Below are 72,089 nucleotides of genomic sequence, written 5' to 3' on the forward strand. Positions count from 1 at the left end.
ATTGACGATGAAACACAGTAATTCCATCCGAACTTAATTCAAAATCACAATGCCGACTTAAGTACAAGAGGACTGACTCTCTAACTTTCTATGATTTGAACCTCTCCTGTGAGTCCAGTTTTAGATTCCGATGCTTCATTTCAGGTTTACTTTATCCCTTGGACGTTCTAATTGACGATGAAACACAGAAACTGCACCCGAATTTAATACAAAAGGCACAATGCCGATTTTAGTACAAGCGGACTTACAATCTAACTTCCTATCATTTGAACCTTTCCTGTGAGTCCAGTTTTAGATTCCGATGCTTCACGTCAGGTTTACTGTATCCCTTGGACCTTCTTATTGACGATGAAACACAGAAATTGCTTCCGAATTTAATACAAAAGGCACAATGCCGACTTAAGTAAAAGACGACTGACACTCAAACTTTCTATGATTTGAACCTCTCCTGTGAGTCCAGTTTTAGATTCCGATGCTTCACTTCAGGTTTACTGTATCCCTTGGACCTTCTTATTGACGATGAAACACAGAAATTGCATCGGAATTAAATTCAAAAGGCACAATGCCGACTTCAGTACAAGAGGACTGACACTCTAACTTTCTATGATTTGAACCTCTCCTGTGAGTCCAGTTTTAGATTCCGATGCTTCACTTCTGTTTTACTGTTTCACTTGGACCTTCTTATTGACGGCGAAACTCAGAAATTGCATCCGAAATTAATACAAAAGGCACAATGCCGACTTAAGTACAAGAGGACTGACACTCTAACTTTCTATGATTTGAACCTCTCCTGTGGGTCCAGTTTTAGATTCCGATGCTTCACATCAGGTTTACTGTATACCTTGGACCTTCTAATTGCCGAAGAAGCACAGAAATTGTATCGGAATTAAAATCAAAAGGCACAATGCCGACTTAAGTACAAGAGGACTGACACTCTAACTTTCTATGATTGGAACCTCTCCTGTAAGTCCAGTTTTAGATTCCGATGCTTCACTTCAAGTTTACTGTATAACTTGGCCTTCTCATTGACGGCGAAACACAGAAATTGCATCGGAATTAATTCAAAAGGCACAATGCCGACTTAAGTTCAAGAGGACTGACACTCTAACTTTCAATGATTTGAACCTCTCCTGTGAGTCCTGTTTTGGATTCCGATGCTTCACTTCAGGTTTACTGTATCCCTTGTACCTTCTAATTGACGATGAAACACAGAAATTACATCCGAATTTAATACAAAAGGCACAATGCCGACTTAAGAACAAGAGGACTGACACTCTAACTTTCTATGATTTGAGCCTCTCCTGTGAGTCCAGTTTTAGATTCCGATGCTTCACTTCAGGTTTACTGTGTACCTCGGACCTTCTTATTGACGATTAAACACAGAAATTGAATCCGAATTTAATACAAAAGGCACAATGCCGACATAAGTGCAAGAGGACTGTCACTCTAACTTTCTATGATTTGAACCTCTCCTGTGGGTCCAGTTTAAATTCCGATGCTTCACTTCTGGTTTACTGTATCCCTTAAACCTTCTTATTGACGATGAAACATAGAAATTGCATCGGAATTAAATTCAAAAGGAACAATGCCGACTTAAGTACTAGAGGACTGAAAGTCTAACTTTAAATGATTTGAACCTCTCCTGTGAGTCCAGTTTTAGATTCCGATGCTTCACTTCAGGTTTACTGTATCCCTTGGACCTTCTTATTGACGATGAAACATAGAAATTGCATCCGAATTTAATACAATAGGCACAATGCCGACATAAGTACAAATGGACTGACACTCTAACTATTTATGATTTGAACCTCTCCTGTGAGTCCAGTTTTAGATTCCGATGCTTAAGTACAAGTGGACTGACACTCTAACTATTTATGATTTGAACCTCTCCTGTGAGTCCAGTTTTAGATTCCGATGTTTCACTTCAGGTTTATTGTATCTTTTGGACCTTCTTATTGACGATGAAACACAGAAATTGCATCCGAATTTAATACAAAAGGCACAATGCGGAATTAAGTACAAGAGGATTGACACTCTGACTTTCTTTGATTTGAACCTCTCCTGTGAGTCCAGTTTTAGATTCCGATGCTTCACTTCAGGTTGACTGTATCCCTGTGACCTTCTTATTGACGCTGATACACAGAAACTGCATCCGAATTTAATACAAACGGCACAATGCCGACTGAAGTACAAGCTGAGACACACTCTAACTTTCTATGATTTGAACCTCTGCTGTGAGTCCAGTTTTAGATTCCGATGCTTCACTTCAGGTTTACTGTATCCCTTGGACCTTCTTATTGACGATGAAACACAGTAATTGCATGTGAACTTAATTCAAAATCACAATACCGACTTAAGTACAAGTGCACTGACACTCTAACTTTCTATAATCTGACCCTCTCCTGTGAGTCCAGTTTTAGATTCCGATGCTTCACTTCAGGTTTACTGTATCTCTTGGGCCTTCTTATTGACGATGAAACACAGAAATTGCATCCGAATTGAATACAAAAGGCACAATGCCGACTTAAGTACAAGAGGACTGACGCTCTAATTTTCAATGATTTGAACATCTCCTGTGAGTCCAGTTTTAGATTCCGATGCTTCACTTCAGGTTTACCGTATCCTTTGGACCTTCGTATTGACGATGAAACACAGAAATTGCATTGGAATTGTATTCAAAAGGCACAATGCCGACTTAAGTACAAGAGGACTGACACTCTAATTTTCTATGATTTGAACCTCTCCTGTGTGTCCAGTTTTAGATTCCGATGCTTCACTTCAGGTTTACTGTTTCACTTCGACCTTCTTGTTGACGATGAAACACAGAAATTGCTTCCGAAAATAATACAAAAGGCACAATGCCGACTCAAGTACAAGAGGACTGACACTCTAACTTTCTATGATTTGAGCCTCTCCTGTGAGTCCAGTTTCAGATTCCGATGCTTCACTTCGGGTTTACTGTATCCCGTGGACCTTCTTACTGACGATGAAACACAGAAACTGCATCCGAATTTAATACAAAAGGCACAATGCCGACTTAAGTACAAGCGGACTGACACTCTAACTTTCTATGATTTGAACATCTCCTGTGAGTCCAGTTTTGGATTCCGATGCTTCACTTCAGGATTACTGTATCCCTTCGACTATCTTATTGACGATGAAGCACAGAAACTGCATCGGAATTAAATTCAAAAGGCACAATGCCCGCTTAAGTACAAGAGGACTGACACTCTAACTTTCTATGATTGTACCTATCCTGTGAGTCCAGTTTTAGATGCTGAAGCTTTCTCATCAGGTTTACTGTATCCCTTGGACCTTCCTATTGGCAATGAAACACAGAAATTGCATCCGAGTTTAATACAAAAGGCACAATGCCGACTTAAGTACATGAGGACTGACACTCTTTGATTTGAACCTCTCCTGTGAGTCCAATTTTAGATTCCGATGCTTCACTTCAGGTTTACTGTGTCCCTTGGACCTTCTTATTGACGACGAAATACAGAAATTGCATCCGAATTTAATACAAAATGCCCAATGCCGACTTAAGTACAACAGGACTAACACTCTAACTTTCTACGATTTGAACCTCTCCTGTGATTCCAGTTTTAGATTCCGATGCTTCACTTCAGGGTTACTGTATCACTTGGCCCTTCTTATTGACGTTGAAACACAGAAATTGCATCCGAATTTAATACAAAAGGCATAAAGTCGACTTAAGTGCAAGAGGACTGACACTCTAACTTTCTATGATTTGAACCTCTTCTGTGAGTCCAGTTTTAGATTCCGATGCTTCACTTCAGGTTTACTGTATCCCTTGGACCTTCTTGTTGGCGATGAAACACAGAAATTGCATCCAAATTTAATGCAAAAGGCACAATGCCGACTTAAGTACAAGAGGACTGACACTCTAACTTTCTATGATTTGAACCTCTCCTGTGAGTCCAGTTTTAGATACCGATGCTTCACTACAGGTTTACTGTATACCTTGGACATTCTTATTGACGATGAAACACAGAAATTGATCGAATTAAATTCAAAAGGCACAATGCCACCTTCAGTACAAGAGGACTGACACTCTATCTTTCTATGATTTGAACCTCTCCTGTGAGTCCAGTTTTAGATTCCGATGCTTCGCTTCAGGTTTACTGTATCCCTTGGACCTTCTTGTTGACGATGAAACACAGAAATTGCATCCGAATTTAATACAAATGGCACAATGCCGACTTAAGTACAGGAGGACTGACACTATAACTTTCTATGATTTGAAGCTCTCCTGTGAGTCCAGTTTTAGATTCCGATGCTTCACTTCAGGTTTACTGTATCCCTTGGAGCTTCTTATTGACGATGAAGAACAGAAATAGCATTGGAATGAAATTCAAAAGGCATAATGCCGGTTTAACTACAAGAGGTCTGACACTTTAACTTTCTGTGATTTGAACCTCTCCTGTGAGTCCAGTTTTAGATTCCGATGCTTCACTTCAGGTTTACTGTATACCTTCGACTTTCTTATTGACGATGAAACACAGAAATTGCATCCGAATTAAATTCAAAAGGCACAATGCCGACTTAAGTACAAGAGGATAGACACTCTAACTTTCTATGATTTGAACCGCTCCTGTCAGTCAAGTTTTAGATTCCGATGCTTCACATCAGGTTTACTGTATCCCTTGGACCTTCTTATTGACGATGAAACATAGAAATTGCATCCAAATTTAATACAATAGGCACAATGCCGACATAAGTACAAGTGGACTGACACTCTGACTTTCTTTGATTTGAACCTCTCCTGTGAGTCCAGTTTTAGATTCCGATGCTTCACTTCAGGTTTATTGTATCTTTTGGACCTTCTTATTGACGATGAGACACAGAAATTGCATCCGAATTTAATACAAAAGGCACAATGCGGACTTAAGTACAAGAGGATTGACACTCTAACTTTAAATGATTTGAACCTCTCCTGTGAGTCCAGTTTTAGATTCCGATGCTTCACTTCAGGTTAACTGTTTCACTTGGACCTTCTTATTGACGGCGAAACACAGAAATAGCATCCGAAATTAATACAAAAGGCACAAAGCCGACTTAAGTACAAGAGGACTGACACTCTAACTTTCTATGATTTGAACCTCTCCTGTGAGTCCAGTTTTAGATTACGATGCTGTACTTCAGGTTTACTGTATCCCTTGGACCTTCTTATTGAAGATGAAACACAGAAACTGAATCCGAATTTAATACAAAAGTCACATTGCCGACGTAAGTACAAGCGGAATGACAGTCTTACTTTCTATGATTTGAACCTCTCCTGTGAGTCCAGTTTTAGTTTCCATTGCTTCACTTCAGGTTTACTGTATCCCTTGCACTTTCTTATTGACGATGAAGCACAGAAACAGCATTGCAATTAAATTCAAAAGGCACAATGCCGACTTAAGTACAAGTCGACTGACACTCTAACTTTCCGTGATTTGAACCTCTCCTGTGAGTCCAGTTATAGATTCCGATGCTTCGCTTCAGGTTTATTGTATCCCTTGGACCTTCTTATTGGCGATGAAACACAGAAATTGCATCCGAATACAATGCAAAAGGCACAATGCCGTTTTAAGTACAAGAGGACTGACACTCTAACTTTCTATGATTTGAACCTCTCCTGTGAGTCCAGTTTTAGATACCGATGCTTCACTTCAGGGTTACTGTATACCTATACCTTCTTATTGACGATGAAACATAGAGATTGTTCGAATTAAATTCAAAAGGCACAATGCCAAATTCAGTACAAGAGGACTGACACTCTAACTTTCTATGATTTGAACCTCTCCTGTGAGTCCAGTTATAGATTCCGATGCTTCGCTTCAGGTTTATTGTATCCCTTGGACCTTCTTATTGACGATGAAACACAGAAATTGCACCCGAATTTAATACAAAAGGCACAATGCCGACTGTAGTACAAGCGGACTGACAATCTAACTTTCTATGATTTGAACCTTTCCTGTGAGTCCAGTTTTAGGTTCCGATGCTTCACTTCAGGATTACTGTTTCCCTTGGACCTTCTTATTGACGATGAAACACAGAAATTGCATCGGAATTAAATTCAAAAGGCACAATGCCGACTTTAGTACAAGAGGACTGACACTCTAACTTTCTATGATTTGAACCTCTCCTGTGAGTCCAGTTTTAGATTCCGATGCTTCACTTCAGGTTTACTGTTTCACTTGGACATTCTTATTGACGGCGAAAACAGAAATTGAATCCGAAATTAATACAAAAGGCACAATGCCGAATTAAGTACAAGACGACTGACACTCAAACTTTCTATGATTTGAACCTCTCCTGTAAGTCCAGTTTTAGATTCCGATGCTTCACTTCAGGTTTACTGTAACCCTTGGATCTTCTTATTGACGATGAAACACAGAAAATGCATCGGAATTAAATTCAAAAGGCACAATGCCGACTTAAGTACAAGAGGACTGACACTCTAATTTTCTATAATTTGAACCTCTCCTGTGAGTCCAGTTTTAGATTCCGATGCTTCACTTCAGGTTTACTGTATCACTTGGACCTTCTTATTGACGGCGAAACACAGAAATTGCATCCCAAATTAATACATAAATCACAATGCCGACCTAAGTACAAGAGAACTGACACTCTAACTTTCTATGATTTGAACCTCTCCTGTGAGTCCTGTTTTAGATTCCGATGCTTCACTTCAGGTTTAATGTTTCACTTGGACCTTCTTATTGACGGCGAAACACAGAAATTGCATGCGAAATTAATACAAAAGGCAGAATGCCGACCTAAGTACAAGAGGACTGACACTCTAACTTTCTATGATTTGAACCTCTCCTGTGAGTACAGTTTTAGATTCCGATGCTTCACATCAGGTTTACTGTATACCTTGGACTTTCTTATTGCCCTTGAAGCACAGAAATTGCATCGGATTTAAAATCAAAAGGCACAATGCCGACTTAAGTACAAGAGGACTGACACTCTAACTTTCTATGATTTGAACCTCTCCTGTGAGTCTAGTTTTAGATTCCGATGCTTCACTTCAGGTTTACTGTTTCACTTGGACATTCTTATTGACGGCGAAATACAGAAATTGCATCCGAAATTAATACAAAAGGCACAATGCCGACTTAAGTACAAGAGGACTGACACTCTAACTTTCTATGAATTGAACCTCTCCTATGAGTCCAGTTTTAGATTCCGATGCTTCACTTCAGGTTTACTGTATCCCTTGGACCTTCTTAATGACGATGAAACACAGATATTGCATCGGAATTAAATTCTAAAGGCACAATGCCGACTTAAGAACAAGACGATTGACACTCTAACTTTCTATGATTTGAATCTCTCCTGTGAGTCCTGTTTTAGATTCCGATGCTTCACTTCAGGTTTACTGTATCCCTTGAACCTTCTTATTGACGATGAAACACAGAATTTACATCCCAATTTAACACAAAAGGCACAATGCCGACTTAAGTACAAGAGGACTGACACTCTAACTTTATATGATTTGAACCTCTCCTGTGGGTCCAGTTTTGGATTCCGATGCTTCACTTCAGGATTACTGTATCCCTTGCACTTTCTTATTGACGATGAAGGACACAAATTGCATCGGAATTAAATTCAAAAGGCACAATGCCGACTTAAGTACAAGAGGACTGACACTCTTATCTTCCATGATTTGAACCTCTCCTGTGAGTCCAGTTTTAGATTCAGATGCTTCACTCAGGTTTATTGTATCCCTTGGACCTTCTTATTGACGATGAAACACAGAAATTACATCCGAATTTAAAACAAAAGGCACAATGCCGACTTAAGAACAAGAGGAGTGACATTCTAACTTTCTATGATTTGAGCCTCTCCTGTGAGTCCAGTTTTAGATTCCGATGCTTCACTTCAGGTTTACTGTATACCATGGACCTTCTTATTACCGATGGAGCACAGAAATTGCATCGGAATTAAGATCAAAAGGCACAATGCCGACTTAACCACAAGAGGACTGGCACTCAAACTTTCTATGATTGGAACCTCTCGTGTAATCCAGTTTTAGATACCGATGCTTCACTTCAAGTTTACTTTGTAACTTGACCTTCTCATTGACGGCGAAACACAGAAATTGCATCGGAATTAAATTCAAAAGGCACAATGCTGACTTAAGTACAAGAGGACAGACACTCTATATTTCTATGATTTGAACCTCTCCTGTGTGTCCAGTTTTAGATTCCGATGCTTCACTTCAGGTTTACTGTTTCACTTGGACCTTCTTGTTGACAATGAAACACAGAAATTGCATCCGAAAATAATACAAAAGGCACAATGCCGACTCAAGTACAAGAGGACTGACACTCTCACTTTCTATGATTTGAGCCTCTCCTGTGAGTCCAGTTTTAGATTCCGATGCTTCACTTCGGGTTTACTGTATCCCGTGGACCTTCTTATTGACGATGAAAAACAGAAACTGCATCCGAATTTAATACAAAAGGTACAATGCCGACTTAAGTACAAGTGGACTGACACTCTGACTTTCTATGATTTGAACATCTCCTGTGAGTTCAGTTTTGGATTCCGATGCTTCACTTGAGGATTACTGTATCCCTTCGACTATCTTATTGACGATGAAGCACAGAAATTGCATCGGAATTAAATTCAAAAGGCACAATGCCCACTTATGTACAAGGGGACTGACACTCTAACTTTCTAGGATTTGAACCTATCCTGTGAGTCCAGTTTTAGATTCTGAAGCTTTCTCATCAGGTTTACTGTATCCCTTGGACCTACCTATTGGCTATGAAACACAGAAATTGCATCCGAATTTAATACAAAAGGCACAATGCCGACTTAAGTACATGAGGACTGACACTCTATGATATGAACCTCTCCTGTGAGTCCAATTTTAGATTCCGATGCTTCACTTCATGTTTACTGTGTCCCTTGGACCTTTATATTGACGACGAAACACAGAAATTGCATCCGAATTTAATGCAAAAAGCAAAATGCCGACTTAAGTACAAGAGGATTGACACTCTAAGTTTCTATGATTTGAACATCTCCTGTGATTCCAGTTTTAGATTCCGATGCTTCACTTCAGGTTTACTGTATCCCTTGGCCCTTCTTATTGACGTTGAAACACAGAAATTGCATCCGAATTTAATACAAAAGGCATAAAGCCGACTTAAGTGCACGAGGACTGACTCTCAAAGTTTCTATGATTTGAACCTCTCCTGTGTGTCCAGTTTTAGATTCCGATGCTCCACTTCAGGTTTACTGTATCCCTTGGACCTTCTTATTGACGATGAAACACAGAAATTGCATCCGAATTTAATACAAACGGCACAATGCCGACTTAAGTACAAGAGGACTGACACTCTAACTTTCTTTGATTTGAACCGCTCCTGTGAGTCCAGTTTTATATTCCGATGCTTCACTTTAGGTTTACTGTATCCCTTGGACCTTCTTATTAACGATGAAACATAGAAATTGCATCCGAATTTAATACAAAAGGCATAATGCCGACTTAAGTACAAGAGGACTGACTCTCTAACTTTCTATGATTTGAACCTCTTCTGTGAGTCCAGTTTTAGATTCCGATGCTTCACTTCAGGTTTACTGTATCCCTTGGACCTTCTTGTTGGCGATGAAACACAGAAATTGCATCCAAATTTAATGCAAAAGGCACAATGCCGACTTAAGTACAAGAGGACTGACACTCTAAGTTTCTATGATTTGAACATCTCCTGAGAGTCCAGTTTTAGATACCCATGCTTCACTTCAGGTTTACTGTATACCTTGGACCCTCCTATTGACGATGAAACACAGAAATTGATCGAATTAAATTCAAAAGGCACAATGCCACCTTCAGTACAAGAGGACTGACACTCTAACTTTCTATGATTTGAACCTCTCCTGTGAGTCCAGTTTTAGATTCCGATGCTTCGCTTCAGGTTTACTGTATCCCTTGGACCTTCTTGTTGTGGATGAAACACAGAAATTGCATCCGAATTTAATACAAATGGCACAATGCCGACTTAAGTACAAGAAGACTGACACTATAACTTTCTATGATTTGAAGCTCTCCTGTGAGTCCAGTTTTAGATTCCGATGCTTCACTTCAGGTTTACTGTATCCCTTGGACCTTCTTATTGACGATGAAGCACAGAAATAGCATTGGAATGAAATTCAAAATTCACAATGCCGGTTTAACTACAAGAGGACTGACACTTTAACTTTCTGTGATTTGCACCTCTCCTGTGAGTCCAGTTTTAGATTCCGATGTCTCACTCCAGGTTTACTGTATCCCTTGGTCCTTCTTATTGACGATGAGACACATAAACTGCATCCGAATTTAATACAAAAGGCACAATGCCGACTTAAGTACAAGCGGACTGACACTCTAACTTTCTATGATTTGAACCTCTCCTGTGAGTCCAGTTTTGGATTCCGATGCTTCACTTCAGGAATACTGTATCCCTTCGACTTTCTTATTGACGATGAAGCACAGAAATTGCATCCGAATTAAATTCAAAAGGCACAATGCCGACTTAAGTACAAGAGGACAGACACTCTCACTTTCTATGATTTGAACCGCTCCTGTCAGTCAAGTTTTAGATTCCGATGCTTCACATCAGATTTACTGTATCCCTTGGACCTTCTTATTGACGATGAAACACAGAAATTGCATCCTAATTTCATACAATAGGCACAATGCCGACATAAGTACAAGTGGATTGACACTCTAACTTTTTATGATTTGAACCTCTCCTGTGAGTCCAGTTTTAGATTCCGATGCTTCACTTCAGGTTTATTGTATCTTTCGGACCTTCGTATTGACGATGAAACACAGAAATTGCATCCGAATTTAATACAAAGGCACAATGCCGACTTAAGTACAAGAGGATTGACACTCTGACTTTCTTTGATTTGAACCTCTCCTGTGAGTCCAGTTTTAGATTCCGATGCTTCACTTCGGGTTTACTGTATCCCTTGGACCTTCTTATTGACGATGAAACACAGTAATTCCATCCGAACTTAATTCAAAAACACAATGCCGACTTAAGTACAAGAGGACTGACTCTCTAACTTTCCATGATTTGAACCTCTCCTGTGAGTCCAGTTTTAGATTCCGATGCTTCACTTCAGGTTTACTTTATCCCTTGGACCTTCTAATTGACGATGATACACAGAAACTGCACCCGAATTTAATACAAAAGGCACAATGCCGACTTTAGTACAAGCGGACTTACAATCTAGCTTCCTTTGATTTGAACCTTCCCTGTGAGTCCAGTTTTAGATTCCGATGCTTCACGTCAGGTTTACTGTATCCCTTGGACCTTCATATTGACGATGAAACACAGAAATTGCTTCCGAATTTAATAAAAAAGGCACAATGCCGACTTAAGTAAAAGACGACTGACACTCAAACTTTCTATGATTTGAACCTCTCCTGTGAGTCCAGTTTTAGATTCCGATGCTTCACTTCAGGTTTACTGTATCCCTTGGACCTTCTTATTGACGATGAAACACAGAAATTGCATCGGAATTAAATTCAAAAGGCACAATGCCGACTTAAGTTCAAGAGGACTGACACTCTAACTTTCAATGATTTGAACCTCTCCTGTGAGTCCTGTTTTGGATTCCGATGCTTCACTTCAGGTTTACTGTATCCCTTGTACCTTCTTATTGACGATGAAACACAGAAATTACATCCGAATTTAATACAAAAGGCACAATGCCGACTTAAGAACAAGAGGATTGACACTCTAACTTTCTATGATTTGAGCCTCTCCTGTGAGTCCAGTTTTAGATTCCGATGCTTCACTTCAGGTTTACTGTGTACCTTGGACCTTCTTATTGACGATTAAACACAGAAATTGAATCCGAATTTAATACAAAAGGCACAATGCCGACTTAAGTTCAAGAGGACTGTCACTCTAACTTTCTATGATTTGATCCTCTCCTGTGGGTCCAGTTTAAATTCCGATGCTTCACTTCAGGTTTACTGTATCCCTTAAACCTTCTTATTGACGATGAAACACAGAAATTGCATCGGAATTAAATTCAAGAGGAACAATGCCGACTTAAGTACTAGAGGACTGACACTCTAACTTTAAATGATTTGAACCTCTCCTGTGAGTCCAGTTTTAGATTCCGATGCTTCACTTCAGGTTTACTGTTTCACTTGGACCTTCTTATTTACGGCGAAACACAGAAATAGCATCCGAAATTAATACAAAAGGCACAAAGCAGACTTAAGTACAAGAGGACTGACACTCTAACTTTCTATGATTTGAACCTCTCCTGTGAGTCCAGTTTTAGATTCCGATGCTTCAATTCAGGTTTACTGTATCCCTTGGACCTTCTTATTGAAGATTAAACACAGAAACTGAATCCGAATTTAATACAAAAAGCACAATGCCGACGTAAGTACAAGCGGAATGACACTCTTACTTTCTATGATTTGAACCTCTCCTGTGAGTCCAGTTTTAGTTTCCATTGCTTCACTTCAGGTTTACTGTATCCCTTGCACTTTCTTATTGACGATGAAGCACAGAAACAGCATTGGAATTAAATTCAAAAGGCACAATGCCGACTTAAGTACAAGAGGACTGACACTCTAACTTTCCGTGATTTGAACCTCTCCTGTGAGTCCAGTTTTAGATTCCGATGCTTCACTTCAGGTTTACTGTATCCCTTGGACATTCTTATTGGCGATGAAACACAGAAATTGCATCCGAATTTAATGCAAAAGGCACAATGCCGATTTAAGTACAAGAGGACTGACACTCTAACTTTCTATGATTTGAACCTCTCCTGTGAGTCCAGTTTTAGATACCGATGCTTCACATCAGGTTTACTGTATACCTATACCTTCTTATTGACGATGAAACATAGAAATTGTTCGAATTAAATTCAAAAGGCACAATGCCAACTTCAGTACAAGAGGACTGACACTCTAACTTTCTATGATTTGAACTTCTCCTGTGAGTCCAGTTATAGATTCCGATGCTTCGCTTCAGGTTTACTGTATCCCTTGGACCTTCTTATTGACGATGAAACACAGAAATTGCACCCGAATTTAATACAAAAGGCACAATGCCGACTGTAGTACAAGCGGACTGACAATCTAACTTTCTATGATTTGAACCTTTCCTGTGAGTCCAGTTTTAAGTTCCGATGCTTAACTTCAGGTTTACTGTATCCCTTGGACCTTCTTATTGACGATGAAACACAGAAATTGCATCGGAATTAAATTCAAAAGGCACAATGCCGACTTTAGTACAAGAGGTTGACACTCTAACTTTCTATGATTTGAACCCCTCCTGTGAGTCCAGTTTTAGATTCCGATGCTTCACTTCAGGTTTACTGTTTCACTTGGACATTCTTATTGACGGCGAAAACAGAAATTGAATCCGAAATTAATACAAAAGGCACAATGCCGACTTAAGTACAAGACGACTGACACTCAAACTTTCTATGATTTGAACCTTCCCTGTGAGTCCAGTTTTAGATTCCGATGCTTCACGTCAGGTTTACTGTATCCCTTGGACCCTCTTATTGACGATGAAACACAGAAATAGCTTCCGAATTTAATACAAAAGGCACAATGCCGACTTAAGTAAAAGGCGACTGACACTCAAACTTTCTATGATTTGAACCTCTCCTGTGAGTCCAGTTTTAGATTCCGATGCTTCACTTCAGGTTTACTGTATCCCTTGGACCTTCTTATTGACGATGAAACACAGAAGTTGCATCGGAATTAAATTCAAAAGGCACAATGCCGACTTCAGTAAAAGAGGACTGACACTCTAACTTTCTATGATTTGAACCTCTCCTGTGAGTCCAGTTTTAAATTCCGATGCTTCACTTCAGGTTTACTGTTTCACTTGGACCTTCTTATTGACGGCGAAACTCAGAAATTGCATCCGAAATTAATACAAAAGGCACAATGCCGACTTAAGTACAAGAGGACTGACACTCTAACTTTCTATGATTTGAACCTCTCCTGTGAGTCCATTTTTAGATTCCGATGCTTCACATCAGGTTTACTGTATACCTTGGACCTTCTAATTGCCGATGAAGCACAGAAATTGCATCGGAATTAAAATCAAAAGGCACAATGCCGACTTAAGTACAAGAGGACTGACACTCTAACTTTCTATGATTGGAACCTCTCCTGTAAGTCCAGTTTTAGATTCCGATGCTTCACTTCAAGTGTACTGTATAACTTGGCCCTCTCATTGACGGCGAAACACAGAAATTGCATCGGAATTAAATTCAAAAGGCACAATGCCGACTTAAGTTCAAGAGGACTGACACTCTAACTTTCAATGATTTGAAACTCTCCTGTGAGTCCTGTTTTGGATTCCGATGCTTCACTTCAGGTTTACTGTATCCCTTGTACCTTCTTATTGATGATGAAACACAGAAATTACATCCGAATTTAATACAAAAGGCACAATGCCGACTTAAGTACAAGAGGACTGACACTCTAACTTTCTATGATTTGAACCTCTCCTGTGAGTCCAGTTTTAGATTCCGATGCATCACTTCAGGTTTACTGTATCCCTTGGACCTTCTTATTGAAGATGAAACACAGAAACTGAATCCGAATTTAATACAAAAAGCACAATGCCGACGTAAGTACAAGCGGAATGACACTCTTACTTTCTATGATTTGAACCTCTCCTGTGAGTCCAGTTTTAGTTTCCATTGCTTCACTTCAGGTTTACTGTATCCCTTGCACTTTCTTATTGACGATGAAGCACAGAAACAGCATTGGAATGAAATTCAAAAGGCACATTGCCGACTTAAGTACAAGAGGACTGGCACTCTAACTTTCCGTGATTTGAACCTCGCCTGTGAGTCCAGTTTTAGATTCCGATGCTTCACTTCAGCTTGACTGTATCCCTTGGACCTTCTTATTGACGATGATACACAGAAACTGCATCGGAATTTAATACAAAAGGCACAATGCCGACTGAAGTACAATAGGAGCGACACTCTAACTTTCTATGATTTGAACCTCTCCTGTGAGTCCAGTTTTAGATTCCGATGCTTCACTTCAGGTTTACTGTATCCCTTGGACATTCTTATTTGCGATGAAACACAGAAATTGCATCCGAATTTAATGCAAAAGGCACAATGCCGATTTAAGTACAAGAGGACTGACACTCTAACTTTCTATGATTTGAACCTCTCCTGTGAGTCCAGTTTTAGATACCGATGCTTCACATCAGGTTTACTGTATACCTATACCTTCTTATTGACGATGAAACATAGAAATTGTTCGAATTAAATTCAAAAGGCACAATGCCAACTTCAGTACAAGAGGACTGACACTCTAACTTTCTATGATTTGAACCTCTCCTGTGAGTCCAGTTATAGATTCCGATGCTTCGCTTCAGGTTTACTGTATTCCTTGGACCTTCTTATTGACGATGAAACACAGAAATTGCACCCGAATTTAATACAAAAGGCACAATGCCGTCTGTAGTACAAGCGGACTGACAATCTAACTTTCTATGATTTGAACCTTTCCTGTGAGTCCAGTTTTAGGTTCCGATGCATCACTTCAGGTTTACTGTATCCCTTGGACCTTCTTATTGACGATGAAACACAGAAATTGCATCGGAATTAAATTCAAAAGGCACAATGCCGACTTTAGTACAAGAGGACTGACACTCTAACTTTCTATGATTTGAACCTCTCCTGTGAGTCCAGTTTTAGATTCCGATGCTTCACTTCAGGTTTACTGTTTCACTTGGACATTTTTAATGACGGCGAAAACAGAAATTCAATCCGAAATTAATACAAAAGGCACAATGACGACTTAAGTACAAGACGACTGACACTCAAAATTTCTATGATTTGAACCTCTCCTGTGAGTCTAGTTTTAGATTCCGATGCTTCACTTCAGGTTTACTGTAACCCTTGGACCTTCTTATTGACGATGAAACACAGAAAATGCATCGGAATAAAATTCAAAAGGCACAATGCCGACTTAAGTACAAGAGGACTGACACTCTACTTTTCTATAATTTGAACCTCTCCTGTGAGTCCAGTTTTAGATTCCGATGCTCACTTCAGGTTTACTGTATCACTTGGACCTTCTTATTGACGGCGAAACACAGAAATTGCATCCCAAATTAATACAAAAGGCACAATGCCGACTTAAGTACAAGACGACTGACACTCAAACTTTCTATGATTTGAACCTCTCCTGTGAGTCCAGTTTTAGATTCCGATGCTTCACTTCAGGTTTACTGTATCCCTTGGACCTTCTGATTGAAGATGAAACACAGAAACTCAATCCGAATTTAATACAAAAAGCACAATGCCGATTTAAGTACAAGCGGAATGACACTCTTAATTTCTATGATTTGAACCTCTCCTGTGAGTCCAGTTTTAGTTTCCATTGCTTCACTTCAGGTTTACTGTATCCCTTGGACATTCTTATTGGCGATGAAACACAGAAATTGCATCCGAATTTAATGCAAAGGGCACAATGCCGATTTAAGTACAAGAGGACTGACACTCTAACTTTCTATGATTTGAACCTCTCCTGTGAGTCCAGTTTTAGATGCCGATGCTTCACATCAGGTTTACTGTATACCTATACCTTCTTATTGACGATGAAACATAGAAATTGTTCGAATTAAATTCAAAAGGCACAATGCCAACTTCAGTACAAGAGGACTGACACTCTAACTTTCAATGATTTGAACCTCTCCTGTGAGTCCTGTTTTGGATTCCGATGCTTCACTTCATTTTTACTGTATCCCTTGTACCTTCTTATTGATGATGAAACACAGAAATTACATCCGAATTTAATACAAAAGGCACAATGCCGACTTAAGAACAAGAGGACTGACACTCTAACTTTCTATGATTTGAGCCTCTCCTGTGAGTCCAGTTTTAGATTCCGATGCTTCACTTCAGGTTTACTTTGTACCTTGGACCTTCTTATTGACGATTAAACACAGAAATTGAATCCGAATTTAATACAAAAGGCAGAATGCCGACTTAAGTGCAAGAGGACTGTCACTCTAACTTTCTATGATTTGAACCTCTCCTGTGGGTCCAGTTTAAATTCCGATGCTTCACTTCAGGTTTACTGTATCCCTTAAACCTTCTTATTGACGATGAAACACAGAAATTGCATCGTAATTAAATTCAAGAGGAACAATGCCGACTTAAGTACTAGAGGACTGACACTCTAACTTTAAATGATTTGAACCTCTCCTGTGAGTCCAGCTTTAGATTCCGATGCTTCACTTCAGGTTTACTGTTTCACTTGGACCTTCTTATTTACGGCGAAACACAGAAATAGCATCCGAAATTAATACAAAAGGCACAAAGCAGACTTAAGTACAAGAGGACTGACACTCTAACTTTCTATGATTTGAACCTCTCCTGTGAGTCCAGTTTTAGATTCCGATGCTTCACTTCAGATTTACTGTATCCCTTGGACCTTCTTATTGAAGATGAAACACAGAAACTGAATCCGAATTTAATACAAAAAGCACAATGCCGACGTAAGTACAAGCGGAATGACACTCTTACTTTCTACGATTTGAACCTCTCCTGTGAGTCCAGTTTTAGTTTCCATTGCTTCACTTCAGGTTTACTGTATCCCTTGCACTTTCTTATTGACGATGAAGCACAGAAACAGCATTGGAATGAAATTCAAAAGGCACAATGCCGACTTAAGTACAAGAGGACTGACACTCTAACTTTCCGTGATTTGAACCTCGCCTGTGAGTCCAGTTTTAGATTCCGATGCTTCACTTCAGGTTGACTGTATCCCTTGGACCTTCTTATTGACGATGATACACAGAAACTGCATCGGAATTTAATACAAAAGGCACAATGCCGACTGAAGTACAATAGGAGCACCACTCTAACTTTCTATGATTTGAACCTCTCCTGTGAGTCCAGTTTTAGATTCCAATGCTTCACTTCAGGTTTACTGTATCCCTTGGACATTCTTATTGGCGATGAAACACAGAAATTGCATCCGAATTTAATGCAAAAGGCACAATGCCGATTTAAGTACAAGAGGACTGACACTCTAACTTTCTATGATTTGAACCTCTCCTGTGAGTCCAGTTTTAGATACCGATGCTTCACATCAGGTTTACTGTATACCTATACCTTCTTATTGACGATGAAACATAGAAATTGTTCGAATTAAATTCAAAAGGCACAATGCCAACTTCAGTACAAGAGGACTGACACTCTAACTTTCTATGATTTGAACCTCTCCTGTGAGTCCAGTTATAGATTCCGATGCTTCGCTTCAGGTTTACTGTATCCCTTGGACCTTCTTATTGACGATGAAACACAGAAATTGCACCCGAATTTAATACAAAAGGCACAATGCCGTCTGTAGTACAAGCGGACTGACAATCTAACTTTCTATGATTTGAACCTTTCCTGTGAGTCCAGTTTTAGGTTCCGATGCTTCACTTCAGGTTTACTGTATCCCTTGGACCTTCTTATTGACGATGAAACACAGAAATTGCCTCGGAATTAAATTCAAAAGGCACAATGCCGACTTTAGTACAAGAGGACTGACACTCTAACTTTCTATGATTTGAGCCTCTCCTGTGAGTCCAGTTTTAGATTCCGATGCTTCACTTCAGGTTTACTGTTTCACTTGGACATTCTTATTGACGGCGAAAACAGAAATTGAATCCGAAATTAATACAAAGGGCACAATGCCGACTTAAGTACAAGACGACTGACACTCAAACTTTCTATGATTTGAACCTCTCCTGTGAGTCCAGTTTTAGATTCCGATGCTTCACTTCAGGTTTACTGTAACCCTTGGACCTTCTTATTGACGATGAAACACAGAAAATGCATCGGAATTAAATACAAAAGGCACAACGCCGACATAAGTACAAGAGGACTGACACTCTACTTTTCTATAATTTGAACCTCTCCTGTGAGTCCAGTTTTAGATTCCGATGCTTCACTTCAGGTTTACTGTATCACTTGGACCTTCTTATTGACGGCGAAACTCAGAAATTGCATCCCAAATTAATACAAAAGGCACAATGCCGACCTAAGTACAAGAGGACTGACACTCTAACTTTCTATGATTTGAACCTCTCCTGTGAGTCCTGTTTTAGATTCCGATGCTTCACTTCAGGTTTACTGTTTCACTTGGACCTTCTTGTTGACGGCGAAACACAGAAATTGCATGCGAAATTAATACAAAAGGCAGAATGCCGACCTAAGTACAAGAGGACTGACACTCTAACTTTCTATGATTTGAACCTCTCCTGTGAGTACAGTTTTAGATTCCGATGCTTCACATCAGGTTTACTCTATACCTTGGACTTTCTTATTGCCGATGAAGCACAGAAATTGCATCGGATTTAAAATCAAAAGGCACAATGCCGACTTAAGTACAAGAGGACTGTCACTCTAAATTTCTATGATTGGAACCTCACCTGTAAGTCCAGTTTTAGATTCCGATGCTTCACTTCAGGTTTACTGTATCCCTTGGACCTTCTTAATGACGATGAAACACAGAAATTGCATCCGAATTTAATACAAGAGGCACAATGCCGACTTAAGTACAAGAGGACTGACACTCTAACTTTCTATGATTTGAACCTCTCCTCTGAGTCCAGTTTTAGATTCCGATGCTTCACTTCAGGTTTACTGTATCCCTTGGACCTTCTTATTGACAATGAAACACAGAAATTGCATCGGAATTTAATTCAAAAGGCACAATGCCGACTTAAGTACTACAGGACTGACACTCTAACTTTCTACGATTTGAACCACTCCTGTGAGTCCAGTTTTAGATTCCGATGCTTCACTTAAGGTTTACTGTATCCCTTGGCCCTTCTTATTGACGATGAAACACAGAAATTGCATCGGAATTTAATTCAAAAGGCACAATGCCGACTTAAGTACAAGAGGACTGACACTCTAACTTTCTATGAATTGAACCTCTCCTATGTGTCCAGGGTTGGTTTCCGATGCTTCACTTCAGGTTTAATGTATACCTTGGATCTTCTTATTGACGATGAAACACAGAAATAGCATCGAATTAAATTCAAAAGGCACAATGCCGACTTAAGTACAAGAGGAATGACACTCTAACTTTCTATGATTTGAACCTCTGCTGTGAGTCCAGTTTTAGATTCCGATGCTTCGCTTCAGGTTTACTGTATCCCTTGGACCTTCTTATTCTCGATGAAACAAAGAAATTGCATCCGAATTTAATACAAAAGGCACAATGTCGACTTATGTACAAGATGACTGACACTCTAAATTTCTATGATTTGAACCTCTCCTGTGAGTCCAGTTTTAGATTCCGATGCTTCACTCAGGTTTATTGTATCCCTTGGACCTTCTTATTGACCATGAAACACAGTAATTGCATCCGAACTTAATTCAAAATCACAGTGTCGACTTAAGTACAAGAGCACTGACACTCTAACTTTCTATGATCTGAACCTCTCCTGTGAGTCCAGTTTTAGATTCCAATGCTTCACTTCAGGTTTACTGTATCCCTTGGACCTTCTTATTGACGATGAAACACTGAAATTGCATCCGAATTTAATAAAAAATTCCGTCTTAAGTACAAGAGGACTGACACTCTAACTTTCTATGATTTGTACCTCTCCTGTGAGTCCAGTTATAGATTCCGATGCTTCGCTTCAGGTATACTGTATCCCTTGGAACTTCTTATTGACGATGTAACACAGAAATTGCACCCGAATTTAATACAAAAGGCACAATGCCGACTGTAGTACAAGCGGACTGACAATCTAACTTTCTATGATTTGAACCTTTCCTGTGAGTCCAGTTTTAGATTCCGATGCTTCACTTCAGGTTTACTGTATCCCTTGGACCTTCTTATTGACGATGAAACACAGAAATTGCATCGGAATTAAATTCAAAAGCACAATGCCGACTTTAGTACAAGAGGACTGACACTCTAACTTTCTATGATTTGAACCTCTCCTGTGAGTCCAGTTTTAGATTCCGATGCTTCACTTCAGTTTTACTGTTTCACTTGGACATTCTTATTGACGACGAAAACAGAAATTGAATCCGATATTAATACAAAAGGCACAATGCCGACTTAAGTGCAAGACGACTGACACTCAAACTTTCTATGATTTGAACCTCTCCCGTGAGTCCAGTTTTAGATTCCGATGCTTCACTTCAGGTTTACTGTAACCCTTGGACCTTCTTATTGACGATGAAACACAGAAAATGCATCGGAATTAAATTCAAAAGGCACAATGCCGACTTAGGTACAAGAGGACTGACACTCTACTTTTCTATAATTTGAACCTCTCCTGTGAGTCCAGTTTTAGATTCCGATGCTTCATTTCAGGTTTACTGTATCACTTGGACCTTCTTATTGATGGCGAAACACAGAAATTGCATCCCAAATTAATACAAAAGGCACAATGCCGACTTAAGTACAAGACGACTGACACTCTAACTTTCTATGATTTGAACCTCTCCTGTGAGTACAGTTTTAGATTCTGATGCTTCACATCAGGTTTACTTTATACCTTGGACTTTCTTATTGCCAAAGAAGCACAGAAATTGCATCGGATTTAAAATCATAAAGCACAATGCCGACTTAAGTACAAGAGGACTGACACTCTAACTATCTATGATTGGAACCTCTCCTGTGAGTCCAGTTTTAGATTCCGTAGCTTCACTTCAGGTTTACTGTATCCCTTGGACCTTCTTATTGACGATGAAACACAGAATTTGCATCCGAATTTAATACAAAAGGCACAATGCCGACTTAAGTACAAGAGGACTGACACTCTAACTTTCTATGATTTGAACCTCTCCTGTGAGTCCAGTTTTAGATTCCGTAGCTTCACTTCAGGTTTACTGTAACCCTTGGACCTTCTTATTGACGATGAAACACAGAAAATGCATCTGAATTAAAATCAAAAGGCACAATGCCGACTTAGGTACAAGAGGACTGACACTCTACTTTTCTATAATTTGAACCTCTCCTGTGAGTCCAGTTTTAGATTCCGATGCTTCACTTCAGGTTTACTGTATCCCTTGGACCTTCTTATTGACGATGAAACACAGAATTTGCATCCGAATTTAATACAAAAGGCACAATGCCGACTTAAGTACAAGAGGACTGACACTCTAACTTTCTATGATTTGAACCTCTCCTGTGAGTCCAGTTTTAGATTCCGTAGCTTCACTTCAGGTTCACTGTATCCCTTGGACCTTCTTATTGACGATGAAACACAGAACTTGCATCGGAATTTAATTCAAAAGGCACAATGCCGACTTAAGTACTAGAGGACTGACACTCTAACTTTCTACGATACGAACCTCTCCTGTGACTCCAGTTTCAGATTCCGATGCTTCACTTAAGGTTTACTGTATCCCTTTGACCTTCTTATTGACGATGAAACACAGAAATTGCATCGGAATTAAATTGAAAAGGCACAATGCCGACTTAAGTACAAGACGACTGACACTCTAACTTTCTATGATTTGATCCTCTCCTGTGAGTCCAGTTTTAGATTCCGATGCTTGACTTCAGGTTTACTGTTTCACTTGGACATTCTTATTGACGGCGAAATAGAGAAATTGCATCCAAAATTAATACAAAAGGCACAATGCCGACTTAAGTACAAGAGGACTGACACTCTAACTTTCTATGAATAGAACCTCTTCTATGAGTCCAGGGTTGGTTTCCGATGCTTCACTTCAGGTTTACTGTATCCCTTGGACCTTCTTATTGACGATGAAATACAGATATTGCATCGGAATTAAATTCTAAAGGCACAATGCCGACTTAAGAACAAGACGACTGACACTCTAACTTTCTATGATTTGAATCTCTCCTGTGAGTCCTGTTTTAGATTCCGATGCTTCACTTCAGGTTTACTGTATCCCTTGAACCTTCTTATTGTCGATGAAACACAGAAATTACATCCGAATTTAATACAAAAGGCACAATGCCGACTTAAGAACAAGAGGACTGACACTCTAACTTTCTATGATTTGAACCTCTCCTGTGAGTCCAGTTTTAGATTCCGATGCTTCATTCAGGTTTATTGTATCCCTTGGACCTTCTTATTGACGATGAAACACAGTAATTGCATCCGAACTTAATTCAAAATCACAATGTCGACTTAAGTACAAGAGCACTGACACTCCTAACTTTCTATGATCTGAACCTCTCCTGTGAGTCCAGTTTTAGATTCCAATGCTTCACTTCAGGTTTACTGTATCCCTTGGAACTTCTTATTGACGATGAAGCACAGAAATTGCACCCATATTTAATACAAAAGGCACAATGCCGACTGTAGTACAAGCGGACTGACACTCAAACTTTCTATGATTTGAACCTCACCTGTGAGTCCAGTTATAGATTCCAATGCTTCACTTCAGGTTTACTGTATCACTTAGACCTTCATATTGACGGCGAAACACAGAAATTGCATCCCAAATTAATACAAAAGGCACAATGCTGACCTAAGTACAAGAGGACTGACACTCTAACTTTCTATGATTTGAACCTCTCCTGTGAGTCCTGTTTTAGATTCCGATGCTTCACTTCAGGTTTACTGTTTCACTTGGACCTTCTTATTGACGGCGAAACACAGAAATTGCATCCGAAATTAATACAAAAGGCAGTATGCCGACCTAAGTACAAGAGGACTGACACTCTAACTTTCTATGATTTGAACCTCTCCTGTGAGTACAGTTTTAGATTCCGATGCTTCACATCAGGTTTACTGTATACCTTGGACTTTCTTATTGCCAAAGAAGCACAGAAATTGCATCGGATTTAAAATCAAAAGGCACAATGCCGACTTAAGTACAAGACGACTGACACTCTAACTTTCTATGATTGGAACCTCTCCTGTGAGTCCAGTTTTAGATTCCGATGCTTCACTTCAGGTTTACTGTTTCACTTGGACATTCTTATTGACGGCGAAATACAGAAATTGCATCCGAAATTAATACAAAAGGCACAATGCCGACTTAAGTACAAGACGACTGACACTCAAACTTTGTATGATTTGAACCTCTCCTGTGAGTCCAGTTTTAGATTCCGATGCTTCATTTCAGGTTTACTGTAACCCTTGGACCTTCTTATTGACGATGAAACACAGAAAATGCATCGGAATTTAATTCAAAAGGCACAATGCCGACTTAGGTACAAGAGGACTGACACTCTACTTTTCTATAATTTACACCTCTCCTGTGAGTCCAGTTTTAGATTCCGATGCTTCACTTCAGGTTTACTGTATCACTTGGACCTTCTTATTGACGGCGAAACACAGAAATTGCATCCCAAATTAATACAAAAGCACAATGCCGACTTAAGTACAAGACGACTGACACTCTAACTTTCTATGATTTGAACCTCTCCTGTGAGTACAGTTTTAGATTCTGATGCTTCACATCAGGTTTACTTTATACCTTGGACTTTCTTATTGCCAAAGAAGCACAGAAATTGCATCGGATTTAAAATCAAAAGGCACAATGCCGACTTAAGTACAAGAGGACTGACACTCTAACTTTCTATGATTGGAACCTCACCTGAAAGTCCAGTTTTAGATTCCGATGCTTCACTTCAGGTTTACTGTATCCCTTGGACCTTCTTATTGACGATGAAACACAGAATTTGCATCCGAATTTAATACAAAAGGCACAATGCCGACTTACGTACAAGAGGACTGACACTCTAACTTTCTATGATTTGAACCTCTCCTGGGAGTCCAGTTTCAGATTCCGATGCTTCACTTAAGGTTTACTGTATCCCTTTGACCTTCTTATTGACGATGAAACACAGAAATTGCATCGGAATTAAATTGAAAAGGCACAATGTCGACTTAAGTGCAAGAGCACTGACACTCTAACTTTCTATGATCTGAACCTCTCCTGTGAGTCCAGTTTTAGATTCCAATGCTTCACTTCAGGTTTACTCTATCCCTTGGAACTTCTTATTGACGATGAAACACAGAAATTGCACCCGAATTTAATACAAAAGGCACAATGCCGACTGTAGTACAAGCGGACTGACAATCTAACTTTCTATGATTTGAACCTTTCCTGTGAGTCCAGTTTATATTCCGATGCTTCACTTCAGGTTTACTGTATCCCTTGGACCTTCTTATTGACGATGAAAAACAGAAATTGCATCGGAATTTAATTCAAAATCACAATGCCGACTTTAGTACAAGGAGACTGACACTCTAACTTTCTATGATTTGAACCTCTCCTGTGAGTCCAGTTTTAGATTCCGATGCTTCACTTCAGGTTTGCTGTTTCACTTGGACATTCTTATTGACGACGAAAACAGAAATTGGATCCGAAATTAATACAAAAGGCACAATGCCGACTTAAGTACAAGACGACTGACACTCAAACTTTCTATGATTTGAACCTCTCCTGTGAGTCCAGTTTTAGATTCCGATGCCTCACTTCAGGTGTACTGTAACCCTTGGACCTTCTTATTGACGATGAAACACAGAAAATGCATCGGAATTAAATTCAAAAGCCACAATGCCGACTTAAGTACAAGAGGACTGACACTCTACTTTTCTATAATTTGAACCTCTCCTGTGAGTCCAGTTTTAGATTCCGATGCTTCACTTCAGGTTTACTGTATCACTTGCACCTTCTTATTGACGGCGAAAAACAGAAATTGCATCCCAAATTAATACAAAAGGCACAATGCTGACCTAAGTACAAGAGGACTGACACTCTAACTTTCTATGATTTGAACCTCTCCTGGGAGTCCAGTTTCAGATTCCGATGCTTCACTTAAGGTTTACTGTATCCCTTTGACCTTCTTATTGACGATGAAACACAGAAATTGCATCGGAATTAAATTCAAAAGCCACAATGCCGACTTAAGTACAAGAGGACTGACACTCTACTTTTCTATAATTTGAACCTCTCCTGTGAGTCCAGTTTTAGATTCCGATGCTTCACTTCAGGTTTACTGTATCACTTGGACCTTCTTATTGACGGCGAAAAACAGAAATTGCATCCCAAATTAATACAAAAGGCACAATGCTGACCTAAGTACAAGAGGACTGACACTCTAACTTTCTATGATTTGAACCTCTGCTGTGAGTCCAGTTTTGGATTCCGATGCTTCACTTCAGGTTTACTGTTTCACTTGGACATTCTTATTGACGGCGAAATACAGAAATTGCATCTGAAATTAATACAAAAGGCACAATGCCGACTTAAGTACAAAAGGGACTGACACTCTAACTTTCTATGTATTGAACCTCTCCTTTGAGTCCAGTTTTAGATTCCGATGCTTCACTTCAGGTTTACTGTATATCTTGGACCTTCTTATTGACGATGAAATACAGATATTGCATCGGAATTAAATTCTAAAGGCACAATGCCGACTTAAGAACAAGACGACTGACACTCTAACTTTCTATGATTTGAATCTCTCCTGTGAGTCCTGTTTTAGATTCCGATGCTTCACTTCAGGTTTACTGTATCCCTTGATCCTTCTTATTGACGATGAAACACAGAAATTACATCCGAATTTAATACAAAAGGCACAATGCCGACTTAAGAACAAGAGGACTGACACTCTAACTTTCTATGATTTGAGCCACTCCTGTGAGTCCAGTTTTAGATTCCGATGCTTCACTTCAGGTTTACTGTATACCTTGGATCTTCTTATTGACGATGAAACACAGAAACAGCGTCGAATTAAACTCAAAAGACACAATGCCGACTTAAGTACAAGAGGAATGACACTCTAACTTTCTATGATTTGAACCTCTGCCGTGAGTCCAGTTTTAGATACCGATGCTTCGCTTCAGGTTTACTGTATCCCTTGGACCTTCTTATTCACGATGAAACACAGAAATTGCATCCGAATTTAATACAAAAGGCAGAATGTCGACTTATGTACAAGATGACTGACACTCTAACTTTCTATGATTTGAACCTCTCCTGTGAGTCCAGTTTTAGATTCCGATGCTTCACTCAGGTTTATTGTATCCCTTGGACCTTCTTATTGACGATGAAACACAGTAATTGCATCCGAACTTAATTCAAAATCACAATGTCGACTTAAGTACAAGAGCACTGACACTCTAACTTTCTATGATCTGAACCTCTCCTGTGAGTCCAGTTTTAGATTCCAATGCTTTACTTAAGGTTCACTGTATCCCTTGGACCTTCTTATTGACGATGAAACACAGAAATTGCATCGGAATTAAATTCAAAAGGCTCAATGCCGACTTTAGTACAAGAGGACTGACACTATAACTTTCGATGATTTGAACCTCTCCTGTGAGTCCAGTTTTAGATTCCGATGCTTCACTTCAGGTTTACTGTAACCCTTGGACCTTCTTATTGGCGATGAAACACAGAAATTGCATCGGAATTAAATTCAAAAGGCACAATGCCGACTTAAGTACAAGAGGACTGACAATCTAACTTTCTATGATTTGAACCTCTCCTGTGAGTCCAGTTTTAGATTCCGATGCTTCACTTCAGGTTTACTGTACCACTTGGTCCTTCTTATTGACGGCGAAACACAGAAATTGCATCCCAAATTAATACCAAAGGCTCAATGCCGACCTAAGTACAAGAGGACTGACACTCTAACTTTCTATGGTTTGAACCTCTCGTGTGAGTCCTGTTTTACATTCCGATGCTTCACTTCAGGTTTACTGTTTCACTTGGACCTTCTTATTGACGGCGAAACACAGAAATTGCATCCGAAATTAATACAAAAGGCAGAATGCCGACCTAAGTACAAGAGGACTGACACTCTAACTTTCTGTGATTTGAACCTCTCCTGTGAGTACAGTTTTAGATTCCGATGCTTGACATCAGGTTTACTGTATGCCTTGGACTTTCTTATTGCCGATGAAGCACAGAAATTGCATCGGATTTAAAATCAAAAGGCACAATGCCGACTTAAGTACAAGAGGACTGACACTCTAACTTTCTATGATTGGAACCTCACCTGTAAGTCCAGTTTTAGATTCCGATGCTTCACTTCGGTTTACTGTATCCCTTGGACCTTCTTATTGACGATGAAACACAGAAATTGCATCGGAATTTAATTCAAAAGGCACAATGCCGACTTAAGTACTAGAGGATTGACACTCTAACTTTCTACGATTTGAACCTCTCCTCTGTGTCCAGTTTTAGATTCCGATGTTTCACATAAGGTTTACTGTATCCCTTTGACCTTCTTATTGACGATGAAACACAGAAATTGCATCGGAATTAAATTGAAAAGGCACAATGCCGACTTAAGTACAAGACGACTGACACTCTAACTTTCTATGATTTGAACCTCTCCTGTGAGTCCAGTTTTAGATTCCGACTTTTCACTTCAGGTTTACTGTTTCACTTGGACATTCTTATTGACGGCGAAATACAGAAATTGCATCCAAAATTAATACAAAAGGCACAATGCCGACTTAAGTACAAGAGGACTGACACTCTAACTTTCTATGAATTGAACCTCTTCTATGAGTCCAGTTTTAGATTCCGATGCTTCACTTCAGGTTTACTGTATCCCTTGGACCTTCTTATTGACGATGAAACACAGTAATTTCATCCGAACTTAATTCAAAATCACAATGTCGACTTAAGTACAAGAGCACTGACACTCTAACTTTCTATGATCTGAACCTCTCCTGTGAGTCCAGTTTTAGACTCCAATGCTTCACTTCAGGTTTACTGTATACCTTGGACCTTCTTATTGACGATGAAACACTGAAATTGCATCCGAATTTAATACAAAACGCACAATGCCGTCTTAAGTACAAGAGGACTGACACTCTAACTTTCTATGTTTTGAACCTCTCCTGTGAGTCCAGTTTTAGATTCCGATGCTTCACTTCAGGTTTACTGTATCCCTTGGACCTTCTTATTGACGATGAAACACAGAAATTGCATCGGATTTAAATTCCAAAGGCACAATGCCGACTTAAGTACAAGACGACAGACACTCTAACTTTCTATGATTTGAACCTCCCATGTGACTCCAGTTTTGGATTCCGATGCTTCACCTCTGGTTTACTGTTTCACTTGGAAATTCTTATTGACGGCGAAAACAGAATTTGCATCCGAAATTAATACAAAAGGCACAATGCCGACTTAAGTACAAGAGGACTGACACTCTAACTTTCTATGATTTGAAACTCTCCTTTGAGTCCAGTTTTAGATTCCGATGCTTCACTTCAGGTTTACTGTATCCCTTGGACCATCTTATTGACGATGAAACACAGAAATTGCATCCGAATTTAATACAAAAGGCACAATGCCGACTTAAGTACAAGACGACTGACACTCTAACTTTCTATGATTTGAACCTCTCCTGTGAGTCCAGTTTTAGATTCCGATGCTTCACTTCAGGTTTACTGTAACCCTTGGACCTTCTTATTGACGATGAAACACAGAAATTGCATCGGAATTGAATGCAAAAGGCACAATGCCGCCTTAAGTACAAGAGGACTGACAATCTAACTTTCTATGATTTGAACCTCTCCTGTGAGTCCTGTTTTAGATTCCGATGCTTCACTTCAGGTTTACTGTATCACTTGGTCCTTCTTATTGACGGCGAAACACGGAAATTTCATCCCAAATTAATACAAAAGGCACAATGCCGACCTAAGTACAAGAGGACTGACACTCTAACTTTCTATGTTTTGAACCTCTCCTGTGAGTCCAGTTTTAGATTCCGATGCTTCACTTCAGGTTTACTGTATCCCTTGGACCTTCTTATTGACGATGAAACACAGAAATTGCATCGGAATTTAATTCAAAAGTCACAATGCCGACTTAAGTACTAGAGGACTGACACTCTTACTTTCTATGATTTGAACCTCTCCTTTGAGTCCAGTATTAGATACCGATGCTTCACTTTAGATTTTCTGTATCCCTTGGCCCTTCTTATTGACAATGAACCACAGAAATTGCATGCGAATTTAATACAAAAGGCACAATGCCGACTTAAGTACAAGAGGACTGACACTCTAACTTTCTATGATTTGAACCTCTCCTGTGAGTCCAGTTTGAGATTCCGATGCTTCACTTCAGGTTTACTGTATCCCTTGAACCTTCTTATTGATGATGAAACACAGAAATTACATCCGAATTTAATACAAAAGGCACAATGCCGACTTAAGAACAAGAGGATTGACACACTAGCTTTCTATGATTTGAGCCTCTCCTGTGAGTGCTGTTTTAGATTCCGATGTTTCACTTCAGGTTCACTGTACACCTTGGACCTTCTTATTGTCGATGAAACACAGAAATTGCATCGAATTAAATTCAAAAGGCACAATGCCGACTTAAGTACAAGAGGAATGACACTTGAACTTTCTATGATTTGAACCTCTCCTGTGAGTCCAGTTTTAGATTCCGATGCTTCGCTTCAGGTTTACTGTATCCCTTAGACCTTCTTATTGACGATGAAGCACAGAAATTGCATCCGAATTTAATACAAAAGGCACAATGCCGACTTAAGTACAAGAGGACTGACACTCTAACTTTCTATGATTTGAACCTCTCCTGTGAGTCCTGTTTTAGATTCCGATGCTTCACTCAGGTTTACTGTATCCCTTGGACCTTCTTATAGACGATGAAGCACAGTAATTGCATCCGAACTTAATTCAAAATCACAATGTCGACTTAAGTACAAGAGGACTAACACTCTAAGTTTCTATGATTTGAACCTCTCCTTTGAGTCCAGTTTTAGATTCCGATGCTTATCTTCAAGTTAACTGTATCCCTTGGACCTTCTTATTGACGATGAAACACAGAAATTGCATCCGAAATTAATACAAAAGGCACAATGCCGACTTAAGTACAAGACGACTGAGACTCTAACTTTCTATGATTTGAACCTCTCCTGTGAGGCCAGTTTTAGATTCCGATGCTTCACTTCAGGTTTACTGTATCCCTTGGACCATCTTATTGACGATGAAACACAGAAATTGCATCCGAATTTAATACAAAAGGCACAATGCCGACTTAAGTACAAGAGGACTGACACTCTAACTCTCTATGATTTGAACCTTTCCTGTGAGTCCAGTTTTATATTCCGATGCTTCACTTCAGGTATACTGTATCCCTTGGACCTTCTTATTGACGATGAAACACAGAAATTGCATCGGAATTAAATTCAAAAGCACAATGCCGACTTTAGTACAAGGGGACTGACACTCTAACTTTCTATGATTTGAAACTCTCCTGCGAGTCCAGTTTTAGATTCCGATGCTTCACTTCAGGTTTACTGTTTCACTTGGACCTTCTTATTGACGGCGAAACAGAGAAATTGCATCCGAAATTAATACAAAAGGCAGTATGCCGACCTAAGTACAAGAGGACTGACACTCTAACTTTCTATGATTTGAACCTCTCCTGTGAGTACAGTTTTAGATTCCGATGCTTCACATCAGGTTAACTGTATACCTTGGACTTTCTTATTGCCAAAGAAGCACAGAAATTGCATCGGATGTAAAATCAAAAGGCACAATGCCGACTTAAGTACAAGAGGACTGACAATCTAACTTTCTATGATTTGAACCTCTCCTGTGAGTCCAGTTTTAGATTCCGATGCTTCGCTTCAGGTGTACTGTAACCCTTGAACCTTCTTATTGACGATGAAACACAGAAATTGCATCGGAATTAAATTCAAAAGGCACAATGCCGACTTAAGTACAAGAGGACTGACAATCTAACTATCTATGATTTGAACCTCTCCTGTGAGTCCAGTTTCAGATTCCGATGCTTCACTTCAGGTTTACTGTATCACTTGGTCCTTCTTATTGACGGCGAAACACAGAAATTGCATCCCAAATTAATACAAAAGGCACAATGCCGACCTAAGTACAAGAGGACTGACACTCTAACTTTCTATGATTTGAACTTCTCCTGTGAGTCCTGTTTTAGATTCCGATGCTTCACTGCAGGTTTACTGTATCCCTTGAACCTTCTTATTGATGATGAAACACAGAAATTACATCCGAATTTAATACAAAAGGCACAATGCCGACTTAAGAACAAGAGGACTGACACACTAGCTTTCTATGATTTGAGCCTCTCCTGTGAGTGCAGTTTTAGATTCCATGTTTCACTTCAGGTTCACTGTACACCTTGGACTTTCTTATTGTCGATTAAACACAGAAAATGCATCGAATTAATTTCAAAAGGCACAATGCCGACTTAAGTACAAGAGGAATGACACTCTAACTTTCTATGATTTGAAACTCTCCTGTGAGTCCAGTTTTAGATTCCGATGCTTCGCTTCAGGTTTACTGTATCCCTTAGACCTTCTTATTGACGATGAAACACAGAAATTGCATCCGAATTTAATACAAAAGGCACAATGACGACTTAAGTACAAGAGGACTGACACTCTAACTTTCTATGATTTGAACCTCTCCTGTGAGGCCAGTTTTAGACTCCGATGCTTCACTTCAGGTTTACTGTGTACCTTCGACCTTCTTATTGACGATGAAACACAGAAATTGCATCGAATTAAATTCAAAAGCACAATGCTGACTTAAGTACAAGAGGAATGACACTCTAGCTTTCTAAGATTTGAACCTCTCCTGTGAGTCCAGTTTTAGATTCCGATGCTTCACTTCAGGTTTACTGTAACCCTTGGACCTTCTTATTGACGATGAAACACAGAAAATGCATCGGAATTAAATTCAAAAGGCACAACGCCGACTGAAGTACTAGAGGACTGACACTCTACTTTTCTATAATTTGAACCTCTCCTGTGAGTCCAGTTTTAGATTCCGCTGTTTCACTTCAGGTTTACTGTATCACTTGGACCTTCTTATTGACGGCGAAACACAGAAATTGCATCCCAAATTAATACAAAAGGCACAATGCCGACCTAAGTACAAGAGGACTGACACTCTAACTTTCTATGGTTTGAACCTCTCCTGTGAGTCCTGTTTTAGATTCCGATGCTTCACTTCAGGTTTACTGTTTCACTTGGACCTTCTTATTGACGGCGAAACACAGGAATTGCATCCGAAATTAATACAAAACGCAGAATGCCGACCTAAGTACAAGAGTACTGACACTCTAACTTTCTATGATTTGAACCTCTCCTGTGAGTACAGTTTTAGATTCCGATGCTTCACATCAGGTTTACTGTATGCCTTGGACTTTCTTATTGCCGATGAAGCACAGAAATTGCATCGGATATAAAATCAAAAGGCACAATGCCGACTTAAGTACAAGAGGACTGACACTCTAACTTTCTATGATTGGAACCTCACCTGTAAGTCCAGTTTTAGATTCCGATGCTTCACTTCGGTTTACTGTATCCCTTGGACCTTCTTATTGACGCCGGCCGAAGTGGCTGTGCGGTTAAAGGCGCTGCAGTCAGGAACCGCAAGACCGCTACGGTCGCAGGTTCGAATCCTGCCTCGGGCATGGATGTTTGTGATGTCCTTAGGTTAGTTAGGTTTAACTAGTTCTAAGTTCTAGGGGACTAATGACCTCAGCAGTTGAGTCCCATAGTGCTCAGAGCCATTTGAACCTTCTTATTGACGATGAAACACAGAAATTGCATCCGAATTTAATACAAAAGGAACAATGCCGACTTAAGTACAAGAGGACTGACACTCTAATTTTCTATGATTTGAACCTCTCCTGTGAGTTCAGTTTTAGATTCCGATGCTTCACTTCAGGTTTACTGTATCCCTTGGACCTTCTTATTGACGATGAAACACAGAAATTGCCCCGGATTTTAATTCAAAAGGCACAATGCCGACTTAAGTACTAGAGGATTGACACTCTAACTTTCTACGATTTGAACCTCTTCTGTGAGTCCAGTTTTTGATTCCGACGCTTCACTTCAGGTTTACTGTTTCACTTGGACAATCTTATTGACGGCAAAATACCAAAATTGCATCCAAAATTAATACAAAAGGCACAAAGCCGACTTAAGTACAAGAGGACTGACACTCTAACTTTCTATGAATTGAACCTCTTCTATGAGTCCAGTTTTAGATTCCAATGCTTCACTTCAGGTTTACTGTATCCCTTGGACCTTCTTATTGACGATGAAACACAGATATTGCATCGGAATTAAATTCAAAAGGCACAATGCCGACTTAAGAACAAGACGACTGACACTCTAACTTTCTATGATTTGAACCTCTGCTGTGATTCCAGTTTTAGTTTCCGATGCTTCGCTTCAGGTTTAGTGTATCCCTTGGACCTTCTTATTCACGATGAAACACAGAAATTGCATAAGAATTTAATACAAAAGGCACAATGTCGACTTATGTACAAGATGACTGACACTCTAACTTTCTATGATTTGAACCTCCCCTGTGAGTCCAGTTTTAGATTCCGATGCTTCACTCAGGTTTATTGTATCCCTTGGACCTTCTTATTGACGATGAAACACAGTAATTGCATCCGAACTTAATTCAAAATCACAATGTCGACTTAAGTACAAGAGCACTGACACTCTAACTTTCTATGATTTGAACCTCTCCTGTGAGTCCAGTTTTAGATTCCGATGCTTCACTTCAGGTTTACTGTTTCACTTGGACCTTCTTATTGACGGCGAAACACAGAAATAGCATCCGAAATTAATACAAAAGGCACAATGCCGACTTTAGTACAAGAGGACTGACACTCTAACTTTCTATGATTTGAACCTCTCCTGTGAGTCCAGTTTTAGATTCCGATGCTTCACTTCAGGTTTACTGTTTCACTTGGACATTCTTATTGACGGCGAAAACATAAATTGAATCCGAAATTAATACAAAAGGCACAATGCCGACTTAAGTACAAGGCGACTGACACTCAAATTTTCTATGATTTGAACCTCTCCTGTGAGTCCAGTTTTAGATTCCGATGCTCCACTTTAGGTTTACTGTATCCCTCGGACCATCTTATTGACGATGAAACACAGAAATTGCATCGGAATTAAATTCAAAAGGCACAATGCCGACTTTAGTACAAGAGGACTGACACTCTAACTTTCTATGATTTGAACCTCTCCTGTGAGTCCAGTTTTAGATTCCGATGCTTCACCTCTGGTTTACTGTTTCACTTGGAAATTCTTCTTGACGGCGAAAACAGAATTTGCATCCGAAATTAATACAAAAGGCACAATGCCGACTTAAGTACAAGAGGACTGACACTCTAACTTTCTATGATTTGAAACTCTCCTTTGAGTCCAGTTTTAGATTCCGATGCTTCACTTCAGGTTTACTGTATCCCTTGGACCATCTTATTGACGATGAAACACAGAAATTGCATCCGAATTTAATACAAAAGGCACAATGCCGACTTAAGTACACGACGACAGACACTCTAACTTTCTATGATTTGAACCTCTCCTGTGAGTCCAGTTTTAGATTCCGATGCTTCGCTTTAGGTTTACTGTATCCCTTAGACCTTCTTATTGACGATGAAACACAGAAATTGCATCCGAATTTAATACAAAAGGCACAATGCCGACTTAAGTACAAGAGGACTGACACTCTAACTTTCTATGAATTGAACCTCTCCTGTGAGTCCTGTTTTAGATTCCGATGCTTCACTCAGGTTTACTGTATCCCTTGGACCTTCTTATTGACGATGAAGCACAGTAATTGCATCCGAACTTAATTCAAAATCACAATGTCGACTTAAGTACAAGAGGACTAACACTCTAAGTTTCTATGATTTGAACCTCTCCTTTGAGTCCAGTTTTAGATTCCGATGCGTATCTTCAGGTTAACTGTATCCCTTGGACCTTCTTATTGACGATGAAACACAGAAATTGCATCCGAAATTAATACAAAAGGCACAATGCCGACTTAAGTACAAGACGACTGACACTCTAACTTTCTATGATTTGAACCTCTCCTGTGAGGCCAGTTTTAGATTCCGATGCTTCACTTCAGGTTAACTGTGTACCTTCGACTTTCTTATTGACGATGAATCACAGAAATTGCATCGAATTAAATTCAAAAGCACAATGCTGACTTAAGTACAAGAGGAATAACACTCTAACTTTCTATGATTTGAACCTCTCCTGTGAGTCCAGTTTTAGATTCCGATGCTTCGCTTCAGGTTTACTGTATCCCTTGGGCCTTCTTATTGACGATGAAACACAGAAATTGCATCCGAATTTAATACCAAAGGCACAATGCAGACTTAAGTACAAGAGCACTGACACTCTAACTTTCTATGATTTGAAATTCTCCTGTGAGTCCACTTTTAGATTCCGATGCTTCACTTCAGGTTTACTGTTTCACTTGGACATTCTTATTGACGGCTAAACACAGAAATTGCATCCGAATTTAATACAAAAGGCACAATGCCGACTTAAGTACAAGACGACTGAACTCTAACTTTCTATGATTTGAACCTCTCCTGTGAGTCCAGTTTTAGATTCCGATGCTTCACTTCAGGTTTACTGTAACCCTTGGACCTTCTTATTGACGGCGAAACACAGAAATTGCATCCCAAATTAATACAAAAGGCACAATGCCGACCTAAGTGCAAGAGGACTGACACTCTAATTTCTATGATTTGAACCTCTCCTGTGAGTCCTGTTTTTGATTCCGATGCTTCACTTCAGGTTTACTGTATCCCTTGAACCTTCTTATTGATGATGAAACACAGAAATTACATCCGAATTTAATACAAAAGGCACAATGCCGACTTAAGGACAAGAGGACTGACACACTAGCTTTCTATGATTTGAGCCTCTCCTGTGAGTGCAGTTTTAGATTCCGATGTTTCACTTTAGGTTCACTGTACACCTTGGACCTTCTTATTGTAGATGAAACACAGAAATTGCATCGAATTAAATTCAAAAGGCACAATGCCGACTTAAGTACAAGAGGAATGACACTCTTACTTTCTATGATTTGAACCTCCCCTGTGAGTCCAGTTTTAGATTCCGATGCTTCGCTTCAGGTTTACTGTATCCCTTAGACCTTCTTATTGACGATGAAACACAGAAATTGCATCCGAATTTAATACAAAAGGCACAATGCCGACTTAAGTACAAGAGGACTGACACTCTAACTTTCTATGATTTGAACCTCTCCTGTGAGTCCAGTTTTAGATTCCGATGCTTCACTCAGGTTTACTGTATCCCTTGGACCTTCTTATTGACGATGAAGCACAGTAATTGCATCCGAACTTAATTCAAAATCACAATGTCGACTTAAGTACAAGAGGACTAACACTCTAAGTTTCTATGATTTGAACCTCTCCTTTGAGTCCAGTTTTAGATTCCGATGCTTATCTTCAGGTTTACTGTATCCCTTGGATCTTCTTATTGACGATGAAACCCAGAAATTGCATCGGAATTTAATACAAAAGGCACAATGCCGACTTAAGTACAAGACGACTGACACTCTAACTTTCTATGATTTGAACCTCTCCTGTGAGGCCAGTTTTAGATTCCGATGCTTCACTTCAGGTTTACTGTGTACCTTCGACCTTCTTATTGACGATGAAACACAGAAATTGCATCGAATTAAATTCAAAAGCACAATGCTGACTTAAGTACAAGAGGAATGACACTCTAACATTCTATGATTTGAACCTCTCCTGTGAGTCCAGTTTTAGATTCCGATGCTTCGCTTCAGGTTTACTGTATCCCTTAGACCTTCTTATTGACGATGAAACACAGAAATTGCATCCGAATTTAATACAAAAGGCACAATGCCGACTTAAGTACAAGAGGACTGACACTCTAACTTTCTATGATTTGAACCTCTCCTGTGAGGCCAGTTTTAGATTCCGATGCTTCACTTCAGGTTTACTAGGTACCTTGGACCTTCTTATTGACGATGAAACACAGAAATTGCATCCGAATTTAATAGAAAAGGCACAATGCCGACTTAAGAACAAGACGACTGACACTCTAACTTTCTATGATTTGAACCTCTCCTGTGGGTCCAGTTTTAGATTCCGATGCTTCACTTCAGGTTTACTGTAACCCTTGGACCTTCTTATTGACGATGAAACACAGAAATTGCATCGGAATTAAATTCAAAAGGCACAATGCCGACTTAAGTACAAGAGGACTGACAATCCAACTTTCTATGATTTGAACCTCTCCTGTGATTCCAGTTTTGGATTCCGGTGCTTCACTTCAGGTTTACTGTATCACTTGGTCCTTCTTATTGACGGCGAAAGACAGAAATTGCATCCCAAATTAATACAAAAGGCACAATGCCGACCTAAGTACAAGAGGACTGACACTCTAACTTTCTATGATTTGAACCTCTCCTGTGAGTACTGTTTTAGATTCCGATGCTTCACTTCAGGTTTACTGTATCCCTTGAACCTTCTTATTGATGATGAAACACAGAAATTACATCCGAATTTTATACAAAAGTCACAATGCCGACTTAAGAAAAAGAGGACTGACACACTAGCTTTCAATGATTTGAGCCTCTCCTGTGAGTGCAGTTTTAGATTCCGATGTTTGTCTTCAGGTTCACTGTACACCTTGGACCTTCTTATTGTCGATGAAACACAAAATTGCATCCGAATTTAATACAAAAGGCACAATGCCGACTTAAGTACAAGAGGACTGACACTCTAACTTTCTATGATATGAACCTCTCCTGTGAGTCCAGTTTTAGATTCCGATGCTTCACTCAGGTTTACTGTATCCCTTGGACCTTCTTAGTGACGATGAAGCACAGTAATTGCATCCGAACTTAATTCAAAATCACAATGTCGACTTAAGTACAAGAGGACTAACACTCTATGTTTCTATGATTTGAACCTCTCCTTTGATTCCAGTTTTAGATTCCGATGCTTATCTTCAGGTTTACTGTATCCCTTGGACCTTCTTATTGACGATGAAACACAGAAATTGCATCCGAATTTAATACAAAAGGCACAATGCCGACTTAAGTACAAGACGACTGACACTCTAACTTTCTATGATTTGAACCTCTCCTGTGAGGCCAGTTTTAGATTCCGATGCTTCACTTCAGGTTTACTGTGTACCTTCGACCTTCTTATTGACGATGAAACACAGAAACTGCATCGAATTAAATTCAAAAGCACAATGCTGACTTAAGTACAAGAGGAATGACACTCTAACTTTCTATGATTTGAACCTCTCCTGTGAGTCCAGTTTTAGATTCCGATGCTTCGCTTCAGGTTTACTGTATCCCTTGGACCTTCTTATTGACGATGAAACTCAGAAATTGCATCCGAATTTAATGCCAAAGGCACAATGCCGACTTAAGTACAAGAGGACTGACACTCTATCTTTCTATGATTTGAACCTCTCCTGTGAGTCCAGTTTCAGATTCCGATGCTTCACTTCAGGTTTACTGTATCACTTGGACCTTATTATTGACGGCGAAACACAGAAATTGCATCCCAAATTAATACAAAAGGCACAATGCCGACCTAAGTACAAGAGGACTGGCATTCTAACTTTCTATGATTTGAACCTCTCCTGTGAGTCCTGTTTTAGATTCCGATGCTTCACTTCAGGTTTACTGTTTCACTTGGACCTTCTTATTGACGGCGAAACACAGAAATTGCATCCGAAATTAATACAAAAGGCAGAATGCCGACCTAAGTACAAGAGGACTGACACTCTAACTTTCTATGATTTGAACCTCACCTGTAAGTCCAGTTTTAGATTCCGATGCTTCACTTCAGGTTTAGTGTATACCATGGACCTTCTTATTGACGGTGAAGCACAGAAATTGCATCGGAATTAAATTCAAATGGCACAAAGCCGACTTAAGTACAAGAGAGCTGACACTCTAACTTTCTATGATTTGAACCTCTCCTGTGAGTCCAGTTTTAGATTCCGATGCTTCACTTCAGGTTTACTGTATCCCATGGAATTTCTTATTGACGATGAAACACAGAAATTGCATCCGAATTTAATACAAAAGGCACAATGCCGACTAAAGTACAAGAGGACTGACAGTCTAACTTTCTTTGATTTGAACATCTCCTATGAGTCCAGTTTTAGGTTCCGATGCTTCACTCAGGTTTATTGTATCCCTTGGACCTTCTTATTGACGATGAAACACAGTAATTGCATCCGAACTTAATTCAAAATCACAATGTCGACTTAAGTACAAGAGCACTGACACTCTAACTTTCTATGATCTGAACCTCTCCTGTGAGTCAAGTTTTAGATTCCAATGCTTCACTTCAGGTTTACTGTATCCCTTGGACCTTCTTATTGACGATGAAACACTGAAATTGCATCCAAATTTAATACAAAACGCACAATGCCGTCTTAAGTACAAGAGGACTGACACTCTAACTTTCTATGTTTTGAACCTCTCCTGTGAGTCCAGTTTTAGATTCCGATGCTTCACTTCAGGTTTATTGTATCTCTTGGACCTTCTTATTGACGATGAAACACAGAAATTGCATCGGATTTAAGTTCCAAAGGCACAATGCCGACTTAAGTAGTAGAGGACTGACACTCTAACTTTCTATGATTGGAACCTCTCCTGTGAGTCCAGTTTTAGATTCCGATGCTTCACTTCAGGTTTACTGTATCCCTTGGACCTTCTTATTGACGATGAAACACAGAAATTGCATCGGAATTAAATTCAAAAGGCACAATGCCGACTTTAGTACAAGAGGACTGACACTCTAACTTTCTATGATTTGAACCTCTCCTGTGAGTCCAGTTTTAGATTCCGATGCTTCACTTCTGGTTTACTGTTTCACTTGGAAATTCTTATTGATGGCGAAAACAGAATTTGCATTTGAAATTAATACAAAAGGCACAATGCCGACTTAAGTACAAGAGGACTGACTCTCTAACTTTCTATGATTTGAACCTCTCCTTTCAGTCCACTTTTAGATTCCGATGCTTCACTTTAGGTTTACTGTATCCCTTGGACCATCTTATTGACGATGAAACACAGAAATTGCATCCGAATTTAATACAAAAGGCACAATGATGACTTAAGTACAAGACGACTGACACTCTAACTTCCTATGATTTGAACCTCTCCTGTGAGTCCAGTTTTAGATTCCGATGCTTCACTTCAGGTTTACTGTATCACTTGGTCCTTCTTATTGACGGCGAAACACAGAAATCGCATCCCAAATTAATACAAAAGGCACAATGCCGACCTAAGTACAAGAGGTCTGACACTCTAACTTTCTATGATTTGAACCTCTCCTGTGAGTCCAGTTTTAGATTCCGATGCTTCACTTCAGGTTTACTGTATCCCTTGGACGTTCTTATTGACGATGAAACACAGAAATTGCATCGGAATTTAATTCAAAAGGCACAATGCCGACTTAAGTACTAGAGGACTGACACTCTTACTTTCTATGATTTGAACCTCTCCTTTGAGTCCAGTATTAGATACCGATGCTTCACTTTAGATTTTCTGTATCCCTTGGCCCTTCTTATTGACAATGAACAACAGAAATTGGATGTGAATTTAATACAAAAGGCACAATGCCGACTTAAGTACAAGAGGACTGACACTCTAACTTTCTATGATTTGAACCTCCCTGTGAGTCCAGTTTAAGATTCCGATGCTTCACTTCAGGTTTACTGTAACCCTTGGACCTTCTTATTGACGATGAAACACAGACATTGCATTGGAATTAAATTATAAAGGCACAATGCCGACTTAAGTACAAGAGGACTGACAATCTAACTTTCTATGATTTGAACCTCTCCTGTGAGTCCTGTTTTAGATTCCGATGCTTCACTTCAGGTTTACTGTATCCCTTGAACCTTCTTATTGATGATGAAACACAGAAATTACATCCGAATTTAATACAAAAGGCACAATGCCGACTTAAGAACAAGAGGACTGACACACTAGCTTTCTATGATTTGAGCCTCTCCTGTGAGTGCAGTTTTAGATTCCGATGTTTCACTTCAGGTTCACTGTACACCTTGGACCTACTTATTGTCGATGAAACACAGAAATTGCATCGAACTAAATTCAAAAGGCACAATGCCGATTTAAGTACAAGAGGAATGACACTCTAACTTTCTATGATTTGAACCTCTGCTGTGAGTCCAGTTTTAGATTCCGATGCTTCGCTTCAGGTTTACTGTATCCCTTAAACCTTCTTATTGACGATGATACACAGAAATTGCATCCGAATTTAATACCAAAGGCACAATGCCGACTTAAGTACAAGAGGACTGACACTCTATCTTTCTATGATTTGAACCTCTCCTGTGAGTCCAGTTTCAGATTCCAATGCTTCACTCAGGTTTACTGTATCCCTTGGACCTTCTTATTGACGATGAAACACAGTAATTGCATCCGAACTTAATTCAAAATCACAATGTCGACTTAAGTACAAGAGCACTGACACTCTAACTTACTATGATTTGAACCTCTCCTGTGAGTCCACTTTTAGATTCCGATGCTTCGCTTCAGGTTTACTGTTTCACTTGGACATTCTTATTGACGGCTAAACACAGAAATTGCATCCGAAATTAATACAAAAGGCACAATGCCGTCTTAAGTACAAGAGGACTGACACTCTAACTTTCTATGAATTGAACCTCTCCTTTGAGTCCAGTTTCAGATTCCGATGCTTCACTTCAGGTTTACTGTATCCCTTGGACCTTCTTATTGACGATGAAACACAGAAATTGCATCCGAATTTAATACAAAAGCACAATGCCGACTTAAGTACAAGACGACTGACACTCTAACTTTCTGTGATTTGAACCTCTCCTGTGAGGCCAGTTTTAGATTCCGATGCTTCACTTCAGGTTTACTGGGTAACTTGGACCTTCTTATTGACGATGAAACACAGAAATTGCATCCGAATTTAATACAAAAGGCACAATGCCGAATTAAGTACAAGACGACAGACACTCTAACATTCTATGATTTGAACCTCTCCTGTGAGTCCAGTTTTAGATTCCGATGCTTCACTTCAGGTTTACTGTAACCCTTGGACCTTCTTATTGACGATGAAACACAGACATTGCATTGGAATTAAATTATAAAGGCACAATGCCGACTTAAGTACAAGAGGACTGACAATCTAACTTTCTATGATTTGAACCTCTCCTGTGAGTCCAGATTTAGATTCCGATGCTTCACTTCAGGTTTACTGTATCACTTGGTCCTTCTTATTGACGGCGAAACACAGAAATTGCATCCCAAATTAATACAAAAGGCACAATGCCGACCTAAGTACAAGAGGACTGACACTCTAACTTTTTATGATTTGAACCTCTCCTGTGAGTCCTGTTTTAGATTCCGATGCTTCACTTCAGGTTTACTGTATCCCTTGAACCTTCTTATTGATGATGAAACACAGAAATTACATCCGAATTTAATACAAAAGGCACAATGCCGACTTAAGAACAAGAGGACTGACACACTAGCTTTCTATGATTTGAGCCTCTCCTGTGAGTGCAGTTTTAGATTCCGATGTTTCACTTCAGGTTCACTGTACACCTTGGACCTACTTATTGTCGATGAAACACAGAAATTGCATCGAATTAAATTCAAAAGGCACAATGCCGATTTAAGTACAAGAGGAATGACACTCTAACTTTCTATGATTTGAACCTCTCCTGTTAGTCCAGTTTTAGATTCCGATGCTTCGCTTCAGGTTTACTGTATCCCTTAAACCTTCTTATTGACGATGATACACAGAAATTGCATCCGAATTTAATACCAAAGGCACAATGCCGACTTAAGTACAAGAGGACTGACACTCTATCTTTCTATGATTTGAACCTCTCCTGTGAGTCCAGTTTCAGATTCCGATGCTTCACTGAGGTTTACTGTATCCCTTGGACCTTCTTATTGACGATGAAACACAGTAATTGCATCCGAACTTAATTCAAAATCACAATGTCGACTTAAGTACAAGAGCACTGACACTCTAACTTTCTATGATTTGAAATTCTCCTGTGAGTCCACTTTTGGATTCCGATGCTTCACTTCAGGTTTACTGTTTCACTTGGACATTCTTATTGACGGCTAAACACAGAAATTGCATCCGAAATTAATACAAAAAGCACAATGCCGACTTAAGTACAAGAGGACTGACACTCTAACTTTCTATGAATTGAACCTCTCCTTTGAGTCCAGTTTTAGATTCCGATGCTTCACTTCAGGTTTACTGTATCCCTTGGACCTTCTTATTGACGATGAAACACAGAAATTGCATCCGAATTTAATACAAAAGCACAATGCCGACTTAAGTACAAGACGACTGACACTCTAACTTTCTGTGATTTGAACCTCTCCTGTGAGACCAGTTTTAGATTCCGATGCTTCACTTCAGGTTTACTGGGTACCTTGGACCTTCTTATTGACGATGAAACACGGAAATTGCATCCGAATTTAATACAAAAGGCACAATGCCGACTTAAGTACAAGACGACAGACACTCTAACTTTCTATGATTTGAACCTCTCCTGTGAGTCCAGTTTTAGATTCCGATGCTTCACTTCAGGTTTACTGTAACCCTTGGACCTTCTTATTGACGATGAAACTCAGACATTGCATTGGAATTAAATTATAAAGGCACAATGCCGACTTAAGTACAAGAGGACTGACAATCTAACTTTCTATGATTTGAACCTCTCCTGTGAGTCCAGAATTAGATTCCGATGCTTCACTTCAGGTTTACTGTATCACTTGGTCCTTCTTATTGACGGCGAAACACAGAAATTGCATCCCAAATTAATACAAAAGGCACAATGCCGACCTAAGTACAAGAGGACTGACACTCTAACTTTTTATGATTTGAACCTCTCCTGTGAGTCCTGTTTTAGATTCCGATGCTTCACTTCAGGTTTACTGTATCCCTTGAACCTTCTTATTGATGATGAAACACAGAAATTACATCCGAATTTAATACAAAAGGCACAATGCCGACTTAAGAACAAGAGGACTGACACACTAGGTTTCTATGATTTAAGCCTCTCCTGTGAGTGCAGTTTTAGATTCCGATGTCTCACTTCAGGTTCACTGTACACCTTGGACCTACTTATTGTCGATGAAACACAGAAATTGCATCGAATTAAATTCAAAAGGCACAATGCCGATTTAAGTACAAGAGGAATGACACTCTAACTTTCTATGATTTGAACCTCCCCTGTGAGTCCAGTTTTAGATTCCGATGCTTCGCTTCAGGTTTACTGTATCCCTTAGACCTTCTTATTGACGATGAAACACAGAAATTGCATCCGAATTTAATACAAAAGGCACAATGCCGACTTAAGTACAAGAGGACTGACACTCTAACTTTCTATGATTTGAACCTCTCCTGTGAGTGTAGTTTTAGATTCCGCTGCTTCACTCAGGTTTACTGTATTCCTTGGACCTTCTTATTGACGATGAAGCACAGTAATTGCATCCGAACTTAATTCAAAATCACAATGTCGAATTAAGTACAAGAGGACTAACACTCTAAGTTTCTATGATTTGAACCTCTCCTTTGAGTCCAGTTTTAGATTCCGATGCTTATCTTCAGGTTTACTATATCCCTTGGACCTTCTTATTGACGATGAAACACAGAAATTGCATCCGAATTTAATACAAAAGGCACAATGCCGACTTAAGTACAAGAGGACTGACACTCTAACTTTCTATGATTTGAACCTCTCCTGTGAGGCCAGTTATAGATTCCGATGCTTCACTTCAGGTTTACTGTGTACCTTCGACCTTCTTATTGACGATGAAGCACAGAAATTGCATCGAATTAAATTCAAAAGCACAATGCTGACTTAAGTACAAGAGGAATGACACTCTAACTTACTGTGATTTGAACCTCTACTGTGAGTCCAGTTTTAGATTCCGATGCTTCGCTTCAGGTTTACTGTATCCCTTGGACCTTCTTATTGACGATGAAACACAGAAATTGCATCCGAATTTAATACCAAAGGCACAATGCCGACTTAAGTACAAGAGGACTGACACTCTATCTTTTTATGATTTGAACCTCTCCTGTGAGTCCAGTTTCAGATTCCAATGCTTCACTCAGGTTTACTGTATCCCTTGGACCTTCTTATTGACGATGAAACACAGTAATTGCATCCGAACTTAATTCAAAATCACAATGTCGACTTAAGTACAAGAGCACTGACACTCTAACTTACTATGATTTGAAACTCTCCTGTGAGTCCACTTTTAGATTCCGATGCTTCACTTCAGGTTTACTGTTTCACTTGGACATTCTTATTGACGGCTAAACACAGAAATTGCATCCGAAATTAATACAAAAGGCACAATGCCGACTTAAGTACAAGAGGACTGACACTCTAACTTTCTATGAATTGAACCTCTCCTTTGAGTCCAGTTTTAGATTCCGATGCTTCACTTCAGGTTTACTGTATCCCTTGGACCTTCTTATTGACGATGAAACACAGAAATTGCATCCGAAATTAATACAAAAGGCACAATGCCGACTTAAATAACAAGAGGACTGACACTCTAATTTTCTATGAATTGAACCTGTCCTTTGAGTCCAGTTTTAGATTCCGATGCTTCACTTCAGGTTTACTGTATCCCTTGGACCTTCTTATTGACGATGAAACACAGAAATTACATCCGAATTTAATACAAAAGACACAAAGCCGACTTAAGAACAAGAGGACTGACACCCTAACTTTCTATTATTTGAGCCTCTCCTGTGAGTCCAGTTTTATATTCCTATGCTTCACTGCATGTTTACTGTATACCTTGGACCTTCTTATTGACGATGAAACACAGAAATTGCATCGGATTTAAATTCAAAAGGCTCAATGCCGACTTAAGTAGTAGATGACTCACACTCTAACTTTCTATGAGTTGAACCTCTCCTGTGAGCCCAGTTTTAGATTCCGATGCTTCACTTCAGTTTTACTGTTTCACTTGGACCTTCTTATTGACGGCGAAACACAGAAATTGCATCCGAAATTAAAACAAAAGGCACAATGCCGACTTAAGTACAAGAGGACTGACACTCTAACATTCTATGATTTTAACCTCTCCTGTGAGTCCAGTTTTAGATTCCGATGTTTCACTTCAGGTTTACTGTATCCCTTGGACCTTCTTATTGAAGATGAAACACAGAAACTGCATAAAAATTTAATACAAAAGGCACAATGCCGACGTAAGTACAAGCGGAATGACACTCTAACTTTCTATGAGTTGAACCTCTCCTGTGAATCCAGTTTTAGATTCCGTTGCTTTACTTCAAGTTTACTGTATCCCTTGGACTTTCTTATTGACGATGAAGCACAGAAATAGCATTGGAATTAAATTCAAAAGGCACAATGCCGACTTAAGTACAAGAGGACTGCCACTCTAACTTTCTGTGATTTGAACCTCTCCTGTGAGTCCAGTCGTAGATTCCGATGCTTCACTTCAGGTTTACTGTATCCCTTGGACCTTCTTATTGACGAAGAAACACAGAAACTGCATCCGAATTTAATACAAAAGGCACAATGCCGAATTAAGTACAAGCGGACTGACACTCTAACTTTCTATGATTTGAACCACTCCTGAGAGTCCAGTTTTAGATTCCGTTGCTTTACTTCAGGTTTACTGTATCCCTTGGAACTTCTTATTGACGATGATAAACAGAAATTGCATCCGAATTTAATAGAAAAGGCACAATGCCGAGTTTAGTACAAAAGGACTGACACTCTAACTTTCTATGATTTGAATCTCTCCTGTGAGTCCTGTTTTAGATTCCGATGCTCCACTTCAGGTTTACTGTATCCCTTGGACCTTCTTATTGACGATGAAACACAGAAATTGCATCCGAATTTAATACAAACGGCACAAGGCCGTCTTAAGTTTCAGAGGACTGACACTGTAACTTTCTATGATTTGAACCTCTCCTGTGAGTCCAGTTTTAGATTACGATGCTTCACTTCAGGTTTACTGTATCCTTTGGACTTTCGTATTGACAATGAAACAGAAATTGCATCCGAATTTAATACAAAAGGCACAATGTCGACTTAAGTACAAGAGGACTGACACTCTAACTTTCTATGATTTTAACCTTTCCTGTGAGTCCAGTTTTAGATTCCGATGCTTCACTTCAGGTTTACTGTATCACTTGGACCTTCTTATTGACAGCAAAACACAGAAATTGCATCCGAAATTAATACAAAAGGCACAATGCCGACTTAAGTACAAGAGGACTGACAGTCTAACTTTCCATGTTTTGAACCTCTCCTGTGAGTCCAGTTTTAGATTCCGAAGCTTCACTTCAGGTTTACTGTATCCCTTGGACCTTCCTATTGACGATGAAACAAAGAAATTGCATCCGAATTTAATACAGAAGGCACAATGCCGACTTAAGTACAAGACGACTGACACTCTAACTTTCCATGTTTTGAACCTCTCCTGTGAGTCCAGTTTTAGATTCCGAAGCTTCACTTCAGGTTTACTGTATCCCTTGGACCTTCTTATTGACGATGAAACAAAGAAATTGCATCCGAATTTAATACAAAAGGCACAATGCCGACTTAAGTACAAGACGACTGACACCCTAACTTTCTATGATTTGAACCTCTCCTGTGAGTCCAGTTTTAGATTCCGATGCTTCACTTCTGGTTTACTGTATCCCTTGGACCTTCTTATTAACGATGAAAAAGAGAAATTACATCGGAATTAAAATCAAAAGGCACAATGCCGACTTAAGTACTAGAGGAGTGACACACTAACTTTCAATGATTGGAACCTCTCCTGTAAGTCCAGTTTTATATTCCGATGCTTCACTTGAAGTTTACTGTATAACTTGACTTTCTCCTTGACGGCGAAACACAGAAATTTCATCGGAATTAAATTCAAAAGGCACAATGCCGACTTAAGTACAAGAGGACTGACACTCTAACATTCTATGATTTGAACCTCTCCTGTGAGTACAGTTTTGGATTCCGATGCTTCACTTCAGGTATACTGTATCCCTTGGACCTTCTTATTGACGATGAAACACAGAAATTGCATCCGAATGTAATACAAAAGGCACAATGCCGACTTAAGTACACGAGGACTGACACTCTAACTTTCTATGATTTGAACCTCTCCTGCGAGTAAAGTTTTAGAATCCGATGCTTCACTTCAGGTTTACTGTATCCTTTGGACCGTCTTATTGGCGATGAAACACAGAAATTGTATCTGAATTTAATGCAAAAGGCACAATGCCGACTTAAGTACAAGAGGACTGACACTCTAACATTCTATGATTTGAACCTCTCCTGTGAGTCCAGTTTTAGATACCGATGCTTCACTTCAGGTTAACTGTATACCTTGGACCTTCTTATTGACGATGAAACACAGAAATTGATCGAATTAAATTCAAATGGCACAATGCCGACTTAAGTACTAGAGGACTGACACTCTAACTTTCTATGATTTGAACCTCTCCTGTGAGTCCAGTTTTAGATTCCAATGATTCACTTCAGGTTTACTGTATCCCTTCAACTTTCGTATTGACGATGAAGCACAGAAATAGCATTGGAATTAAATTCATAAGGCACAGTGTCGACTTAAGTACAAGAGGACTGACACTCTAACTTTCTATGATTTGAACCACACCTGTGAGTCCAGTTTTAGATTCCGATGCTTCGCTTCAGGTTTACTGTATCCCTTGGACCTTCTTATTGACGAAGAAACACAAAAATTGCATCCGAATTTAATACAAAAGGCACAATGCCGACTAAAGTTCAAGAGGTCTGACACTCTAACTTTCTGTGATTTGAACCTCTCCTGTGAGTCCAGTTTTAGATTCCGATGCTTCACTTCAGGTTTACTGTATCCCTTGGACCTTCTTATTGACGATGAAACACAGAAATTGCATCCGAATTTAATAGAAAAGGCACAATGCCGACATAAGTACAAGAGGACTGACACTCTAACTTTCTATGATTTGAACCTCTCCTGTGAGTCCAGTTTTAGATTCCGATGCTTCACTTCAGGTTTACTGTTTCACTTGGACCTTCTTATTGACGGCGAAACACAGAAATTGCATCCGAAATTAATACAAAAGGCACAATGCCGACTTAAGTACAAAAGGACTGACACTCTAACTTTCCATGATTTGAAACTCTCCTGTGAGTCCAGTTTTAGATTCCGATGCTTCACTTCAGGTTTACTGTATCTCTAGGACCTTCTTATTGACGATGAAACACATAAACTGCATCCCAATTTAATACAAAAGGCACAATGCCGACTTAAGTACAAGCGGACTGACACTCTAACTTTCTATGATTTGAACCTCTCCTGTGAGTCCAGTTTTAGATTCCGTTGCTTTACTTCAGGTTTACTGTATCCCTTGGACTTTCTTATTGACGATGAAGCACAGAAATTGCTTCGGAATTATATTCAAAAGGCACAATGCCGACTAAAGTACAAGACGACTGACACTCTAACTTTCTATGATTTGAACCTCTCCTGTGAGTCCAGTTTTAGATTCCGATGCTTCACTTCAGGTTTACTGTATCCCTTGGACCTTCTTATTGACGATGAAACACAGAAATTGCATCCGAATTTAATAGAAAAGGCACAATGCCGAGTTTAGTACAAAAGGACTGACAGTCTAACTTTCTATGTTTTGAACCTCTCCTGTGAGTCCAGTTTTAGATTCCGAAGCTTCACTTCAGGTTTAGTGTATCCCTTGGACCTTCTTATTGACGATGAAACAAAGAAATTGCATCCGAATTTAATACAAAAGGCACAATGCCGACTTAAGAACAAGACGACTGACACCCTAACTCTCTATGATTTGAACCTCTCCTGTGAGTCCAGTTTTAGATTCCGATGCTTCACTTCAGGTTTACTGTATCCCTTGGACCTTCTTATTGACGATGAAAAAGAGAAATTACATCGGAATTAAAATCAAAAGGCACAATGCCGACTTAAGTACTAGAGGACTGACACACTAACTTTCAATGATTGGAACCTCTCCTGTAAGTCCAGTTTTATATTCCGATGCTTCACTTGAAGTTTACTGTATAACTTGACCTTCTCCTTGACGGCGAAACACAGAAATTTCATCAGAATTAAATTCAAAAGGCACAATGCCGACTTAACTACAAGAGGACTGACACTCTAACTTTCTATGATTTGAACCTCTCCTGTTAGTCCAGTTTTAGAATCCGATGTTTCACTTCAGGTTTACTGTATCCCTTGGACCTTCTTATTGTCGTTGAAACACAGAAATTACATCCGAGTTTAATACTAAAGGCACAATGACGACTTAAGTACAAGAGGAGTGACACTCTAACTTTCTATGATTTGAGCCTCTCCTGTGAGTCCAGTTTTAGATTCCGATGCTTCACTTCAGGTTTACTGAATACCTTGGTCCTTCTAATTGACGATGAAACACAGAAATTGCATCCGAATTTAATACAAACGGCACAATGCCGAATTAAGTATAAGGGGACTGACACTCTAACTTTCAATGATTTGAACCTCTCCTGTGAGTCCAGTTTTAGATACCGATGCTTCACTTCAGGTTTACTGTATACCTTGGACCTTCTTATTGACAATGAAACACAGAAATTGATCGAATTAAATTCAAATGGCACAATGCCGACTTAAGTACAAGAGGACTGACACTCTAAATTTCTGTGATTTGAACCTCTCCTGTGAGTCCAGTTTTAGATTCCAAAGATTCACTTCAGGTTTACTGTATCCCTTCAACTTTCGTATTGACGATGAAGCACATAAATAGCATTGGAATTAAATTCAAAAGGCACAATGTCGACTTAAGTACAAGAGGACTGACACTCTAACTTTCTATGATTTGAACCTCTCCTGTTAGTCCAGTTTTAGAATCCGATGTTTCACTTCAGGTTTACTGTATCCCTTGGACCTTCTTATTGTCGTTGAAACACAGAAATTACATCCGAGTTTAATACTAAAGGCACAATGACGACTTAAGTACAAGAGGACTGACACTCTAACTTTCTATGATTTGAACCTCTCCTGTGAGTCCAGTTTTAGATTCCGTTGCTTTACTTCAGGTTTACTGTATCCCTTGGACTTTCTTATTGACGATGAAGCACAGAAATTGCTTCGGAATTATATTCAAAAGGCACAATGCCGACTAAAGTACAAGACGACTGACACTCTAACTTTTTATGATTTGAACCTCTCCTGTGAGTCCAGTTTTAGATTCCGATGCTTCCCTTCAGGTTTACTGTATCCCTTGGACCTTCTTATTGACGATGAAACACAGAAATTGCATCCGAATTTAATAGAAAAGGCACAATGCCGAGTTTAGTACGAAAGGACTGACAGTCTAATTTTCTATGTTTTGAACCTCTCCTGTGAGTCCAGTTTTAGATTCCGAAGCTTCACTTCAGGTTTACTGTATCCCTTGGACCATCTTATTGACGATGAAACAAAGAAATTGCATCCGAATTTAATACAAAAGGCACAATGCCGACTTAAGTACAAGACGACTGACACCCTAACTTTCTATGATTTGAACCTCTCCTGTGAGTCCAGTTTTAGATTCCGATGCTTCACTTCAGGTTTACTGTATCCCTTGGACCTTCTTATTGACGATGAAAAAGAGAAATTACATCGGAATTAAAATCAAAAGGCACAATGCCGACTTAAGTACTAGAGGACTGACACACTAACTTTCAATGATTGGAACCTCTCCTGTAAGTCCAGTTTTATATTCCGATGCTTCACTTGAAGTTTACTGTATAACTTGACCTTCTCCTTGACGGCGAAACACAGAAATTTCATCGGAATTAAATTCAAAAGGCACAATGCCGACTTAACTACAAGAGGACTGACACTCTAACTTTCTATGATTTGAACCTCTCCTGTTAGTCCAGTTTTAGAATCCGATGTTTCACTTCAGGTTTACTGTATTCCTTGGACCTTCTTATTGTCGTTGAAACACAGGAATTACATCCGAGTTTAATACTAAAGGCACAATGACGACTTAAGTACAAGAGGACTGACACTCTAACTTTCTATGATTTGAGCCTCTCCTGTGAGTCCAGTTTTAGATTCCGATGCTTCACTTCAGGTTTACTGAATACCTTGGTCCTTCTTATTGACGATGAAACACAGAAATTGCATCCGAATTTAATACAAACGGCACAATGCCGAATTAAGTATAAGGGGACTGACACTCTAACTTTCAATGATTTGAACCTCTCCTGTGAGTCCAGTTTTGGATACCGATGCTTCACTTCAGGTTTACTGTATACCTTGGACCTTCTTATTGACAATGAAACACAGAAATTGATCGAATTAAATTCAAATGGCACAATGCCGACTTAAGTACAAGAGGACTGACACTCTAAATTTCTGTGATTTGAACCTCTCCTGTGAGTCCAGTTTTAGATTCCAATGATTCACTTCAGGTTTACTGTATCCCTTCAACTTTCGTATTGACGATGAAGCACAGAAATAGCATTGAAATTAAATTCAAAAGGCACAATGTCGACTTAAGTACAAGAGGACTGACACTCTAACTTTCTATGATTTGAACCACACCTGTGAGTCCAGTTTTAGATTCCGATGCTTCGCTTCAGGTTTACTGTATCCCTTGGACCTTCTTATTGACGAAGAAACACTAAAATTGCATCCGAATTTAATACAAAAGGCACAATGTCGACTTAAGTTCAAGAGGTCTAACACTCTAACTTTCTATGATTTGAACCTCTCCTGTGAGTCCAGTTTTAGATTCCGATGCTTAACTTCACGTTTACTGTATCCCTTGGACCTTCTTATTGACGATGAAACACAGAAATTGCATCCGAATATAATAGAAAAGGCACAATGCCGACATAAGTACAAGAGGACTGACACTCTAACTTTCTATGATTTGAACCTCTCCTGTGAGTCCAGTTTTAGATTCCGATGCTTCACTTCAGGTTTACTGTTTCACTTGGACCTTCTTATTGACGGCGAAACACAGAAATTGCATCCGAAATTAATACAAAAGGCACAATGCCGACTTAAGTACAAAAGGACTGACACTCTAACTTTCCATGATTTGAACCTCTCCTGTGAGTCCAGTTTTAGATTCCGATGCTTCACTTCAGGTTTACTGTATCCCTAGGACCTTCTTATTGAAGATGAAACACAGAAACTGCATCCAAATTTAATACAAAAGGCACAATGCCGACGTAAATACAAAGGGAATGACACTCTAACTTTCTATGATTTGACCCTCTCCTGTGAGTCCAGTTTTAGATTCCGTTGCTTTACTTCAGGTTTACTGTATCCATTGGACCTTCTTATTGACGATGAAACACATAAACTGCATCCCAATTTAATACAAAAGGCACAATGCCGACTTAAGTACAAGCGGACTGACACTCTAACTTTCTATGATTTGAACCTCTCCTGTGAGTCCAGTTTTAGATTCCGTTGCTTTACTTCAGGTTTACTGTATCCCTTGGACTTTCTTATTGACGATGAAGCACAGAAATTGCTTCGGAATTATATTCAAAAGGCACAATGCCGACTAAAGTACAAGACGACTGACACTCTCACTTTCTATGATTTGAACCTCTCCTGTGAGTCCAGTTTTAGATTCCGATGCTTCACTTCAGGTTTACTGTATCCCTTGGACCTTCTTATTGACGATGAAACACAGAAATTGCATCCGAATTTAATAGAAAAGGCACAATGCCGAGTTAAGTACAAAAGGACTGACAGTCTAACTTTCTATGTTTTGAACCTCTCCTGTGAGTCCAGTTTTAGCTTCCGAAGCTTCACTTCAGGTTTACTGTATCCCTTGGACCTTCTTATTGACGATGAAACAAAGAAATTGCATCCGAATTTAATACAAAAGGCACAATGCCGACTTAAGTACAAGACGACTGACACCCTAACTTTCTATGATTTGAACCTCTCCTGTGAGTCCAGTTTTAGATTCCGATGCTTCACTTCAGGTTTACTGTATCCCTTGGACCTTCTTATTGACGATGAAAAAGAGAAATTACATCGGAATTAAAATCAAAAGGCACAATGCCGACTTAAATACTAGAGGACTGACACACTAACTTTCAATGATTGGAACCTCTCCTGTAAGTCCAGTTTTATATTCCGATGCTTCATTGAAGTTTACTGTATAACTTGACCTTCTCCTTGACGGCGAAACACAGAAATTTCATCGGAATTAAATTCAAAAGGCACAATGCCGACTTAACTACAAGAGGACTGACACTCTAACTTTCTATGATTTGAACCTCTCCTGTTAGTCCAGTTTTAGAATCCGATGTTTCACTTCAGGTTTACTGTATCCCTTGGACCTTCTTATTGTCGTTGAAACACAGAAATTACATCCGAGTTTAATACTAAAGGCACAATGACAACTTAAGGACAAGAGGACTGACACTCTAACTTTCTATGATTTGAACCTCTCCTGTGAGTCCAGTTTTAGATTCCGTTGCTTTACTTCAGGTTTACTGTATCCCTTGGACTTTCTTATTGACGATGAAGCACAGAAATTGCTTCGGAATTATATTCAAAAGGCACAATGCCGACTAAAGTACATGACGACTGACATTCTAACTTTCTATGATTTGAACCTCTCCTGTGAGTCCAGTTTTAGATTCCGATGCTTCACTTCAGGTTTACTGTATCCCTTGGACCTTCTTATTGACGATGAAACACAGAAATTGCATCCGAATTTAATAGAAAAGGCACAATGCCGAGTTTAGTACAAAAGGACTGACAGTCTAACTTTCTATGTTTTGAACCTCTCCTGTGAGTCCAGTTTTAGATTCCGAAGCTTCACTTCAGGTTTACTGTATCCCTTGGACCTTCTTATTGACGATGAAACAAAGAAATTGCATCCGAATTTAATACAAGAGGCACAATGCCGACTTAAGTACAAGACGACTGACACCCTAACTTTCCATGATTTGAACCTCTCCTGTGAGTCCAGTTTTAGATTCCGATGCTTCACTCCAGGTTTACTGTATCCCTTGGACCTTCTTATTGACGATGAAAAAGAGAAATTACATCGGAATTAAAATCAAAAGGCACAATGCCGACTTAAGTACTAGAGGACTGACACACTAACTTTCAATGATTGGAACCTCTCCTGTAAGTCCAGTTTTATATTCCGATGCTTCACTTGAAGTTTACTGTATAACTTGACCTTATCCTTGACGGCGAAACACAGAAATTTCATCGGAATTAAATTCAAAAGGCACAATGCCGACTTAACTACAAGAGGACTGACACTCTAACTTTCTATGATTTGAACCTCTCCTGTTAGTCCAGTTTTAGAATCCGATGTTTCACTTCAAGTTTACTGTATCCCTTGGACCTTCTTATTGTCGTTGAAACACAGAAATTACATCCGAGTTTAATACTAAAGGCACAATGACGACTTAAGTACAAGAGGACTGACACTCTAACTTTCTATGATTTGAGCCTCTCCTGTGAGTCCAGTTTTAGATTCCGATGCTTCACTTCAGGTTTACTGAATACCTTGGTCCTTCTTATTGACGATGAAACACAGAAATTGCATCCGAATTTAATACAAACGGCACAATGCCGAATTAAGTATAAGGGGACTGACACTCTAACTTTCAATGATTTGAACCTCTCCTGTGAGTCCAGTTTTAGATACCGATGCTTCACTTCAGGTTTACTGTATACCTTGGACCTTCTTATTGACAATGAAACACAGAAATTGATCGAATTAAATTCAAATGGCACAATGCCGACTTAAGTACAAGAGGACTGACACTCTAAATTTCTGTGATTTGAACCTCTCCTGTGAGTCCAGTTTTAGATTCCAATGATTCACTTCAGGTTTACTGTATCCCTTCAACTTTCGTATTGACGATGAAGCACAGAAATAGCACTGGAATTAAATTCAAAAGGCACAATGTCGACTTAAGTACAAGAGGACTGACACTCTAACTTTCTATGATTTGAACCACACCTGTGAGTCCAGTTTTAGATTCCGACGCTTCGCTTCAGGTTTACTGTATCCCTTGGACCTTCTTATTGACGAAGAAACACAAAAATTGCATCCGAATTTAATACAAAAGGCACAATGCCGACTTAAGTTCAAGAGGTCTGACACTCTAACTTTCTATGATTTGAACCTCTCCTGTGAGTCCAGTTTTAGATTCCGATGCTTCACTTCAGGTTTACAGTATCCCTTGGACCTTCTTATTGACGATGAAACACAGAAATTGCATCCGAATTTAATAGAAAAGGTACAATGCCGACATAAGTACAAGAGGACTGACACTCTAACTTTCTATGATTTGAACCTCTCCTGTGAGTCCAGTTTTAGAATCCGATGCTTCACTTCAGGTTTACTGTTTCACTTGGACCTTCTTATTGACGGCGAAACACAGAAATTGCATCCGAAATTAATACAAAAGGCACAATGCCGACTTAAGTACAAAAGGACTGACACTCTAACTTTCCATGATTTGAACCTCTCCTGTGAGTCCAGTTTTAGATTCCGATGCTTCACTTCAGGTTTACTGTATCCCTAGGACCTTCTTATTGAAGATGAAACACAGAAACTGCATCCAAATCTAATACAAAAGGCACAATGCCGACGTAAATGCAAACGGAATGACACTCTAACTTTCTATGATTTGAACCTCTCCTGTGAGTCCAGTTTTAGATTCCGTTGCTTTACTTCAGGTTTACTGTATCCCTTGGACTTTCTTATTGACGATGAAGCACAGAAATTGCTTCGGAATTATATTCAAAAGGCACAATGCCGACTAAAGTACAAGACGACTGACACTCTAACTTTCTATGATTTGAACCTCTCCTGTGAGTCCAGTTTTAGATTCTGATGGTTCACTTCAGGTTTACTGTATCCCTTGGACCTTCTTATTGACGATGAAACACAGAAATTGCATCCGAATTTAATAGAAAAGGCACAATGCCGAGTTTAGTACAAAAGGACTGACAGTCTAACTTTCTATGTTTTGAACCTCTCCTGTGAGTCCAGTTTTAGATTCCGAAGCTTCACTTCAGGTTTACTGTATCCCTTGGACCTTCTTATTGACGATGAAACACAGAAATTGCATCCGAATTTAATACAAAAGGCACAATGCCGACTTAAGTACAAGACGACTGACACCCTAACTTTCTATGATTTGAACCTCTCCTGTGAGTCCAGTTTTAGATTCCGATGCTTCACTTCAGGTTTACTGTATCCCTTGGACCTTCTTATTGACGATGAAAAAGAGAAATTACATCGGAATTAAAATCAAAAGGCACAATGCCGACTTAAGTACTAGAGGACTGACACACTAACTTTCAATGATTGGAACCTCTCCTGTAAGTCCAGTTTTATATTCCGATGCTTCACTTGAAGTTTACTGTATAACTTGACCTTCTCCTTGACGGCGAAAGACAGAAATTTCATCGGAATTAAATTCAAAAGGCACAATGCCGTCTTAACTACAAGAGGACTGACACTCTAACTTTCTATGATTTGAACCTCTCCTGTTAGTCCAGTTTTAGAATCCGATGTTTCACTTCAGGTTTACTGTATCCCTTGGACCTTCTTATTGTCGTTGAAACACAGAAATTACATCCGAGTTTAATACTAAAGGCACAACGACGACTTAAGTACAAGAGGACTGACACTCTAACTTTCTATGATTTGAGCCTCTCCTGTGAGTCCAGTTTTAGATTCCGATGCTTCACTTCAGGTTTACTGAATACCTTGGTCCTTCTTATTGACGATGAAACACAGAAATTGCATCCGAATTTAATACAAACGGCACAATGCCGAATTAAGTATAAGGGGACTGACACTCTAACTTTCAATGATTTGAACCTCTCCTGTGAGTCCAGTTTTAGATACCGATGCTTCACTTCAGGTTTACTGTATGCCTTGGACCTTCTTATTGACAATGAAACACAGAAATTGATCGAATTAAATTCAAATGGCACAATGCCGACTTAAGTACAAGAGGACTGACACTCTAAATTTCTGTGATTTGAACCTCTCCTGTGAGTCCAGTTTTAGATCCCGATGCTTCACTTCAGGTATACTGTAACCCTTGGACCTTCTTATTGACGATGAAACACAGAAAATGCATCCGAATTTAATACAAACGGCACAATGCCGAATTAAGTATAAGGGGACTGACACTCTAACTTTCAATGATTTGAACCTCTCCTGTGAGTCCAGTTTTAGATTCTGATGCTTCACTTCAGGTTTACTGTATCCCTTGGACCTTCTTATTGACGATGAAACACAGAAATTGCATCCGAATGTAATACAAAAGGCACAATGCCGACTTAAGTACAAGTGGACTGACACTCTAACTTTCTATGATTTGAACCTCTCCTGCGAGTAAAGTTTTAGATTCCGATGCTTCACTTCAGGTTTACTGTATCCTTTGGACCGTCTTATTGGCGATGAAACACAGAAATTGTATCTGAATTTAATGCAAAAGGCACAATGCTGACTTAAGTACAAGAGGACTGACACTCTAACATTCTATGATTTGAATCTCTCCTGTGAGTCCAGTTTTAGATACCGATGCTTCACTTCAGGTTTACTGTATACCTTGGACCTTCTTATTGACGATGAAACACAGAAATTGGTCGAATTAAATTCAAATGGCACAATGCAGACTTAAGTACAAGAGGACTGACACTCTAACTTTCTATGATTTGAACCTCTCCTGTGAGTCCAGTTTTAGATTCCAATGATTCACTACAGGTTTACTGTATCCCTTCAACTTTCGTATTGACGATGAAGCACAGAAATAGCATTGGAATTAAATTCAAAAGGCACAATGTCGACTTAAGTACAAGAGGACTGACACTCTAACTTTCTATGATTTGAACCTCACCTGTGAGTCCAGTTTTAGATTCCGATGCTTCGCTTCAGGTTTACTGTATCCCTTGGACCTTCTTATTGACGAAGAAACACAAAAACTGCATCCGAATTTAATACAAAAGGCACAATGCCGGCTTAAGTACAAGAGGACTTTCTATGATTTTAACCTCTCCTGTGAGTCCTGTTTTAGATTCCGATGCTTCACTTCAGGTTTACTGTATCCCTTGGACTTTCTTATTGACGATGAAGCACAGAAAATGCATCGAATTAAAATCAAAAGGCACAATGCCGACTTTAGTACAAGAGGACTGACACTCTAACTTTCTATGATTTGAACCACTCTTGTCAGTCCAGTTTTAGATTCCGATGCTTCACTTCAGGTTTACTGTATCCCTTGGACTTTCTTATTGACGATGAAGCACAGAAAATGCATCGAATTAAATTCAAAAGGCACAATGCCGACTTTAGTACAAGAGGACTGACACTCTAACTTCTATGATTTGAACCTCTCCTGTCAGTCCAGTTTTAGATTCCGATGCTTCACTTCAGGTTTACTGTATCCCTTGGACCTTCTTATTGACGATGAAACAAAGAAATTGCATCCGAATTTAATACAAAAGGCACAATGCCGACTTAAGTACAAGACGACTGACACCCTAATTTTCTATGATTTGAACCTCTCCTGTGAGTCCAGTTTTAGATTCCGATGCTTCACTTCAGGTTTACTGTATCCCTTGGACCTTCTTATTGACGATGAAAAAGAGAAATTACATCGGAATTAAAATCAAAAGGCACAATGCCGACTTAAGTACTAGAGGACTGACACACTAACTTTCAATGATTGGAACCTCTCCTGTAAGTCCAGGTTTATATTCCGATGCTTCACTTGAAGTTTACTGTATAACTTGACCTTCTCCTTGACGGCGAAACACAGAAATTTCATCGGAATTAAATTCAAAAGGCACAATGCCGACTTAACTACAAGAGGACTGACACTCTAACTTTCTATGATTTGAACCTCTCCTGTGAGTCCAGTCTTAGAATCCGATGTTTCACTTCAGGTTTACTGTATCCCTTGGACCTTCTTATTGTCGATGAAACACAGAAATTACATCCGAGTTTAATACTAAAGGCACAATGCCGACTTAAGTACAAGAGGACTGACACTCTAACTTTCTATGATTTGAACCTCTCCTGCGAGTAAAGTTTTAGAATCCGATGCTTCTCTTCAGGTTTACTGTATCCTTTGGACCGTCTTATTGGCGATGAAACACAGAAATTGTATCTGAATTTAATGCAAAAGGCACAATGCCGACTTAAGTACAAGAGGACTGACACTCTAACATTCTATGATTTGAACCTCTCCTGTGAGTCCAGTTTTAGATACCGATGCTTCACTTCAGGTTTACTGTATACCTTGGACCTTGTTATTGACGATGAAACACAGAAATTGATCGAATTAAATTCAAATGGCACAATGCTGACTTAAGTACAAGAGGACTGACACTCTAAATTTCTGTGATTTGAACCTCTCCTGTGAGTCCAGTTTTAGATTCCGATGCTTCACTTCAGGTATACTGTAACCCTTGGACCTTGTTATTGACGATGAAACACAGAAATTGCATCCGAATTTAATACAAACGGCACAATGCCGAATTAAGTATAACGGGACTGACACTCTAACTTTCAATTATTTGAACCTCTCCTGTGAGTCCAGTTTTAGATTCTGATGCTTCACTTCAGGTTTACTGTATCCCTTGGACCTTCTTAGTGACGATGAAACACAGAAATTGCATCCGAATGTAATACAAGAGGCACAATGCCGACTTAAGTACAAGAGGACTGACACTCTAACTTTCTATGATTTGAACCTCTCCTGCGAGTAAAGTTTTAGAATCCGATGCTTCTCTTCAGGTTTACTGTATCCTTTGGACCGTCTTATTGGCGATGAAACACAGAAATTGTATCTGAAATTAATGCAAAAGGCACAATGCCGACTTAAGTACAAGAGGACTGACACTCTAACATTCTATGATTTGAACCTCTCCTGTGAGTCCAGTTTTAGATACCGATGCTTCACTTCAGGTTTACTGTATACCTTGGACCTTCTTATTGACGATGAAACACAGAAATTGATCGAATTAAATTCAAATGGCACAATGCCGACTAAAGTACAAGAGGACTGACACTCTAACTTTCTATGATTTGAACCTCTCCTGTGAGTCCAGTTTTAGATTCCAATGATTCACTACAGGTTTACTGTATCCCTTCTACTTTCGTATTGACGATGAAGCACAGAAATAGCATTGGAATTAAATTCAAAAGGCACAATGTCGACTTAAGTACAAGAGGACTGACACTCTAACTTTCTATGATTTGAACCTCACCTGTGAGTCCAGTTTTAGATTCCGATGCTTCGCTTCAGGTTTACTGTATCCCTTGGACCTTCTTATTGACGAAGAAACACAAAAACTGCATCCGAATTTAATACAAAAGGCACAATGCCGGCTTAAGTACAAGAGGACTTTCTATGATTTTAACCTCTCCTGTGAGTCCTGTTTTAGATTCCGATGCTTCACTTCAGGTTTACTGTATCCCTTGGACTTTCTTATTGACGATGAAGCACAGAAGATGCATCGAATTAAATTCAAAAGGCACAATGCCGACTTTAGTACAAGAGGACTGACACTCTAACTTTCTATGATTTGAAACTGTCCTGTCAGTCCAGTTTTAGATTCCGATGCTTCACTTCAGGTTTACTGTACCCCTTGGTCCTTCTTATTGACGAAGAAACACAGAAATTGCATCCGAATTTAATACAAAAGGCACAATGCCGACTTAAGTTCAGAAGGGCTGACACTCTAACTTTCTATGATTTGAACCTCTCCTGTGAGTCCAGTTTTAGATTCCGATGCTTCACTTCAGGTTTACTGTATCCCTTGGAGCTTCTTACTGACGATGAAACACAGAAATTGCATCTGAATGTAATTCAAAAGGCACAATGCAGACATAAGTACAAGAGGACTGACACTCTAACTTTCTATGATTTGAACCTCTCCTGTGAGTCCAGTTTTAGATTCCGTTGCTTTACTTCAGGTTTACTGTATCCCTTGGACTTTCTTATTGACGATGAAGCACAGAAATTGCTTCGGAATTATATTCAAAAGGCACAATGCCGACTTAAGTACAAGACGACTGACACTCTAACTTTCTATGATTTGAACCTCTCCTGTGAGTCCAGTTTTAGATTTCGATGCTTCACTTCAGGTTTACTGTATCCCTTGGACCTTCTTATTGACGATGAAACACAGAAATTGCATCCGAATGTAATAGAAAAGGCACAATGCCGAGTTTAGTACAAAAGGACTAAGACTCTAACTTTCTATGATTTGAAAATCTCCTGTGAGTTCAGTTTTAGATTTCGTTGCTTTACTTCAGGTTTACTGTATCCCTTGGACTTTCTTATTGACGATGAAGCACAGAAATTGCTTCGGAATTATATTCAAAAGGCACAATGCCGTCTTAAGTACAAGACGACTGACACTCTAACTTTCTATGATTTGAACCTCTCCTGTGAGTCCAGTCTTAGAATCCGATGTTTCACTTCAGGTTTACTGTATCCCTTGGACCTTCTTATTGTCGTTGAAACACAGAAATTACATCCGAGTTTAATACTAAAGGCACAATGCCGACTTAAGTACAAGAGGACTGACACTCTAACTTTCTATGATTTGAACCTCTCCTGTGAGTCCAGTTTTAGATTCCAATGATTCACTACAGGTTTACTGTATCCCTTCAACTTTCGTATTGACGATGAAGCACAGAAATAGCATTGGAATTAAATTCAAAAGGCACAATGTCGACTTAAGTACAAGAGGACTGACACTCTAACTTTCTATGATTTGAACCTCACCTGTGAGTCCAGTTTTAGATTCCGATGCTTCGCTTCAGGTTTACTGTATCCCTTGGACCTTCTTATTGACGAAGAAACACAAAAACTGCATCCGAATTTAATACAAAAAGCACAATGCCGGCTTAAGTACAAGAGGACTTTCTATGATTTTAACCTCTCCTGTGAGTCCTGTTTTAGATTCCGATGCTTCACTTCAGGTTTACTGTATCCCTTGGACTTTATTATTGACGATGAAGCACAGAAAATGCATCGAATTAAATTCAAAAGGCACAATGCCGACTTTAGTACAAGAGGACTGACACTCTAACTTTCTATGATTTGAACCTCTCCTGTCAGTCCAGTTTTAGATTCCGATGCTTCACTTCAGGTTTACTGTATCCCTTGGTCCTTCTTATTGTGGAAGAAACACAGAAATTGCATCCGAATTTAATACAAAAGGCACAATGCCGACTTAAGTTCAAGAGGACTGACACTCTAACTTTCTATGATTTGAACCTCTCCTGTGAGTTCAGTTTTAGATTCCGTTGCTTTACTTCAAGTTTACTGTATCCCTTGGACTTTCTTATTGACGATGAAGCACAGAAATTGCTTCGGAATTATATTCAAAAGAAACAATGCCGACTTAAGTACAAGACGACTGACACTCTAACTTTCTATGATTTGAACCTCTCCTGTGAGTCCAGTTTTAGATTCCGATGCTTCACTTCAGGTTTACTGTTTCACTTGGACCTTCTTATTGACGGCGAAACACAGAAATTGCATCCGAAATTAATACAAAAGGCACAATGCCGACTTAAGTACAAGAGGACTGACACTCTAACTTTCTATGATTTGAACCTCTCCTGTGAGTCCAGTTTTAGATTCCGATGCTTCACTTCAGGTTTACTGTTTCACTTGGACCTTCTTATTGACGGCGAAACACAGAAATTGCATCCGACATTAATACAAAAGGCACAATGCCGACTTAAGTACAAGAGGACTGACACTCTAACTTTCTATGATTTGAACCTCTCCTGTGAGTCCAGTTTTAGATTCCGATGCTTCACTTCAGGTTTACTGTATCCCTTGGACCTTCTTATTAAAGATGAAACACAGAAACTGCATCCAAATTTAATACAAAAGGCACAATGCCGACGTAAGTACAAACGGAATGACACTCTAATTTCTATAATTTGAACCTCTCCTGTGAGTCCAGTTTTAGATTCCGTTGCTTTACTTCAGGTTTACTGTATCCCATGGACCTTCTTATTGACGATGAAACACATAAACTGCATCCGAATTTAATACAAAAGGCACAATCCCGACTTAAGTACAAGCGGACTGACACTCTAACTTTCTATGATTTGAACCTCTCCTGTGAGTTCAGTTTTAGATTCCGTTGCTTTACTTCAGGTTTACTGTATCCCTTGGACTTTCTTATTGACGATGAAGCACAGAAATTGCTTCGGAATTATATTCAAAAGGCACAATGCCGACTTAAGTACAAGACGACTGACACTCTAACTTTCTATGATTTGAACCTCTCCTGTGAGTCCAGTTTTAGATTCCGATGCTTCACTTCAGGTTTACTGTATCCCTTGGACCTTCTTATTGACGATGAAACACAGAAATTGCATCCGAATTTAATAGAAAAGGCACAATGCCGAGTTTAGTACAAAAGAACTGAGACTCTAACTTTCTATGATTTGAACCTCTCCTGGGAGTCCAGTTTTAGATTCCGATGCTTCACTTGAGGTTTACTGTATCCCTTGGACGTTCTTGTTGACGTTGAAACGAAGAAATTGCATCCGAATTTAATACAAAAGGCACAATGCCGACTTAAGTACAAGAGGACTGACACTCTAACTTTCTATGATTTTAACCTCTCCTGTGAGTCCTGTTTTGGATTCCGATGCTCCACTTCAGGTTTACTGTATCCCTTGGACCTTCTTATTGACGATGAAACACAGAAATTGCATCCGAATTTAATACAAACGGCACAATGCCGTCTTAAGTATAAGAGGACTGACACTATAACTTTCTATGATTTGAACCTCTCCTGTGAGTCCAGTTTTAGATTCCGATGCTTCACTTCAGGTTTATTGTATCCCTTGGATTTTCTTATTGACGATGGAACACAGAAATTGCATCCGAATTTAATACAAAAGGCACAATGCCGACTTAAGTACAAGAGGACTGACACTCTAACTTTCTATGATTTTAACCTCTCCTGTGAGTCCACTTTTAGATTCCGATGGTTCACTTCAGGTTTACTGTATCCCTCGGACCTTCTTATTGGCGATGAAACACAGAAATTGCATCCGAATTTAATGCAAAATTCACAATGCCGACATAAGTACAACAGGACTGACACTCTAACTTTCTATGATTTGAACCTTTCCTGCGAGTCCAGTTTTGGATTCCGATGCTTCACTTCAGGTTTACTATATCCCTTGGACCTTCTTATTGACGATGAAACACAGAAATTGCATCGGAATTAAATTCAAAAGGCACAATGCGGACTTAAGTACAAGAGGACTGACACTCTAACTTTCTACGATTTGAACCTCTCCTATGAGTCCAGTTTTAGATTCCGATGCTTCACTTCAGGTTTACTGTTTCACTAGGACCTTCTTATTGACGGTGAAGTGGACTGACAAGGCAGCCAGTCCACAGTGACGGGTAGCCGATAGAAAGGCACTGGTACACACTCACGCCGACGGGCGTCAATTCTGGAACAGGATAACTATTGATTGGTAGCAAAAAAAGTACGTAGCTGCTTTATACTTAACTTTATTATTTGATGACTACAGCATTCTTCTTGAGACATTTATACTATAACTCTCAAAGTAGGTAAGGCTAATGGCGCCTTGCTAGGTCGTAGCCATGGACTTAGCAGAAGGCTATTCTAACTGGCTCTCGGCAAATGAGAGGAAGGCTTCGTCTGTATGGTCGCTAGCAATCTCCTCGTACAACTGGGGCGAGTGCTATATCGTCTCTCGAGACGTGCCTTGTGGTGGCGCTAGGTCTGCGATCACACAGTGGCGACACGCGGGTCCGACATGTACTAAATGGACCGCGGTCGATTTAAGCTACCACCTAGCAAGTGTGGTGTCTGGCGGTGACACCACATTCCTCCCCCGCAAATCGGCGAACAGTCGTGAGATAAGGCTTCCGCCCGCCGTGCTGTGGACCCCATGTTGACGTATGCGACGAGGTGGGGAGCCTAACAACAGGCGAGGCTGTGCCACCCGCACCCGGCCATTCAGTCCGAGGGGAGCTAGGAAACGCCTGAAAAGCTAGTCCAGGGTGCACGTCAACATGCGGTGTATGCGCCCGTAAAGAAACATGAGGGGCCGAAGTGTCGAACTCCATTGCGTCGGGGTAGCCGACGCGCGATGACGTCATGTGGTCCGGAGCGGTCGGGAGTTCCATGGCGGAGGACAGCTGGTCACGGGAAGCGAATGGCGGCGCGTGACCCTGGGAGGCGCTTGGCGGCTGCAGCGATGCGTCTAATGCGGGCGGCGCCGGCGGGAGAACGGGCGGCGGCGACGGCGGCGGCGGCTGCGGCTGCCGCTGCGGCGACGCGTCGCCATGGGGCAAATGGGAAGGCATCGTCGGTAACACCTGGGGATGAGGCGAGCCAGTAGATGGGCCCCCAGGGCACTGACCGGACGGCACCGTCGCTGGAAGCAGACGGGGGCGGCAGAACCCGTGCGACGACAGAGGCGCAGCTGATTGAGATGCCGACGCACCTCACCAGAGGCCCCCAAAACCAAATACATCGCGCGGCCGAGGCAGCGAAGAATGCGCCCTGCGAGCCAACGCCGTGAACCGCGATAGTTGCGATGAAATACAACGTGGCCTGGAGCAAAAGTAGGAGTCTGCCGCTGCACAGGAACCTGATGCGGCGGATGCAGCAAAGACATGAAGGTGCGATGAGGAGGACCGTGGAGCAACTCAGCCGGCGAGCGACCATCTCGGGGCTGAGAGCGATACGAAGACAAAAAGAGCAACAATGCGTCCTCCCGAGAATGCGACTCTTTCAATGTCAACATCTGTGACTTGAAAGTCCGGACCAATCGTTCAGTGGCACCGTTTGACTGAGGCGAAAACGGCGCGGATGTCAGATGTTGAATACCATTGGCCTGGCAGAATGACTGAAATTCTGCGGACATGAATTGTGGGCCATTGTCGGAAACAATAGTCTGCGGAAGACCTTCAATGCAAAAGATGGCAGACAACGCTTGAATGGTGGCGGAGGACGTCGTGGAAGACATCCGGACAACAAAAGGAAAATTACTGAAGGCATCGACCAGTACCAACCATCGAACATTCCAGAATGGACCAGCAAAATCAATGTGCAAGCGTTGCCAAGGGGAAGTGGCTTTTGGCCATGCAAAGACTTTCCGCGGCGGTGCGGATTGTTGTGCGGCACACGCCATGCAAGAAGAACACATGTTCGTAATCGCAGCATCGATTCCGAACCAAGTGCAGTGCTGACGAGCAAGTGGTTTCGTTCGCACTATACCCCAATGTCCTTGGTGAAGAAGCCGTAAAACAGAGGACTGTAACGAACCTGGGACCACGACCCTGGACTGATCATTATCAGAACGCAACAACAAAACACCACGTCGAACAAAAAGTCTCTCCTTGTGAGCAAAAAATCGGCGAACCAACGGATCCTCGATCCGAGACTTTGACAAAGGCCATTGCGTAGCAACAAAACGCAAAACAGGAGCAAGGACAGGGTCAGCAGCTGTGGCTGTAGCTACACGACTAAAATCGATCGGAAACGATTCTACCACTTTATCGGTTTCCGAATCAATGAACATGCAAGCAAGTTCGGAAGAATCGAATGCCTTATCCTCAGCAACAGGCAAACAGGACAACGCATCGGCGTTTCCGTGCTTAGCAGTGGACCGATACAAGATATCGTAGCGGTACTGCGAGAGGAAAATAGACCAGCGAATGAATTTCTGCGCTGTACGTGGAGGTACAGACTTGGTCGGATGAAAAAGCGATGTCAAAGGTTTGTGGTCTGTGATGATGGTGAAGTGACGACCATACAAGAAATCATGGAACTTAGTAACACCAAACACGAGAGCCAAAGCTTCTTTCTCTATCTGTGAATAATGTCTTTGCGCAGACGAGAGCAATTTGGACGCAAAGGCAATAGGGCGATCATGCGAGCCAACTTTGTGCGCAAGCACAGCACCGATCCCGAAATCCGAGGCATCTACCATCAACAAAAGGGGTTTCCGGTGATCGAAAGGCGTAAGGCACGTATTAGAAAGCAACGCCGATTTCAACTGGCGAAAGGCGCGTTCGCATTCCGTCGTCCAGACGAACGAAACACCTTTACGGCGTAAGCGATGAAGCGGAGCTGAAATGGAAGAGGCATTGCGCACATTCACTTACACCTTGTGATGCTATATCCTTTAACGGTCGTGCGACCGCATCACGCAATGCGTGGGGAACATTGCGCGCTCTGAAAAATTTCGGTTGCGCGCTTACTTGCAGTCCCAAATGTGCTTCATAGTTTTTAGCGCAACCTAAGCCTGGTGCCAAATAGTCTGCAAATTCGTCACATAAGCGAGAAACACTGTCTGAAGGCACAGTCTGATTCACTGAGAGGACCTGATTTACAACAGACATGTTAAACAACTGAAATAAATCAAAGCCAAACAAGTTCACTTGCAGAAGAAGAACGAAGAACATAAAATGACACAAGTTTTGTTTGTCCCTTGTATGTGGCAAGAAGGCTGCACCGTCCTAACACAGGTATTGTCTGTCCTGAATATGTGGTGAACTTAACATTTGCGGAACGCAATGGAGGTTTGCCCAGTTGTTTGTACGTGTCGTGATTGAGCAATGAAACTGCAGCTCCGGTATCGAGCTGGAATGGTATCACTTTGCCTTCAAAGTCTAAGTCCACAAAAAGTTTATTGTCCTGCTGACGACAAGAGCGACTGTTTTGTGCAATTTGAACAGACACTTGTACCGAATCACTTGCTAATTGACGTGATTTCCGGCGACGTCGACGCACAGTTTTTGTGGGACGAACACAGGCACTGTTAGAGAAAGTGTCACTGGACAAAGTGGAATTAACGACATGAATGTCCATGGGCGAAGGTCCACGAGCCTGAGAGTCCTTGGTTCGATTCCGGCGCGAAGCAAAGGGCCTGGAATGGTTGCGATTGTCTGAACGGAGCTTTTTCTGGCAAACACTTTGAACATGTCCTTTCTTATTGCAGAAAAAGCAAATAGATTTACGGGACGCACAATGTTCACGCGAATGTCTAGTAGCACACCGCGGGCATGATTTCACTGCATTTGTGTGCTGGCGCGGCACACCTGGCTTAGCGCGCGGCGGCAGCTGTGCGGACGTATGCGAGGGCAGTTGACCGGGCCGCGCTGCTCGAGAGCGCCCGGAGGGCCGGTTAATGTTACACACAGCTGGCGAAGTTTCAAAAGATTCCTGAGCACAGTCAAGTGTGTCCTGTCTATCCAATATGTCCATCACTTGTTGAAGGGAGGGATTAAATAGTTTCAAAATTTGCTCCCGTATGCGAACATCAGAAACGTTCTGTGCAATTGCATCACGCACCATTGTATCTGAATAAGAAAGCCCACAGTCACATTCAAAGGCACAGTCCCTAGTAAGTCCTTGCAATGTTGCTACACACTCGCTATTAGTTTGACCGGCCGTACGTTTTGTACGAAAAAACGTATTCCGTTTTGCAACCACATTAACTGTTTCTTTGAAATAGACATCTAATGCAGACAAAATTTCCTCGTAGGACAGAGTTGCTACGTCTCGTCGGGGAAACAATTTCACTATCACACGGGAGGTGGACACACCGACACAAGAAAGCAAAAACGGCTGCCGCTCATTACCTTGAATTCTGTAGGCAGCGAGGTGGAAGGCAAACTGGCGGGACAACTCTTGCCAGGTCTCTTGGTTCGGGTCGTAGTGCCTAAAAGGCGGTGCAACGGCAGGTTGTGGCTGCGGTAGCGGTGAAGCGGCGGCGGCCGCATCGGTGTGCAGCGCACGTTGACCATGGACGAGCTGTCCAAGGGCATCCAATAACGCCTGCGTCTGCTGATTCTGCAAGCGATAAAATTCGGACAGTACATCTGGCGAAGCCATGACACAAATAAATTAGGGCAAAGCAAAACACAAGAACCTTTGTAGACTCGTCGCCAATGAAGTGGACTGACAAGGCAGCCAGTCCACAGTGACGGGTAGCCGATAGAAAGGCACGCGTACACACTCACGCCGACGGGCGTCAATTCTGGAACAGGATAACAATTGAATGGAAGCAAGAAATGTACGTAGCTGCTTTATACTTAACTTTATTATTTGATGACTACAGCATTCTTCTTGAGACATTTATACTATAACTCTCAAAGTAGATAAGGCTAATGGCGCCTTGCTAGGTCGTAGCCATGGACTTAGCAGAAGGCTATTCTAACTGGCTCTCGGCAAATGAGAGGAAGGGTTCGTCTGTATGGTCGCTAGCAATCTCCTCGTACAACTGGGGCGAGTGCTATATCGTCTCTCGAGACCTGCCTTGTGGTGGCGCTAGGTCTGCGATCACAAAGTGGCGACACGCGGGTCCGACATGTACTAAATGGACCGCGGCCGATTTAAGCTACCACCTACAAAGTGTGGTGTCTGGCGGTGACACCACAGACGGCGAAACACAGAAATTGCATCCGAAATTAATACAAAAGGCACAATGCCGACTTAAGTACAAGAGGACTGACACTCTAACTTTCTATGATTTGAACCTCTCCTGTGAGTCCAGTTTTAGATTCCGATGCTTCACTTCAGGTTTACTGTATCCCTTGGACCTTCTTATTGACGATGAAACAAAGAAATTGCATCCGAATTTAATACAAAAGGCACAATGCCGACTTAAGTACAAGACGACTGACACTCTAACTTTCTATGATTTGAACCTCTCCTGTGAGTCCGGTTTTAGATTCCGATGCTTCACTTCAGGTTTACTGTATCCCTTGGACCCTCTTATTGACGATGAAAAACAGAAATTGCATCGGTTTCAAAATCAAAAGGCACAATGCCGACTTAAGTACAAGAGGACTGACACTCTAACTTTCTATGATTTGAACCTCTCCTGTGAGTTCAGTTTTAGATTTCGATGCTTCACTTCAGGTTTACTGAATACGTTGGACTTTTTTATTTACGATGAAACACAGAAATTGCATCGAATTAAATTCAAAAGGCACAATGCCGACTTAAGTACAAGAGGAGTGACACTCTTAATTTCTGTAATTTGAACCTCTCCTGTGAGTCCAGTTTTAGATTCCGATGCTCCACTTCAGGTATACTGTATCCCTTGGACCTTCTTATTGACGATGAAACACAGAAATTGCATCCGAATTTAATACAAACTGCACAATCCCGACTTAAGTATAAGCGGACTGA

The sequence above is a fragment of the Schistocerca serialis genome, unplaced genomic scaffold (genome assembly GCF_023864345.2).
Source record: "Schistocerca serialis cubense isolate TAMUIC-IGC-003099 unplaced genomic scaffold, iqSchSeri2.2 HiC_scaffold_1417, whole genome shotgun sequence".
NCBI classification, from domain to species: Eukaryota; Metazoa; Arthropoda; class Insecta; order Orthoptera; family Acrididae; genus Schistocerca; species Schistocerca serialis.